The sequence below is a fragment of the Lepidothrix coronata genome, unplaced genomic scaffold (genome assembly GCF_001604755.1).
Source record: "Lepidothrix coronata isolate B3197 unplaced genomic scaffold, Lepidothrix_coronata-1.0 Scaffold57, whole genome shotgun sequence".
Lineage (NCBI taxonomy): Eukaryota > Metazoa > Chordata > Aves > Passeriformes > Pipridae > Lepidothrix > Lepidothrix coronata.
This window is the reverse complement of record NW_016690237.1, coordinates 3,355,847-3,427,588: the sequence shown is the minus strand read 5'-3', so window position 1 is coordinate 3,427,588 and position 71,742 is coordinate 3,355,847. Positions and strand designations below refer to the sequence as shown.

General features: G+C 39.9%; 2 protein-coding genes across 5 annotated transcripts; both read left to right on the top strand.

Annotated features, from left to right (window-relative positions):
* The first annotated feature begins 2,522 nt into the window (after nt 1–2,522).
* ARGLU1 (arginine and glutamate rich 1) lies at nt 2,523–12,709 on the top strand. 4 transcript variants are annotated; one of them, XR_001875114.1, is made up of 5 exons: nt 2,524–3,133; nt 7,162–7,387; nt 9,246–9,303; nt 9,731–9,814; nt 11,031–11,867. XR_001875114.1 is itself a non-coding variant. In XM_017816625.1 (4 exons), exons 1-4 carry the CDS (start codon nt 2,778–2,780, stop codon nt 11,193–11,195), a joined length of 831 nt encoding a protein of 276 aa, XP_017672114.1. In that variant the 5' UTR covers nt 2,527–2,777; the 3' UTR covers nt 11,196–12,709. The 4 variants fall into 4 exon arrangements, 1 of the variants encoding a protein (XP_017672114.1); XR_001875112.1 differs by having other exon boundaries at nt 2,523–3,133; nt 7,162–9,303; XR_001875113.1 differs by having other exon boundaries at nt 9,246–9,814.
* Nucleotides 12,710–19,139: 6,430 nt separating this feature from the next.
* On the top strand, nt 19,140–64,092 carry EFNB2 (ephrin B2). Its single transcript, XM_017816624.1, has 5 exons — nt 19,140–20,102; nt 41,364–41,647; nt 57,972–58,064; nt 58,823–58,936; nt 60,255–64,092. The coding sequence occupies exons 1-5, from the start codon at nt 19,975–19,977 to the stop codon at nt 60,635–60,637; spliced, it is 1,002 nt and encodes a 333-aa protein (XP_017672113.1). The 5' UTR covers nt 19,140–19,974; the 3' UTR covers nt 60,638–64,092.
* The last annotated feature ends 7,650 nt before the right edge of the window (nt 64,093–71,742 follow it).

Below are 71,742 nucleotides of genomic sequence, written 5' to 3'. Positions count from 1 at the left end.
ATAGCTAGCAAACTGTGAAAAAACCCCCACACATGGCATTAAAAACTCAAAAATTCTAGTATTATTTAATCCAGAAAAAAATTGCATGAGTTTAAATATTTAAAACTTTGAAGTGAAACTAATAAAGGAAATTACTGTCTTCTTTTTTAATTAACTGAAAACAAGAAATGGAATTATGTAATTATCAAGGCTATTAAATTTAGTATTTACTGAAAACTTCCTTTTAGTACTGTAATTCCATATCAATTGTAATCACACTTGGAGGAAAAAACCTCTAAATATTAATATTTTACTACTAATAAGTTGGGAAATATAAGATTATAAAATTAAAAAAATACCCCAATCAAATAACTACCAAGCTTCAAAGTAAAAAAGAAATCACAGACAGAAATGCTTTTCTACTAATTTTTCAGCTCTCAGGAATGTATTTTTTAAGGGGAAAAGGAGCCTTTTCCAGAAGAACCAGAATTTAGTCATCATAAATAACGAAGTGAGCGGACTAATGACCTTAACCTAGTACAAGTATTAAAAATCTTGTGCTCTTATTACTTCGGGAGCTTAAAAAAAAATGAGATGGAGCAATACAATAAGGAATTGGAGAAAATTATTTCATTATACCATATTATATAAGTCCTTAATTCCACGCAATCCACCATAATGAATTGTTCTCATAAAATATTGCATATTGCATTTTATAGCACTGATGAGTCAATATAGATGAATAGGAATAAAATTCTGCAGATGAAATTGGTATATCTTCAGGCAACCAAGCTGCTAAATACAGGTTCTGTTATAGTGATTTACCAAGGAGAAAACTCAGTTTATGGTAAATATTTTAAAAACTCATTTATACTTACGACTGCAAAATAAGTAGTTCTGCCCCTTCCCTCTGCTATATTCCAGGTCAGGTTTGGTACATCCAATATATAATGTAGTAATAAAAAAATTATGATACATTTTTTAATCAGAACCTGTTGTACCATATGAATTTATAAGCTTCAGTACACAATTGTAGCCAAGTTGCTACAGGAATCATGCTAGTTAGAAACTCACCTACCCGGTCAGGGTCTAAAAGGTCTGATTATCAACTTCCTTAGTTACCTTAGTTAGCTTCCCAAGGCTAGGGACAAACAAGTGTGGCCAGGGTCTGTGACTCTGGAATTCCTGCCATGCTGGTTTGACCCTATCCACTACACTGCTGTTACTTGCAAAGTGATCTATCAGAAAAATGTTTCCGTTTTATTTATTTTTGGTACTCATTAGATTAAGTCTGAATTTCAAAATAAAAAAGTCTTCCTTCAAGAAAAATAAGGCAAGTCAATCAAATTAATTAGAAGAAGACCTTTAAGTGAGATTAGATTTTGTCCAGTGACTTAAGGAATATTTTGCAAACCATACATAAACTTAGTAAAAATATTTACCTATTAAAAAAAAAAAAAGGCACCAGTTGTGAAAGATATCAAGGAGCTAAAATTTCTGCTCAAAGTAAAAAGTGAGATTAACTATCTATAGATTGCACCAGTTTACTGAAATCAAGAATAACACCAGTTCTAAACATTGTTAGAGTAGAAAATTCTAAAAATTACATGGCAGAACTATGATAAAAACATCCTACAGAGATGCCTACAGAACCACTAGTTCATACTCTCTGCATGACCTGAAGCGCTTCCTTTGCCTACAGACTCAATAACAACAATGGACAATAACGTCTGCATGTAAATACACGATAAATACAGCCAAAACAGACATTCAGTGTGCCACACTGGACATGAGCTACATGGAAACAGACCCCCAGGACCCTGAACATCTCATCAGCTGGACCAGCACAGCTGGATTGATGCTGAAACCAGGATTGACAACACCTCAGGGATGAACCCTGGAACAAGGACTGGCTTTCTCTTTTCCTTTTTCTTTCTTTAATTCATGTCTTTCTCTTCAATTCCTTTTCTTTCACCCCTTATCCAAAACGCACTGCCGTGTACTTCTGTAGTAGGTGTAGGAACTAACACAACAACTTCCACACCAAGTGTGCAATTTACTAATAAAACTTCCTGTTTGTTTGCGGGGCCCTCTGAGTTTTGTTGTTGCTTTCGACCAAAGAAGCATTTACGAATCTTAGGCGCTTCCTTCTCTTTAAGGGATGGGTCGCCATAGTGATTCAACAGAGGGATCAGAAAAAATAATTTTCACAATTCGTGGGGGGAGGGGGGGAGGGTGCTAACTCTTTTTTCATAACTTCCTCATAGATTCCTTGTGTCCCCTATGTCAAAGCAAAAAAATTCACCAGACCGAAAAAAAAAAAAGAAAATCAGCTAAAGGAAAAGATGTCAGTGCCCCGCTCGGCGTTCGGCCGCACTGCCCGCACACCCACACCGGGCGCCCCGCGGCCCCAAGGACCGGCCGGCCGGGGCGCCCCGTCCGAGCGGCGCTTCCCATTGGCTGCCGAACATTGTCGAGTGCTCTCGGGCTTCTCCGCCGCATCGCCGGAGCGGCGGAAGAGGGGGAGCGGCTCGATCGCGGAGCGGTGCATTGTGGGGCGGGAAAGGAGAGTCGCTGCTGAGCCAGGGCCGCCATCTTGGCTGCGTCCGGACTTGCTCCTGCTCCTGGGGCCTGTTCCTTCTCCTTGCAGCTCAAAGCGGAGGGAAGGGACAGGACGAGGGGCTATATCGGGGGGTGCTGATGCGTGCAGAGCCTCCTCGCACCTCTCCCGGGCGCCGCTAGCGAAAGGGGCGGGGGTGGTCGAGCGGTCGTCGGCGCGGCCTCTCCTCTCCGCCAGGATGGGTCGGTCCCGCAGTCGGAGCTCTTCCCGCTCTAAGCACACCAAGAGCTCCAAGCACAACAAGAAGAACCGGAGCCGATCGCGGTCTCGCTCCCGGGAAAAGGAGCGGGCGCGTAAGCGCTCCAAGTCCCGGGAGAGCAAGCGGAACCGGCGCCGGGAGTCCCGCTCCCGCTCGCGCTCCAACACGGCCCCCTCCTCCCGCCGCGACCGGGAGCGGGACCGCGACCGCGCCTCCTCCCCTCCAGACCGCATCGACATCTTCGGGCGCACGGTGAGCAAGCGCAGCAGCCTGGACGAAAAGCAGAAGCGGGAGGAGGAGGAGAAAAAAGCGGAGTTCGAGCGGCAGCGGAAAATGTGAGCTGGGGGCGAGGGGGGAGTGAGGTGATGGGGGCGAAGGAGGGTGGTCTGTGCCCTGGTGCCTTTCTCTCCGCGCCTTCCTCCTGCGAGAGGGCCGCCTGCCGCTGGGGTACAGGCGTTCGGGCCTTCGCTGAGGCCTAATGAGAGCCGGTTTTCCCGCCATCCGCCCCTTTCCCAAAGCCCGGCTCCCTCAGGTGCGTTCGGAGCCGCCCACTCGGGGGCGAGCCCCCCGCACGCCGCCTCCCCAGCGCCGGCTCTGCCGCTTCCCATCCGCCGGCGCTGCTCTCGCTCCTGCGCTGCTCCCAAACTTCCCTGTGCGGCGAGGCCGCGGCGCCCGAGGCTTTGTGCTGCACCACCCGCCCCTCCCCGCCCTGGCGTGGGGCTTCTTGTACGTCGAGCGGAGACATCTGGAGTTGCTCGGCTGAGGGTTTCAAGAAGCACTGTGAAGCTATTATATTAACACTGAGGGATTATTTTCTTGGCAAACGGGACAGTGACAGCCGGTGACTTGTTTTGTTTGAAACCTTGTCCCTTTTCAGTTTACGGTGTGGGGAGTGTGGCTATTTGTTGAGTCTGCAGAGATAAATTCTGTTTTAGTAAACGTTGGGTATGCACTGATGTTTAGCAGCATAATAAGTTATGAAACAGACCTTTAAGCAGCACAGAGGAGAATGGTTTGAGCAGTTGTGATCAGCTGATTCTTCTTCGAATGCTGCCCTTGCTCATTGGACCACCTAGACCAGAAATAGCACTTTTTTGTATGAGTGAAGTCAAGTACTCCTGTTAATTCTCAGGTGGAACTTTGAGTTTTATTTCAGCACTGTCGTTCTCATGAAATATTAGTTGATGTTCAGAAGGCTGAATGAGCCCGAGTTATCACTTTCGTGTTTGTTTGTTGATAATCTCCTTTGATAGCTTGAGATTTTGACAGCAATGTTGTCAAAAACTTCCATAGTAACACAAACACAGGTTAAAATTGAAGGGTTTGGAGATACTGATCCTAATTTTATGGTTTATAATTTTATTCAGTACCTAAATTAAAAAAAATATTCCATTCATTCCATATCTTCAGTGATGAATTGGAATGTGCTTAACAATTTGAGAATATAGTGAATAGTTTATTTTAGTGTTTCACAGCTGGTTTAGTTCATATGTAAGCACATTTTCTATTTAAGTTAGTTTTGAAATTTTAAAATGCTCATGAAGTCTGTGTAGGAGGAATATTTGAGCGATATTTGCTACAGAATAGTAGACTTTTGAGGAAGAATCAGTGTTGGAAAAGATTGGGCATGAAATTTTCATGCTTCTGGAATACCCTTTAATTTTAAAAAGAAAAAGCAATAAAACCTAATACAGTAGAAAAGTATGGTATTTGAGTAAGTCATCTGTAAATTGCGTTACGTATGTTAGTGTAGACTCATATTAGTGAAGGAAAGAAGTACTTTCTTGCTGACTGAATAAACTAGGGGACAGTTCATATATTGAAAGTGACTTTCTTCTTCTCGTGTCTGTTCAAATCTTAGTACATAGCCTAACTTCTGTTCTTTCCTATAATGCTCATTTTCTATAAAGGCCTTGCAAGTATGACTTTTTCCCCTCAGAAATTTGCTGACATATAAGTGGTTTCTTTTCTGCAGATTTCATAAAATTAGTCTTCAAGAAGCAAATGGATCATACTAAAAATACTTTTTTACTTTAATGACTTATCTTTTGCTCTGGAATCATCAGTAGGCCAGGATGATAAAGTTATACCTCTGTATGAAATACTGTAAGTTCATGTGATTAAAAAAAAATAGTATAAACTACAGAATAAATCATTGAGATTTATATCTGTGTTTATAATTTAATTTCCTTGATGAGGTCAAAGGCATTGTAATATTATCATTGCCTATAAGTGTTAAAAAACATATTCGATTGGTTTAATTAAATTTAAATGAAATTTGTTGGGGTGAGAAGAACGAAACGTTTGCAGGCACAATAAGTACATCATCCATTGCTGAGGATATTTGAGAATTTATTTCAGACATGAATGTCATGGGTATTTTTGTAACTATGCACTATCTTTATTCAATTAATTAACTTTTGTTCTGGATTTCCCAATGTTAAACATAAAGCTATGATAGTTGAATAAAACACGAGAATATGAACTTTCTGACAATTTCTTTCTCTAGAACAGCCTCTTAGGTACGCTAAGCAGTATTGGTAAAGGACAGTGAGAGTACTCGTTGCTGAATAAAACCTTGTAAGAAGAAATGAAAACCTTTTAAAATAAAAGAATATTTAGTATATAAAGGATGTTTAAAAAATTGTCCAGAAAGGGTCGTGGCTTGGCAGAGATACTGCTGTATCAGGATGGGGGCGTTGTATTTTTCTGAATGGTGATAGTGGTCTAGGTTTTTTGTTTGCCTTTTGTTGTCTGTTTTTTTCTGAAAAAATCACCTCAAGGTATTTTATGTCTATTTTGGAAAAGTGAATACTGGCCTAATGTGCCCCCAGGTAAGATGACTGTCTCTTGAGGAATGTAAAAATAAAATTTGTGTTCTCAGGCCAAATGATTGAGTTGAGCGTTCCAAAATTTTTTACTGAAGTTAACTTACTTGAGTACACTTCTGAAAAGATGACACGTGAAAAGGGGGAATTGGGAGCCTTTCAGCTCTGTATTTCCCATGCCTGTCTAGATCAGTAGTCCATACTTCATCATTTCCCAAGGTACATCTTTGGAAATTGTACCTTGGGAAATCTAAAAGTTGGTAAATCCTGTAACTCTTTTTTTTTTTTTTAAAATTAGTTGTTTTCCAAATAAGATAGATTGGGAAAGGTTTTCCAAATGAGATAGGAAAATGCAAGCGTTATGAAAATGACAGGATATGAAGATCTTGCAATTGTAATTGTTATTCTAAATCATGCATTTTTGTCACTAACAATCCGGAAGATAAGTTTTATAAGATTGTTCTGTACTTCACAGAATACTTAAAATGGAAGTTAAATGTCAAGTTTAAAAGCAACAGTCTTCTCCGCAAAGCCCATAATAATTCCAGATAAATAGCACTATGTAAAATACAGCTATACAGTACTCACTGTTCATCTTTGGATATGTAATTGCTGGGTTGTACTAGTGATTACTACCTGGAATTTTTTTTTCCTACATTTGGTAATTAAACTGCAAATCTAGCTAAACTCTTTGTATCCTTAATGAAAACTTAAAACAGCAGTCAGGCTAAGTGATAACACTGCTGCTAAACAAAAATAAAGACAAGATGTTTAAAAATGTTTCCAAAACCCAGAACATGGAAAGCTGTAGTTCACAAGGATTTATTTAGCGCTTGGTATTGGTATAATTTATTTTGGATAATTACAGTAGGAACAGAGTGCTGCATTAAAAATCTTAAGGAGAGCTGAGGTACTCAAAATTTGATAGGTAAATGATTGGATAACTGGATTACAGCTATACCACTGGAATTCTAGTTAAAATATTCAAATCACAAATTTTATTGCTTCTGTCTTCTATTTTAAGTTATTAGTGATGAGTTTGGTACCTCTGGGGTGGTAACTTTAAGGCAAGGTTTTACAGGATGTTATTGCTGCACATGGCTGAAAATTGAGACCATTTGAACTCCTAAGGATAGTCAAAGTTGGGTGCGATTTGGATTTGGGGGGGGGGGTTGTGGTTGTTGTTTTGTGTTTTGGGGTGGTGTTATTTGTTGGTTTGGGCTTTTTCCCTCTTAATTATGATGAAGAAGTAGTATGATTAGGTATTCTTAATCTTAGTCTGTTAGTATATATAGAGATACTAAGTATGGTATGGGCTGAATGGATTCCCTGTAGTAGGAACACTGATTGTCTGAATATTCACTTTCTTTAAATGTAGGTCAAAATATTCTTTATGTATATAGTTTGTGTTTAAGATATAAAACTTTTCAAAAGTTATTCAGTAGCGTGGCTGATGCTGGGTAGTGAAGGAGTTCGTTTCAGTGCAAACATTCTTTATTGATTAAAAAGGTAATCCTCATGTTTGCATTTTGTAGTCGTCAACAAGAAATTGAAGAGAAACTCGTAGAGGAAGAAACTGCTCGAAGAGTGGAAGAACTTGTGGCTAAACGTGTAGAAGAAGAGTTGGAGAAAAGAAAGGATGAAATTGAGCGAGAGGTTCTCCGCAGGGTGGAGGAGGCTAAGCGCATCATGGAAAAACAGTTGCTCGAAGAACTCGAGCGACAGCGACAAGCTGAACTTGCAGCACAAAAAGCCAGAGAGGTAACGCTCGGTCGTTTGGAAAGTAGAGACAGTCCATGGCAAAACTTTCAGTGTTGGTTTGTGCCTCCTGTTCGGTTCAGAAAGAGATGGAATACAGCAAATCTAATTCCCTTCTCATATAAACTTGCATTGCTGCGAAACTTAATTTCTAGCCTATTCAGAGGAGCTCACTGATATTTAAACAGTTATTCTCCTAAAACCTGAACAAGGATACTTGATTTTTAATGGAACTGACCTACATATTTCAGAATTGTTTGAAACTTTTGCCATGGCTGCAGGATTTATCAGCAGTCCTTTCATTTTTGGGGAAGGGTATTGAAAAACCTGTAATTATGTATCCTTCATTTGTTTCATTTTGTTTACCTAGACTGTAAGAGGCTTTTGCCTTCAGTCAGGCAAAATCAGGGTCCAGCAGTGATCTGCAGTACCTGTCTTTAACAAATAGGTTTCTTATTCTTCATTTTAAAATGAACATTTTCCTTGAGCATACATTGGACTAATTCTGGGACTTCGAGCATAAGCCCATTCACGTCTTCATGAAGGATCTCTGTCCAAATCATTATACCCATTCTTAATAACTACTAACAACTCCTTTTTTTCTCCCTAGAAGTTATAAAAGAGCAGGTTGCCCTTGTCTGAAGTCAAGCTGAACGTGTGACTTGGGGTTTTGGATTTTTTTGTTTTGTTTTGTTTTTTTAATCAGCAGCTGGAGCAGAAGCTGAAAATGTCTTTCTGTGAGACAGTAATTTGCTACTAAAGGCTTTGATGCCTGCCTGCACCAATCATTCCAGGATCCAAAAGTTTCAAAACAAACTTCAAACTGTAAAGGAAATCTGTGCTAAATAGTCTTAAGTGTTGAATGCTTTTTTCATTCTTTACCTCCTACACAGTTTATTTTAAATTAATATTTTGATTGGCTTACAGAAGGAGAGACAGTAGCAATGCAGCTTTCCCCTTCATACTAAATGTGACTTGTCAGTTACACAGTATCATTTAATTAAATGAAAACAAATGGAATGCTGAGTTACATTAAATATTAAAAATATTAAATTATACTTTTTTTGCAAATTCAGACTTTAATATGAAAGAGTTTACATTGAATTTTCATGTTCACAGTCAGAAAATTCTTCATATATAGATAGAGATTTTCATTTGATCAGATGGATGACTCTTTTTAAAAAGTATTTTTGCTATTGTCAATATCATGTGGAGAAGTCTCATCAGTTCTTTGTAACATACAATAAACCTCCATGCCTGGAGTGAAGTGTGCTAGCTAGTAGCTCGTTACTAGTCATAGTAAGAAGTTTTCATATGCTTGCTTTGTTCGTATTAACTTTTTTTTCTTACACAGACACAAACCTCTGGCTAACTTTAAATCCTCCAAATATTAAAATAATTTGGATATATATTATGTGAACTGAAACACCTCAAAAACTTTCACGCAGTCTTCATATTTGAGTTGCATAACAGAGTTCCATAAAATTCACCAAGAAAACAACAATTACAAGGCTTTATTTCCTGATCTTGCCTTCCCCGGACTCCTGAATTCCAAGTTCATACCGCAAACGACAGTTTCAGCTGTCTTAAAATTGTCAAAATACTGAATGTTAAGTCCATTCTCCCCATGAAAGAAGCCCATAGCTCCATGAAGTATGGATTACCATTTGTATTTTTCACTAACAGTAAATGTATTTTTCTTATTAATTGTTTGCCTTAGGAATGATTTACATATTTTTGTTCCTTCTTACCATAAACATCTGCATTCCTCAGCTCAGCCTTCCTTGTATGTTGTTTCTTTATAAATGGTTGAGCTGCTGATGCAGGTATTGCCAAGCTAACAGTACAAATCATTTTAAAGAGGAAGCTGGCGCGTATGGCAGCCGAGGAGCACACTCTGCAGGACACTGGACAAGACAGTAAATATTCAACTTTTAATGCTGATTAAAGGAGTATAGGTAAAGAATACGTAGGTATACTTAATTGGTGAGACAAACTATTCACTTTATTTATATTTTCTATATTACTTTTTAATTTGGTAAATACTATCCAGTTTTTGTAGTTGTCCTTGTTGATTTGTGTGATATTAAAATTCTAGTAATAAATTGTCAGGATTCTATGATTAGGGAGGGTTTAGTTGGTTGCTGTTTGGACTGGGCGGGATGATTTAAATTGAGTAGTAGAAACCAGTTTTAGTGGCTGCACAGTTTACCATTGTGAGACAAAATAGGTGGCTGTAAAGCTGCCACTTTAAGTCAGTTCACAAAAGAATTCTGAGAAAGATTAGTGAACATGCAGAAATGAATATTTTACTTTACTAACATCTTACCCTGTCCTCCCCTTTAGGAAGAAGAGCGTGCAAAGCGTGAGGAACTAGAGCGAATACTGGAAGAGAATAATCGAAAAATTGCAGAAGCACAAGCTAAACTGGTATGTGAAGATGTAGATAACCATTTTGTAGGGAAATACAGGTGTCTGCTAGATTTGAAACACAGTTGAACAAATCCACGCTTTCTAGAGTTTAACTTACCTATTGCTGGTTGCATCAGTAGCATTGCTCTCCTTCCCCTGAGCATAAAAGTAACACTATAGTAACACTATAGTTCGGATGCAGTTAATTTAGAGGGAAATCGCTGCCTTCAGAATTTAAAAAGTCCGTTTTAACTATAGCTCATGGGGAAGGTTGAAGTAAGTTTGCAGACATGTTCAGCTTCAAATGACTAATTCTGTTTCATTGAGCAGGACAAGTACAAACTGGATTTGAGTCGAGTATAATGTTGATGTAGAAGTGCTGAAAGGGACTTTCAGCATAAGCTTAAGATGTCTAAGTTAGAAAAGTCTAGCATATGTTGGTCTTCGAGACCATTTAATCAGGTACCTGCCACATGAAAATATTTAATAGGATTGAGCTGATTCTAATCATTTGATGATAAGCCAAACTAAGCGTCTTCTAAGTCCTAATTGAACTCTATCGGTTTCAATTGCCCAGGTAATTACACCTCTTTCATGTAAAAAGGAGGCTTCTTAAAATTCTTTGCTTGAACTACACCTGCTTTAGATCTCTTTCTGTTTTACCCTTTTCTCAACCTTATATGGTCGAAACAGGACATAAAGAAAATTTAAAGTATGAACTGATGTAATGAACAAAATAAGCACCTTTAGAAGACCACTGGAAGAGCTGTAAGAACTATTGGTCAGTGTAAGGACTGACTAGTTACAAATCAAGTAAAGATGGGCTTGGATTAGGAGGGGGTTTTAGATGGGTTTTGGAGCAGGGAGGCCTCTGCTTGAAGATGTGTTACTTCATTGTGCCTGCATTTTACACGTCGGGATATCTTTAGATATCTGTTGTCTTCCTTAATTAAATATAAAGTGTTGTTTGCACAGCAGTGCTGAAAAATATGACATGTAAGCACTCGAGATTTCAATACATTAGCTGCAGAAAGTTCTCAGTGTTTCTTATAAACTCAATTCAAATAGCCATTTTTTAAATAGTTTCACTGAAACCAACTATGGCATCTAGCTCAGGCAGAACTGCTTACATACCTATGCAGGATTGGACCTGTTTGGAAGTTAATATGGACTTGTAAATTGCTTTTATGACTACAAAATATGCTGGCCTAAATTTTATCATTTTCTTACATAGGCTGAAGAACAATTGAAAATTGTTGAAGAACAAAGAAAGATTCATGAGGAGAGGATGAAACTAGAACAAGAGAGACAACGTCAGCAAAAGGAAGAGCAAAAAATTATCCTGGGCAAAGGAAAGTCTAGGCCAAAACTGTCCTTCTCCCTAAAAAGCCAGGATTAAATTTCAACTCCGAACTCCTAAAAGAAAAAAAAAAAAAAAGGAAAACAAAAAAAACTTTGTATGGTAGCTTCATGTTGAAGTGTTTTTGGTTTTTTTTTCTTCTCAATTTTTTTTGTCTTTTTTGAAAGTTGGAAAGTTAGCTTGTTCTAATAGGGGCTGTGCTCTGCAATTCTTTTTTTTTTTTAAATTTCCATTAAGTTAAACCCTTATCAGATCATCATTGCCTTTTAGAGCATAATCTGTTTTCATGAATTTTGTTTCTGTATTGGTGATCTGAAGCAAGTCATGTCACTTCATGAATTGTGGATGATCTAATAAGGTTTTACTGACCTACTAGTCAGAGTTTGACTCTGATAATTGACAGAACTTTATACTGGGTATTGCTGACTTTTAATGTTTTTTTTTGAAGTCAGTAAATACATGAGTAAATTGCCATAGTATTACTGGACCTCTGCGGTTTATTGTTAAATCAGTGTCCTATGATACTGTCCCGTTGTTGCGCTTGATGTTCCTGATACAGGTAAGGAAATAGTTTGTCATTTCTGCTATGAATACATAGAGAGCAGTATTGTCTCTGTTAGATTTGTTTTTATTACATTGACAGCATTCAACCAGCGTTCCCCATTGTGTAAATAAACCAATTTGCTGAATAAAGTGAAAGTCTTAAATTCATATGTTTAAGTAAATTTTTTTAGTACACTTCTATAAACAGCTATAAGAGTGACAATTCACATTATTAAATTCAAGACTATAGTGGTATTTTTTTAAATTTTGCTTTAAACTATTGTGGCTTCTCCTACTTATAATGCAGAATTACACACAGTAAAAAAATCCCTGCAGTTGTGAATGTTTTTGATGGCTTCTGCTGTTTTTATGAATGTTGGTTTTTATTCTGACAGAGACTTATTTCAGCTGTAGTATCATGTTTAAACGGCTGTTCGGCTTACTGCACTCAGACCGGTACTTCGATATCTAATCCCCTTTGGTTCACCTCATAATATAGTATATTGTATAAGTTAAGGTCATTACCAAATAATGAATCTGATGGATCCTCAAGGATTTAAAAATGGAAGTTTTTTTTCTCCCAAAGGACTGGACTGGCTAGTATACTTGAAGTGACAAACAGAAAGTGAGACTCTGTCTAAATATATTGTTTTAGCCAGAAAGCAACTGTTATTCATATACAGATCTTGAATATTATCCATTTATATATACAGGTTTTATTTTGAAAAATGAAACTAGAGATTGAAAACTATATATAAATCCCCTTTTTGTATATAATTCTTCCACCAAAACCTGGATTACTATAGCTTGTCCAGTTCTAAAACTTTCTTTTCCTGTCAGCGTGCAACATCTGTAGTAACCATAAAATGAAAGTTACCAATAGTTGCCTAAGCATTTGAATGTCACTGGACAAAGTCGGAAGTAATTCCTGATATTCCCAAAGGGTCTGTTTCTGTAGATTTGGCAAATTAAATGTGGGAGCAAGTTGAGTGTGCCACTGAAAGCAGTATTCAACATGCTTTGTATGAAACTGGGGCTTGGGGGATAGACTGATGTGTATCACTTTGTCCAGCATGTCAAGAAAATGTGAAGACGGTAAAATACCTACACTATTATTGTACTTAAATTTGCCTATATATTGTATTACAAAAGAAGGTTAAAAGTTGCTTAATGCATAAAAACAAAAGCTGAAGCCAAATAAATCATGTACGTGACCTGTTGGCAGGAGCAGGCTGTATTTAAAGATCAACTGATACCTGTATTTCTAAACCAGAAAACATCCCCTGTTCCCTTATGAGAAACAAGCTATTAAAAGTCAATACTCAAAACAGACCTATGCAGTTTCATTTCCTCTTCTAAAAGCAAGAAGCTAAGTAATCATGTGTGCAGCTGTGGTATCAAGCATTTTGTTCTGCATCACATAATTTGCTGCTAAATAGCAACTTTTGTTCTCCACATATAACATTGTGTAGGCTTAGATGTTACAAGGTTATTTTCAGTCTCACCTCTAGGGCTTTCTTGGACAAAATGCTCATTCCTAATGAGATTGCCCATTCTACCTTTCCCCATTTCATACCTGTTTCTCTTTCCCCTGCCCTCAAAAAACAGCTAGGTTTTTGGTTTTGGTTTGTTTTGGTTTGTTTTTTTTTTTTTCCCCTCTGTTGGGGTAGAAGTTCAGTTGATGGAATCTCTGTCTCTGCTGTCCTAAAGCATTCTGTCTTTCTGAGATAGTTCTTTGTAGGTTCAATGTGGGCAAATGTTACATTTGCATTGCACTGCGGTTTTCTTTCTTTTTAAATTTATTGTAGGACTTCAGAGATACTGATTTCTAGGAAAGTAGAGGTGTGCACAGTTTGGGAGGGGGATAAATTGACATTTGATTGGGAGAACTTGGCATGTTCTTATATTCCCATGGAACTTCATGCCTGTTTAGGCTGACATTTATGTGGTGGTTAAACTGTGAGCTCCCTGCATGCATCTTCAAGAGGATATTGGCCTACCTAGAGAAACTGCTATTGGTGAATGTGTTGGGTGTTTATTTTTATTCCATTACAGTTTGAAGTTTCAACTTCAAATTTTGGTTAGACAGTTTTTAGTTTGTTCTGGGGTTTTGTGTGTTGTTGACTCACCCAGGGAGGCCAGTAGGCATTTTTGTTGCCACCTACCTTGAGCAGTATTCATTTCCCTTATAACAGAAGAGATCTTAGTTTCCCTATCCCCAGTTCATAAATGTTCTGGATAATTATTTTAATACTGAACAGTGCATCTGTCTGGCAAAGGCAGGAGCATGGAAGGCCTTAGAGCAGCATGCTAAACATGTGCTCTTACTTTGGCAATTTGCTAATTCCCATGTTTGTTTATCATTGTTTTTCCAAGCAGAAGTGGAAAGCTGACTGCTGTGAAATGTATTGGAGGGATGGAGTCCTTGACACTTAGCACAGCAGAGACAGTTAGGTCGTTGAGATATCTAAACTGCCAAGCAACAGCATACCTACGTATAATCTCACTAAAGTATCAATAGTTCATCCATTGCTATCTTGTCTTGAAAAAGAAGGATTTACCTTTGATGTCTCTCCTTTTCTCTTTAGCTTTGTGCCATCTCATACACCTCAACCTCTCTATTTCCCTTGCTGACCTGAAGCTGGTAATCCCCTTGGTGATGCCATTAACATGTGCCATTTTTTGGACGTACACCAAATGTGGAGGTGTTGGTTATTCACTTTAAACTGCATGCAGTGTCTCATTAAACATTTTCAGAGCATTTGGGATCTTAACTCTGTCATTGCAGGGTCTTGGTGCAAGTGCAGGTGAAATTCAAGTTAATAAACACCTTCCAGGCTGTGTTACACAGGGGATTGATTTCAGAAGAGAACTGTGGAGCTGCCTGTGTGCCTAAGGCAGGAGGATATGGTTGAAGTGCCTGGTTTGGTATGGTTTCGGACTGACAGGCTAGTCTGGCTGGAGTTGAACCATGACTTTCATGTATCTCTGTTCCATTCTCATGCTGGTGCCACCAAACATGCATGTCAGGGTTATCTCCATCTCCCTATCCCACCCTTTTGCTAGCCCGCTTAAGAGTGCTGAGCCTCTTGATGTTTCTGTACGAAACAACCCCATGCTTCCGATCATTCTCCCCGGACTGACACTTAGAATCAAGGGTTATGCTGATTCAGCGTCAGCTCTGCTCAACAGGACATGAACCCCCTTTTATAATAAAGGGATGGGTGTATGGAAGCTTGATCCCAGGTCCTTTTTACTACCACTCATATCACAAACCACAAAATAATGTAAATATTTTTATTTTTGCAGAGTGGTACTGAGAATTGGTATAAAAATAAGTCAAACAATTAAAATGCATGGTTAGGGTGTACAAACTTCGTTTCTGATTTTTATAAGGCTGCTTGAATTCTATTGGTTGTATTTAGGAGGAGCCAAGCTCATTTTCTAAGAAGCTATGGTTAACCGAAATTGCAGTTATAAAATAGACCTGGAGAAGGCAAATTAACGTCTAGATATGTATTTACTCTACCATAAGTGCAGAAAATGCGTTGTTGTGGTGTGAATGATATATTAAGAGCTGTTTCAAGTATCTGGCACACTTGCCCTTTGGACAAATGATAAAGAATCCATTTAAGTCAGTAAACATCAGTTATGATAATTTCTCTTTATTAAATGTAACAGTAATCGTATCCATTAAGTTATATATTTTCGACTTTTAAAATTGGTACATTTTTAAGTAGTGATTGATCATGGTGAGCTTTTCCACTTAATAAAAAGATTCATGTCCCATATATTCTCATTGCCGACGTTTAGACTGATGTTTAAAAGAGAATCAGGAATTGTGGGCCCAATCCTGATCCCATTCAGATTAGCTGCCTTTTATTATGGATTTCGTAGGACCAGAGCAAATGTCTATGTAATTATTGGCTGCATCACTATCTAAAAAAAGGCGAAAAGGGTTATTCAGCGATAAACCCGAATTTTTGTTCTAAGCCTGGCTGACGTACAGGAAATTTAAGCGATGCAAACGACAGAGTCCCAGTTTTTCAGTGAAGGAAAGGGATAAGTGGGTCTCACCTGCTCGCTGGCCGTACTCATCCATCCATCCGTCTGTCCATTTGTGTGTCCATCCTCTCCCGCGGAGCCGGACCGCCCGGGCGCCGGGGAACTGCGGTGCCGTTCCTACGGCCGCGGTAGGATTTCCCCCAGCAGCCTGTCCCCTGCGAGTTCGTATGTCAGGAAACCCCGTTCCCTGCGAAACCCGAAATGTCTGCCGGAACCTCCTCCTGAAATAGCCCTCAGAGAAGATGCGGCCGAAGCCGATTTCTAACTTCCGAACATCTGTAATCTTTTTTGCTTTAAAACTCCCGTCCCCAACCTCTACTCTCACGTTTCCCCCGTGTCCGAGGCGATCCCTGCTGCTTCTCGGAGGCGAGACGGGAATGTTGGAGGCCGCTGCAGCGGGCGCGGGGTTCGGGGATCAGGCGAGGAGCGCGGTCGCAGCGCGACTGCCCGGGGGCTTCGCGCCGCCGCGGCCCCTCCGAGCGCCGCCTGCTCCGGCCCGCCCCCCGCCTCTTGGTCCGGCCCGGTCCTGCTCTCACCCGTAAGTACCTCCGCGGCGCTGAAACGGCCCCCCGGCCCGACCCCAGCCGCAGGGACCGGTCTCTTGGCCAAAAAGGGTGACCTGGGTGGAGTAGCTACCGAGCCCCCATTTCTTTGGATGTCTTAATCTTCGATGCTTAGGTTATCTCGGAGATAAAGTGTCGTTTTTCTCTCAGTTCTTACTCAAAAGTGATTTTATTAATGCAATTTTTTATACACTTAGAGTGTGCATCGGTAGGATGCCGGACGGTAGTAAAACAGCTGTATTTGCGTAAAATGATTAGCTGCTGGACAATAGGCGTCGTGTGATATATTTAGATACTGGAGGATATTTTCAGACAATACCAAGGCTCTTCATTTCCTCTGGTTTACTTAAAGTAAGGATACGGAGAGTTAGAGGTCACAGTTTACTCACAGCTTTTACAAAACACCGCTCCTAACCTTTTGCATCTAAACAAACAGAACCAGCAGTATCACAAAACTGAGGTAGACCTATTTTACACGTCTCTGTTGCTGGAAGCATTTATCGGGCTCCGTGTTTACATTGTCTCACGACCGGCAACACACCACACATTTGTTTAAAAGTTTAATAATTAAGTAATTTCCTCCCCTCACTGGCGAAGCTCTCCTTTGATGCCCCTTGTAGTGCATAGATACCCAAGCTCTGTCTCCCACTTGAGCGCTAAATTTCCGTCCCGGGAATCAGATCCTTTTCCACCAAATTGCGTTGCCGGATCTGCAATTCCTTCCTCACTGCAAATTAAATTTAATTAAGCAGTTTACTTAAAACGTATTCGATGTTTTGTGTGAAAAGCAAACTGATTTCCTTGTTTCCTTAGGTGGTAGATTTCATTAGAGAACTACCAAACACAACACAAAATCTATGGGGCTTCGAGCGCACCTCAAATTTCTTTCCCCTCTGTTGCGAGTGAAAAGAGCGGGCTCCGCCAGGCTGAAACACTGGTTTAGTTAAAGAGGTGGAAAGAGAACATTGGCTTCCAAAATTGATCCGAGAAAGAAATTACAGTGCCAGTTGTTTTCCTTATAAGAGCTTCTTGGCGTTCGTCTAAAAGCCGGACAAGCACCCCCACGAAGCCGATTTTTAGGTGAATGCCCGTATTTTTTCGGGAATAAAATTATGCGAAATTGGCTCTTTTTAGGGTCTTTGGTAGCATCTTCTTTGCGTGCCTCGACTAAAAGGTAAGATAATAACAGAAATAACGTCGTAATTTCCTGGGATTTAATTTTTAATCCTTTCTGCAGATACTATTTTGGCAAGGAATCACCACTGGAAGAAATTCGGTAACTCCCTTAATTTCACAGGAGCGACTATTACATTACACAACCCGTGTTTAACCTCGGTACAGCTCTTGTTGCGGACCCCTCGCGTGTGCTGCCTGCCCAGCCCGGTGCCGCCGTACCGCCGCCCCGTTTCACCTTACACGGCGGCTTGTGCGGGGGAACGGCGTAGGCGGCGGGCCGGGCAGGACGCGGGGAAGCAGCGGAGGGGCACAACCGGGGGCACCACTCCCCCCGCAGAGGCCAGCGGCTGGCCGCTAGTGGGAGCTGTGGTCCCGTGGAAGAGCCACGGGAGTCGCTGCGAGTCGGGCTCCGAGCGCGGCGTAGGGAGCACCCGCGGAGGCCGCCGTGACCCCCCCCCGGCGCCCTCCGCACCCCTCGGGGGACCTGCGGGGCCACAGGGGAAGCATCTCCCGCGCTAGTCGCAGGTAGCTCGCTCTGGCCAGAAATTAATGATAGAATGAAATAAAAGGGCCAGGTGTCGTGCCGTTGGGATACGCGAAGATCTGGGACCGAACCCTTCCCCACTGAACTCTGGAGGGGAGGAAAGAAGTGCTGAGCGATCGCCAGGGAAAGGCGAGGGAACCCGCACCCGGCCCCAGAGCCCCGCATTGCCCGCCGCTCCGCATCCCTTTGAGGGGCTCCGCGTGTCCGATTCCTCTTTATTTAGTGATGGCCTGTGGCTAATTGTCGCGCAACTAGACAAACTTTAGAAACTCCCAGAAACCAGGGGAAGGGCCAGTGGGGACCGAGCGCGGGAGCACCCCTGCCCTCCTCCCCGGCAGGGAACCCGCAGAAAGTTGCGGGGGGAGCTCCGCGCCAACGGGGACACGGCCCGGTACTTCCTCGCGCAGCGCCGGCAGCCGCGCTCCCCCGGGGCGCTGCGCCCGCACCGGCGGGCGGGGTGCGGGGGAGCCCCGTACTCCCTGGCCTTGCCGCTGCTCCCCGCTCTGTAAACCGCACTGTACTGGAGGAACAGTTTTAGCAAAGACTGGTTTTTAATGCTTATTTAATGTCTTCCCCCCCTCCCCCGGTTTCGCCCCGCGTGGGCCCGCCGTCCGTCCCGCACCACCTTGGCATGACTAAGAGCCAGTGGGCTCCCCAGTCACGCCGGCCGCCCGCGGCGTGGCGGGGCCAGGGGGTGTTACCTGGCGGCCCCGCTCGGCCGGGCCCGGCGCGGCCCCGCCCGCCGCCGCCGCGGTAAGTGACAGGCGCGGCGCCCAACCAGCGCGGCGGCCCGGCGGCGGCCCTATGAGCGGCGGCGGCGGGGCGGCGGGGCCGCGCTTATATGGCTACGGCGGCGCTCTGCCGCCGGCCGCGCTTCTGCGCCGGGAACTCGCCGAGGCGGCACGGGTGACGGTAGCAGCAGCAGCAGGGGAGCGGAGCGGCGACATCGCGGGTTGGAGGCGCCGCGGTGGGAACGGCCGTGGCTGGCGCCGCTCCTCTCTTCTCGCTCCCTCCCTTCTCCTCCGCGGTGGGGCTGCGTGGCGGCGCAAGTCCCGCGCTCGGCGATCCTCGTCCTCCGTCGGTCGGCCGCCGCGGCGCGCACTGCAGATCGCGCAACGGGGGAGAGGGACGATTTGACGCTGCGACTCCCCGCCGCCCATATTTTTTTTTTTAATTATTTACTGTTATCCGTTCCTCTTTCTTTCCTTGCTACGCTCCGTGGTCTTTGCCGGCGACAAGGACAGCAGTGCTGCTCCCCGGGGAAGCCGGAGCCCTGTGGATGCGCCTCCCTAGGACCGGGGGAGCTGACTCGAAGTGGATTTATTGACTCGTGGGTGTTTCCGAGCTCCCCGAAACAGCCCGGGCTAGCGTCCTGCGGATTGTAAACTGCGGGGAGCAGTGAGAGACACGCAGGAGGAGCCTCCCGCCGAAGCTGTGTCTTTTTCCCTCACCCCTTTATTTCTCCTACCACCGTTTGTTTTACCCTTTTTTTTTTTAATTCCCTACTCCTTTTCACGCGAGCCTTAAGACACTGTGAACGCGTATGGCGCTCTGGATTCAAATGGGAGTTGGCAGTTTGAGTGGCATCTTCCAAGGCAGCCGGGAGACCCCCTGTAAGAGGAAGAACTGAGGCGTTTGCATTTTTTTGTTATTGCTTCGGAGGTAGCTTGGATCTTACCTCACAGGAGATATTCCTACATGCGAGTGGCATACATGACTCAGTAGATCTGCTTGCAGCTCTCGCCAAGTACATCGTCGACTCTTAGCTTGTGATTTTTTAATTTTATTTTATTATTATTATTCCCTATTAATCGCCCCAGCTGTTGGGATACCGGGCACCCACCCTACTGTTGCTGCTCAGGTGCGGGGGAAGGCGCACGGCGGAGTTGGCGAGGCTCTGGGGAGGGACTCGGTGCCGCCTGCGACCATGGCAGCGCGGAGGCGAGATGCCTCCGCCTGGAAGTACTGCTGGGGAGCCGTGATGGTTTTATGCAGAACTGCACTGGCGCGGTCCATCGTTTTAGACCCCATATATTGGAATTCCTCCAACCCCAAGTAAGTTTCCAATCCGCTCCCGTCCGCCGTCTCCCTGGGGGCCGGCGCTGTCCTCCGCGGCCGTGTGCGGGGGAGGGACTGGACAGTGCGGCAGACCGGCCGCGGCTGCCTGGAGACGCGGGGACAGGGTGGGTGCAGCAGCGATGAGCAGCGGCTGCAGGGGACTCTGGCCAGGGCTGGCAGCAGGATCCGGCCCTCGACAGGGGGAGGGTTCCGTGTGGCGGCGGAGCGCCCCGTCCCCCCTTGTCCCCGGCAGGAGGGCCCCGGGAAGGGGGGCTGGCCACGACGGGAGGGGGCAGCGGACCGGGAGCGGGATGGAGATTGGGGCGGCGGTAGCAGGCTGAGACCTGCGGGCGGGGTCCGGGCTCGCCCGGGCTAGAGCAGCGGCGGAGGCCGGAGGAGCCGGGCTGCCTGCCCTGGGCTGCCAGGAAAAGGTGATACTCTTCAACTTCTCCGTCTGCAGATGCAAACTCATCCCATTGACTCCAGCGAAGTTACATCTGCTTATAACAGGGCTAAATTTGGTTGTGGAGTTGATGGTATCAAGGCACATGTCAGTGAGTAATGAACTAAGCATTACCCATCACACAACCATTTAGTGTCATTCTTCATTAACAAACCCAGGCAAAAATGTACATGCGTTCCCAGGACTTCACTGTTAAAGCACACTCTTAAAATAGAAGCGTATCCTTTAAAAAAAATTTTCTTTACTTAAACATACAAAATTATTGCTATTGGAAAGAGGAAATTCTGGAAAGTGGGCCGTCCTTCTAAAAAGAAGTCTGAGGCAGTAATGAAAAGCTAATTCTGCTACTCTTTTGTCCCCTTGAATTTTTGACATACAAAGTGGAAGTTGACTCTGTACAGTTGTGAGATCTTTTGAACTTTTGTGATTATAACCACTAGTTTAGAAAACAGAAATCACAGTAAGAAGAAATAGTCTGTAATGCCTTTAGGGAGTTTTAAACCAGTGATGCAACACCAGAAGTGGGTTAAAATAATTTCTTTAAACGCATGCTCTATCTTCAATTATAGATATTTAAAATCAAACCATATGCACTGGGTTAATTGAATTTAGAAGTTCCCATTAAGTCCAGTGAGTACATATCTTGCTTTCCCAGGGGACTTTGTACAGGAAGTGTTAGGTGGTGATGAGACAAGAATGAATGGAGTATTTCCTGGATCGAGGATTAATTCTGCGTAGGTGGCAGGATCTCCAGGAGTTTGTTGAAGATTTCAAAGTTTGAATTGGAAGTAGCATCTCAAGTTTATCAAGTAGCCTTGCCTTACAGGCATCATTATCTCCTGTTGTTTTCACCGAAGGAAAAAAATCGCTACAGATTTCTGCATGTTTTTTTTTTAGATAGTGTGAATAGTTGCTATATTTCTGCAAGTCTTTTTTTACCGAGCAGTTTTTCTGATATTTCTTAAAAAAACACCAGGAACGCTGTGGACTGCTCAATTCGGTGTCTTTATTTATAGCATTAATTGACAAATGCTGATTTTATATATGCACCAGGTGGGAAGCCTGTTAAAATAAACTTTAGCTCCAGTCACTGGCTCAGCACTTACATGATGCTACATAGCTAAAGCCTTTCTTTGACTTAAGAAAGACACGGCATCACATCAGAGAATAAAGCGGCCTGTCTGGTTGTAAAGCGGGCTTTATAAGGCTCTTTAGGCTCTCGAAAGGCAAAGGCTGCGAGCCGGGGTTACATTGCAGGAGTGGGCCTGCTGTGCTGGGTGGAAAACAGCCTTGGCTCGGCCTTGGAGGAAAGTGAAGGCTTTTGCATCCCAGCCTTCGCTGTGTTTGTGCCTACAGAGGTCACTCTTCCAAAGCAGAAGAGCCGGCTGTTCTGAGCTCTCCTCCGCCAGCCCCAACCTGCTTTCGCTTTTTTTAACTTACCTTGATCGCTTTTATTACCTATCAGTGAAACGAAAGTATCCGGGCAGCTGAATTCAACCCATCTTACAGAGCCTGGGGATATGTGTTTCCAAATCAAACACGATTTGTGTTTCCATTTAGTTAATTCTAAACTGTTTGATTACAAAAAAGGTTTGAATGTTGTTAATGGTAGATCTAATGATAATATCTAATTACTTTTTCAACTTAAATGCACGTTTAAAAATAGGTTGTGTTGCTGATGTAATTGAATTTTCTTGAGTGATTCATTGAGGCTTAATCACCACAGTGAAGAAGTACACTATTAAAATTAGTCTTTTCAATTGCTTGGGCTAGTGATTTATAGGGCACTTGGAGGCCTGGAGTTTGAGGAGGCTTACAAATGCATTCCTGATATTGCTGCCGGTAAGGCAGCTCCACTTCTCAAAGCAGGATTTCTTACTAATTCTTCTCACAGTTGTTTGCCTGAAGGATACTGAATAATTTCTCCTTATATGAGATTGTCCTTACTCTGGATTCAAGCTGCATGTTAGGTTGAGAAGTAAAGCTGCTGAATAGATCTTGGCATGGTATAATAATAAAGCTCCTTTCTAGGTTTGAAATAATAACTATCTTTGGTGCTGTTTAATTTATTCAGGGAAGCAGTGCATTTAACTCTATTGAAAGCCTCAACACATAAATCTGCTGAACAGGTAGGCAATTAAATGCTGGCAGAAGTTGTTAGTCAGGTTAATATATAGTATGAAATAATAAATTTTATGTTAAGGTGAATGTATAAACTGAATTGGTTTTGCACTGAAGTCTAGAGGTTATAATTTCTAGCAGGTGGCTGGGATGGAGAGCACACGGTAGCTATTTGAACACAGAGCTCCTTCCCTTGTTCCCCCCTTTCTTTTTAGAGATCTGTTTTATTGCCTTGGCCAAATCACAAGGTTGAAGTGACCTCCATATAATAATTATACCTGTGACTTTATTGCTTGAGAGGTTAAACATCATTGTTGCAGATGGTCTTGGTAGACTTTACAGACTTACCATCTGAAGAACTTCGGATCTCCTGATCCTGAAAACACTGAGGAAAAAATACTCTGTAGCTTTAACTCCTGTTACCACTTTTTAAGGGGGGACTTTCTGCCTGTGTTGTTTCTGCCAAGACAAACAATGTATGCAGATAGCACGGGTTACCTCAGTTTCACCTCACAAGGGCTCAGCACTGCCTTTGATACGTAGGGCCGCATGTAGTGTTAGGGGGTGCCTTTTTGTGAAGCAGTACAGGAATCTCATTCAAAAAAGCATCGCTTATGTCTAAGTGTCATTATTCCCTGCGTGCTATAGGCCGGCAAGCAGGGCGGTTCTTCTTAAGACATGTGGAAGGTTATCCTCACAAGTGGTGCCTTTGACACTGATTAAGTTAGGTTATATAGCTGTTTTTCTCTCCCTCTGATAACCAGTTATATATGGGATGTTTCACAGCCGCCTCTGAATGAATGCTAACATGTCAGAAACTGATAAAATAAACTACAATTGATGACCCTGTTAAATGTTCTATTCAGTAGCATATAGACTAGTCTGCTTTTCATTGTATCTGAAATTCTTATTTTTGTAGGTAAACAAATGCACATTCACTACGGATTGAATAGCCCCTTGAACTATGCTCTGCAGTTTGCATTTGGGTTAATCTTGTCGGTTTTAATACAGAGAGAAAAAAGGGGGAAAGCACCAGGGGTGGAATTGTTAGTGCTTTCACATCCACATTCCTCACATTTTGTCAGGATGATAAACTGTAGGTAATGGACAGCCCTTGTTTCACAGGACCGGGCTAGCCAGCCAGAGCACAAAGAGCTTGCTAAAACGATATCTCACAACATGTTTGGGAGCCTCACAGCTAGACAAGAATTTATTTGGGACTCTTGTGCTATGGGACCGCACTTTCTAACCTCAGCAATTACAGCTTCAAGCTGAAGAAACAGGAGTGGAAGATTAAAATGATTTAAACACGTGCTCCTAAATTGTACCCAAAACATAGCTATTGACACTTGGCATGCTAAGAGAAGGAGCGAGAGGTGGCTTCCAGTTCATTTGATATCTCTGGCATTTATAGCCAGGTCTCTGAAGCACAAGTGAATTAGCAAAATTAATTCAGAATAAACTGAAGGCTGATTTCTTTAGCGCATTATTTTCTCCAGCCTTTTTTATATGCAGTATAATTGCTATATTATTTATAGTAATTATCTTAAAGCATGTTATCTGTAAGCTGTGCTACGTTATTTCACTTTGTTTAATGAAGTAATTGCTTTTGGAGAGGCAGTGACTAAAAGTCATGCTAAAATCATTCAAGTTCTCCCTCTTCCCACACACAAGAATGCCACCCTCCTCCCCTTTTTTTTTTCCCCCTTTTTTTCTCTTCCCTGTTTTATTGTGAGGAGATCACATTGCTCGAGGTGTGACGCTCTGGATCATTTCAAATTCGGCCAAGGTTCCCGTCATGGGAAGTCAGCAGCAGAGGAGCTGAGGTGACTGCTGTGACACGCTGGCAAAGACAGGCCTTTCAGCCCTGAGCAGCAGCCACAGGCAGGCCTGCTTTGGGGACTTTTTTTTTTTTTTTTTTTTTTTTTTAGGATTTGGTCTTCATGTGTCAGTGCAAACCTGCACTACTTGAAATTGCTTGTTGCAAATGAGAAGAAAGTGTTCTTCTGAGGAAAAAATAGTGATTAAAATGTTATTCATGTTTGCCTAATGTCTGTCTGCCTTGGCTGCTGACATAAAGAAACCTGTTTTTCTGGTCATTTATCATACATCTACATGGATTTCCTTATGAGCTCATTCTTTGTGAGGCGTTGTGGAAACTTACATAGGAATGTTAAACTGCTTGAAATATTTTGATTAAAATACTCAGTGCCACTGAATATAGACTTTTAACCAGTACACTGTTGTCTTGGGGGAGGGGAGGTTTTTTTGGGAGGGTAGGGAGGGAGCAGGGAGGGAGAAGAGTTTATGGGGGAGTTGCATGAAAAAGCAGAGGAAGGGAGGATGGCAAATAGACAGTGTTAGAAGAGCTTGGAAAAAAACTCCTGTGGCTTCATTGTCTCTTTAAAGCCAGAGAACACAAAGACAAATGCAGTTCAGCCTTTCTCCCATGATGGTAAATGTAAACCGTTGACACAGCTCCCATGTTTAACTTGTTTAATTCTCATTTTAAATTCAGTACTATACCAGCCGTGTGAACTCTGAAGATTTCTTTAGTAATCCATTTTGTAGTTCCGAATCAAAAACAAAGTGAAAGGGTCTGACACAATTTGCTTTTATTTTTAGGCAAATCAACCCTGGTCATAGTTAATAAGGGGATTACAACCCAGACTAGGTCTTTACAGATGTAATGTAAATCAAGGGCAGAGTATAAAGAAACTGATCCCTTTTGATTGAAGTATGGTAAAAAGGCATAGAGAAACTAGCAGCAGTAATCTGATTGTATGGCAATAAAACCACCATTTTCTGTCTTTCAGATAAAAATAATGTGGTAAATCCATGCAGTTCATAAGATGTAAAGGCAGATAAAGGGTGGTGCCATGGCAACATATAGATTAGCTTGATGTTAGAAATGACACGTCTCTGAAAGGAGTGTTATAAACTAAGGGCCTTGCTCCGGGCTGTAAGGTATTATGTGAGAACTGCACAAAACTTGGGGGCCGGGATTAGGAAGTATGAAAGGCCTACTTGTGGCTTGGGGTGGTTGAAGCGGTGAAGAAAAGCTGCTCAGTTCTTGCTCATTGGTGGTGTATAATATGGTAAAGATAGATTTCATTTACTCCTTTTTGCTGAGATGGGGGCCGATTAAAACTTGAGATGGCTGCAGTTGTGAGGTGTGGAAGATTTTCCTTTTTAACTCCTGCCCTAGCAGCAGCCTTTCTGAAGAATTGGCTGCGCTTGGGGTTTGTTACCTTCATCTAATAGGGCTTCGGGCAGTAGCATGCTGGCAAGGCACAGACAGCAGAGGGGATAGGTGGGATTGGGGTTATCTGGAAAGAAAACAAAGACCTTTTGATTTCAGCTGTGTTTCAGTCTGTGGTCTCCATCTCACCCTCCGTGGGAGCAGCAAAGATAAACATGCTGCATTGTCTGTGCCTTGGCCAGGTGATAGTTGAGAGAATCTCTTGTGTTTCCCGTCCTGCAAAAATATAAAAGAAAAAAAACACAAAACAAAATCACCACAAACAAAACAGCATCCATTCTTATTTACCAGTCAGGCTGCAGATAACCAAATGGATCTGGCTCAGTCTCTAGGTGGTGTTTATTTTCGAAAGGCAAGCTGAAATCTAGAAATGAATGAGATAAACATCTGCCTCTTCCCCCCCCCCCCGAGTTTACAATCACTGGGATGAGTTTGCTGTCGGCCTCTTGAGTTCAGCCTGCAGACAATTTAGCTATGTTTTGTCATTTATTTTAAGCAATCTGCAACTGTAAAGGTAGTAAAAAACCTCTCCTAGTGCAGCTACTTGGATTTGGTTTTTCTTGCCTTTTCTTTTAAAGAGCTTTCTAAATAGTTAATACCTGCTTTTCTACCCAGCTGACAACCCTGAACACTCTCAACTTAAAGTCAGTATTGCATTGCAAATCAGCGGTACGATTCAAATGAGAAATACCTACTTTATTGCCTGCTCATTCGTCTGCTAAGGGGGGAAAGAAAGCACTCAGCATTTGTTAGGCACAGTCTAGACACAAGAGGAAAAAACACCGAAGCCTACAATAACAGTTGTGTCTTTCTTTAGTGGGAGTGAGCCTGGGATGAGCTTGGCAAAATGGAATTCATGCTGTTTGTTTGGCAGTGGCTCGGACACTTTTAAAGTGGGTTGGTTTTTTTTCTGTTTTGATTTGGGCTTTTTTCTTTTTTTAATATAAAGATGTTAATTACATGCTTGAATCTATCATTCTTATCCTACCCGATGGTATGCTGGAAATCTTCACAATTCTGACTGAAAAGGGAACTCCAGACCCCGATGTCTAGCTGCTGATGGTGATGTGATTTAACAAATGAAAAATAAACATGTGCATATAGGGAGCCAGACAGATTGGCAGAATACAGGGGGCCTGAAGTGCTCAGATAGGTTTCCTGTCTTGCAACTTAACCTTCACAAATCTATATCAAAAGATCCAATTCATTTGCTGAAATTCTCCAAAGCTCAGGGGCACCCTCATCTAATTTACAGGCCGGTCACATCCAAGCACCTTGCATTCTGCATTTGACAATGATTGCTAATGGGCCATTCAACTAAAGTATTTGCTTGTTAACAGGGAACAGAGCATGATAAATGTCCAGCAAGCTTGCAGCCTCCTTCAGCTTTTCAAATGCAGACTGGTGCATATTTATGGCAGGCAAATGACAAAGAGAGAAGCTGAATTACTCTGGCCTTATGCTTTCTGTTCGAACGAGGGTTAAAGTAATTAAAGAAATAATGCAAAAACCGATGTCCTTTGTTTGCCCACCATTATCCAACGTTTAGCTTTCGAACCTGCCTGTCATGTCACATTTCAGAAATGTCCCAGATAAGGCACGACAGGTTTGGCAGGGAGAAGTGGGGAATCCTCTATGGAGAGCATCTTGGGCAGGGCACCCCACCTCTTCCAGCGCACACACTGAGTCCTTCCCCTCCAGGTTCCGCTCTCCTGAAGGAGTTTTCAGTGACATAAACTCGGAAGATGTCTTTAAAACACAGAGGTTTTGCAATTTGCACTCCTGTTCCCTAGATGAGAAAAAAAAACCACCACACAGAACAGTGGAGAGGCTTTGAGAAAACAAGTACATTGAGCTCAATATGTTTCTGAAAGCCTAGTATGAAAACAAAATGGCAGAACAAAAAACAGTTTTGTAATGCTCCTCTGCCCCCAGATAGATCTTAAGACCTGAAACGATAAAGCATACACACAGAAATTTCCTAAACTTGAAGGGTCTTCATTGTCATTTTGAATTATCTGGGGTTTTTTTGGTTACCGTTTCTGTCCCTGTAAAATCATGTTTAATCTTAGCCTGGTTTTCAGAAGTCTTTGAGCAGACTTAAATACACAATTACAATAGGTAATTTTAAATTTCATATACGGAAATCTCATTTAGTATTTTGTATTTGTAGTTTCAAGTAGATAAACATGTTCAAAGCTTCTGTCTAGCTCCTATTCAACTCCATGAAAATACCTCCTGTGATTTCAATGAGTACTGCAAGTCTTACAAGCCTGCAAGGGCTTTGCATTATAATTGTTTTTTCATTATAGGCAAAATTTAAATTTTCTTATAATGAACAAAATCTATCATTTTAGTTTAGGAAAGAGAACATCCAGATTTTATTTTCCTGTTAACTGTGATGCACAGAACTTTGATGTAATTATATACGTTGTCAGAGACAGCAAATAAGGGCAGGACCTCTATCTTTTTTGGCAATCCTGGCCAGCCTACACCCAGTGTTTATTGCGGTATCAGCATGATAATTATAGTGCAGCTGATTTAAACTTTGTTGTAATAGTCTATGCTTTCTTCTGGTTTTAAACATAAGTTCCAAGCCAAAAACGATAAAGGCTGGTAGAGGATTATGTTGCTAGGTGATTCATTCCTGGTGTATGGCATATACATAACTGTAAGATGGGTTTCCTACCTATAGTGTTCTTTTTAAATGTCTCGTGGTTGATGGCTAAAATAAGATTTACAAAACTTTATTTAGTAGGATCAGAGCTGTGTACACTTTAAAGCATAATCAAGTTTTACATGTGTCAATGGAAAATGAGAAATTATTTGGAGGATAGGTTAGGTGGTGGAATGATAATGTTAGGCTGAAAAATCTGCAAATTGCTTCTCACTGTTTGTTAGCTTTTTTTCCTAATTATGCATTTACTTAGGTACCCAAACTAGAGAACGGCAGTGGGAAAGGTGAACACTGTACTGTAAAGGGAAGTGCATTTTAAAGCTACGAAGAGGAATTTGAAATTTTATTATTATTATTGTTAGTTAAAGCCCAGTCTCACTTGAATGCAATTTTATTTTGGATTGGGAGTTCTGCCAGACTTCAGCCTGTCAGAGCTAAGAAGACTCAAATCAAGTCCAGGCCTATTTCTGCAGCAAACGGGAATCCTGGCTCCTTGCCTGTGGATTCATTCAGGAAGACCCATCTGGCTTTTGATGTTCTGCAAGTTTGAAACAGTTTGTTTAAGGAACCTATGCAGTGAGCATTGGTAGAAGCACACATAACTGCACTTCTTCTGACTGGTGGTGCATCGTTTCGCAGTTTCATTTTTGCTTGGTGCTTGCCATCTGCTTACCTGCTGCCTGAGCAGCAGTTGGTTTCTATACCTGACTGGATAAAAGTGTAAATTTGGAGTTGGGAACATCTTGACTCCTTTTGAGGATTTGCAGTCCCACTTCAGTTGCTGTCCACACTTCAGTTGCTATCTTCATGTTTAATTAATTTAAGTTTAGTTCGGAAGCAGTCTAGCTTAATCACTGCAGAACGCTTGACCTTCAGGTTTTTGGGGTGTTTCTTTTTCCAGGGTATTTCTGAGCTATATAGATTAGCTGAACAGAGAAAGTCACATTGGCAGACAAGATTACTAGTCTGCGTGAAAAACATTTTAAAAGATAATTTTTAATGGTAATCATTGTTCTTTCTATCAGACAGTTTTTAGGCACTTTTTGAAGAAAACCAAAAGCCAATTCTTCTTAAATTTTTAGCTTATTGTAGTCTTTTCCATTTTGTGGATCTGTGTGTGAAACCAAGACAAGCAGGACTGCACTGTGCTCCTAGGGCCTGACTTGGGAAACTGTTCTTATTCAGAAAAATTCATGTCAAGCATGTTCTGAATGCTGAGTATTTTTGCTGAAGCGGGATGAATTTGAGCATGAGCTGTCTTGAACCAAGGCCAGAGTGAAGAGTTTTTTGGGCTTGGACAAATACAGATCTCTCTGAAGCTTCATTGCTCTTTTTTAAATATCAGAAAATTCTGTCAGAAGCTACAGCCCTGTCTGCATTTGGAAAGAGATGTGTAGCTTACCAGTAGTCAGTACCAGTGGTGATCCCTTGTGCCAGCTGGGAGCTTGAGCGGGCACATAAGCTGTGCCTCTGGAGTCTGGCTGCACTGATAGCTCTGCTGGAACTGAGTTTTCTGTGCTTTTTTTTGCTCACCCTTTGGTGTATTGCCAGCAGCACATTTCCACTGACAACTGATCACTGAGGATGACCCCGCTGTTCCCAAGATCTCCTGTTTTCCCCTGAGAGAGAACCCAGTGTGCAAGGGGTGCACAGGCTTAGCCTCCCTGGCGATAGAGCCTGAATGAAATGTCACTGTCTCATGGGTGCAGGGCAATGGGTTAAAACTAATCATCTCGATCTTTTGTTGTCCCCAGCTTTCTGCTGAACCCCTCTGATGGACTCTTCTTTTGGGGCAGGGATGTCAGTCATGTGTGTAATGCCCTTCTGGGTGTTTACAGATTTTTTTTAACTAATCCAGTGTCAGTGTAACTTCATTTGAGAGGGTCAGACCTGCAGTGGACCAAAAGCTGATTCTTGGTAGGTCAGATATTGCTACTGCCTTGAAGGTGGCTGCGGCCACCCAGTTTATGCTGCTTCTGCAAGTCAGTCAAACTTGGGTGAAGCTGGTACACAATGTAAGAACGTAGGATCGATCGTAGGATCTTCGTGCTCGTAAGTGGCTGAATCTGGGGTTTGATGGGAGAAACAAATGCAGACTGATTGCAGATCTCCCACTGGGTTTTTGCTCAAGGTCATTTGCTCCTCGGCATAACAATGGTTTGCCAAAATAGATTTGTTATACAAACTTTTATACAAGGCTGTTATTGATTTGGCGTAAGTTTTCCTGAAAATAGGGAGTTAACAACTTCGACTTCCGATGTTTACTTATGCAGGCAAATGGTATGCAGTAATATATTTTCTAAAGACTGCCAAGCAGATGAGATTTTTTCTTTGAATTTGAGATATAATCACTGATCATTAATGTCTCATCAACTAAAAGGCGGTCCCTGCCCTCTTTTATAGACTTAGCTTGGAGCATGTCCTGAAACAAGACTGTACAGGTGTGAACTACCTGTAGTTATGAGAAGGGAGACTGAAAACTTTGATTGGCATTCTTACATTGTGGCTGACATAAGACATTTGTTTTTCTAACAGGAATGGTGGAGAAGAGCACAGAATAGCACAGCAGTAGAACAATCTGGTTTGCACTTATTGAAAAGTAGTTCTTTGGCAAGTGCCAGCTGCTCGCTGTTAGCTTTCTAAAAGCTAAGACTTTAGTGACTTGTGGAAGAAACACACATGGTTTAGTTCGACTTTGTGTTCCATGCTAACTACTGCTCTGCATTTCTTTAATAAAGTGCTATCTCTCTTGGTTTTGGCACACCCTGCCTCTGTGTGCACAAGTCAAGTAGAGCAGTGGTTTTGCGTTACGCTGAATTCATGGCACAGATTTTTTTTATTTTACTTTCTTTTTTAGTTTTTACCCAAAATTCAAACCATAGAAATACCTGATTATCTTTGCCGCGAGAGCAAAGAACTACTTTAATATTCCCAGTAGCATATTTTGAACAACAATTCTTTAATTAAAACAACATTGGTCTCTTCCTGTATTTCATAGCTAGCAAATGAGAGAAAACACCAGTGTTAATATCAAAGGGAGTCAGTTTTCATTACAGTAATGGTTCAATTGTGCAATGCTGTAGGCAGTGAAATTTAATATTATTGTGACTTGTACTGTAATTGTAGGATGACAGAGGAAAATGGATTAAGTTTAAATATAAGTGTACACAGCAGCACATGGACTTTGTCAATGGAAGCTGAGGGTTGGGACGGGATGGGTCCCCTTCTGGCTCTGTCACAATGAATTAGTATTTTGTAAATAGCTGGCCACTAGACTATAGATTTATTACCTTTTGCAGATCTATGTGGACATAGACATACATCGATTCCATACTGACTGTAATTGCAGTGTGGAGTTGCAGAACTGGTTTATGCCTGTAGGCTTGCAGGGTATTTGAATGTCTAGGCTTCTTGTCTTCACCTTTCATGAAAATATTCTTGCCTGCCAGTTTGTGAAGTTTTCTTCTGAAGGATACACCCATCCTTTCAGTTCAGGCATTGCTAACACATGAATGACCTCAGACTGGAAAGCCCTTTGTCATCTAGATGAATAAACCAAAATCAAGTTGCAGATGATCTTTGCTTTAGAAAATTATGCTGTAGAGACAACTAGTGTTAATGACCAATATCCCCCTCTTTTCCAGTTGCCCATATACATGCAGATTGCAATGGAAGACAGTAATTTAAACCATCCATTACTGATCTCTTCCATGAAAGATTAAGGACAATCAAAACTAGATGTTTCATCTGTTTGCAGTGTAGGCAAGTGGAAGATGTCTCCAAAGCCTGATAGCTAAACATGATGCCCTGTTGTTTTACCCCATATCTTCACAGTGTTTCTCACACATGTGTTCGTGTTGAAACCTGTTCTAATGTTAGAGTGCAAAAGGGGGCAGTAAAGTGCTATCCAAAAAAAAATGTTTATTTTTATAGGTGTTTTTTGTGTCAAAAGTTGCTTTTCTCAATAGGTTTAGAATCTCCTGTATTAAAGTAATGATCACATGAATATTTTCTGTTTGAAAGGCTTACAAATATTGCCAAAGCGTGTCTTTAAGTGTTGTGGGAATAATGTTTGCCCTGTGTATTTCTATGTATTTCTGTCCTTTAATGGAGTCCTGAAACATGCTATATATTTGAAAGGAATCAAAGGCAGGAAGCTCCCCTCAGATATATTTAGTACATAGCTATATGAAGCACTTTTGAAAGAATTCCAACTTTGTTAATCATGGCTTATTCTCATGTTATGCACTAGAAGTGCCACGTTTCTGGAAAAAGTAAAATGAAAAGAATGCTGAGGCTAGGGGTTTCTGCTTGAAGTACTAAAGTGTGTAGTGGTGGCATGGGTCAAGAGTTGGGCACTCATCCAGACCCGCATGCATCATTTGTCAAGAGGTAACTAGAAAGAGCAACTAATTATAATGCACCTACTGAGTGCTTTTTCTTTCAGAAATTCCTCAGAATAAGCCATTTATACAGACTGGCTGCTACTCTCCACTGCAGCCACTTGCAGTTTTTAAACTCCACATAGAAAGCACATTTCTGCTGAAATGAAATAAAAAGGAGAATGTGCCTGTGTGTTTCCATACTTCTGCATCAGAGCAAGTGAGCAATGATTCCCTGTTTGGTGAAGCTGAGTAAGTCCAGCACTGCTGTGAGGTTCATATTTCTGTAAATGCTGATGAAATGTTAATATAATACACTTTAAAATAGAACACTGGTCATATCCATCGTCCTTTTTTTTTTTTGTTCTTAGTTAGAAGACTGTCCTGAAGCACATTAGTGGTTCTTTTGTGGTAACAGGAATTGATTTAGTAAATGGATCAGAATTCTCTAGTGCTTTAAGTACTTTTAGTAGAGCAGTAATTGCTTTCTGCACATAATACAGAAACTTAATTGCTATTAATAGTACCTTATGTGGAGGTCATGTATGAAAATCGAATATAAAATCTGGATTTTTTTTTAAAAATTCCTTAACTTTAGTAAAAAATTGGATTGTACATCTTTTCAACATTCAAAACTTACCCTTGTGATAAATATTTTGAGCCAGGTTGTATGTTCTTTTGCAAAAACCACATTGTACAGGAAAAGACAGATAGATGTTTGCTCTCAGAAGTTTCTTTTAAAGGAGGGAAAACATGCTTAACTTTTATGGGAAGAAAAACAGGCATTCGTTTTTGCACTCTGGTTTTCTGCTGGGGGTGGAGGAGTAAAACACGAGTTGGTCTGAAGGTTTTAGTTGTGTGAGTTTTTTGCTTTGTTCTGCAAGGGAGAGCCAAAGCAGGAGGGAAAGGGCAGTTTTTGAGCAAAACTAAACCATCTCTCGCAGGCGGAGATGACGCCTGGTTGAAACAGATACACTGTCTTAACAGCAAAACCTTTCTGCACACTGGGTGGCTGAACGCAGTGTGCTGCCTCTGCCCAGTGGGGTGGGCTGGGGAAGGGGGGCCCCTGTATCTGTGGTTACTCCAAGATGCCATGATCTCACCCTGAGATGACATGATTCCCTGGACAGGGATTGCAAAGTCACCTACCTCTGCTGGAACCCAGGACTGAGATAGCGCTGAGTCTGAGGAGTCTGCGGCAACTCCTTTGGCTTATTTACTTTTTCTACAGAACAATATCACATCTGTAACCTTGAACATCACAGCTTTTAAGGAACCAGCTTTTCTTTTTGAGTGTCTCCAATAAGATGTGTTTGGTACCATGTTGCAGGTGACCTTCCATATATGTGAACGATGAAAGGGGTACGGTTCTTGCCAAATATCGTGTGTTGGCTGCAGGTTTTGTGCGCTCTCAAATGCAAGACACCTTTAGACTTGTGACCATTCTAAGCTGAGTGGGGCAAAATAGTGTATTTGCAACAGCACTAGTCTTAAGAGTTATTTGTTGAAGGAAGCTCATAACTCATCAGAACTGTGTGTGATATGATGGTACAATTTGACTCTCAAATCCACGCAAAAAAATGTTTTCTTTGGGGAGAAGTGTATGCACTGTCAGACCATCCTTATTTTACAGCTGTTAGAAATCACCTGTTGTATTTTAAATGCCTTCCTCTACTATTTTGCTAAAGGTAGTACGATGAATGGATAGATGAAAGGGCTGAAATTTTTATACGTTTCTAATTCCCTGTCCAGCAAAAAATTTGAGAAAGCGTAATAATACTACAGAATGGTTCTTGTGTAGGTTATTAAGACTTCAGTTGCAAACCTACTGCATTGTTTTGCCCTACTGAAGTCGATAGAAATTTTGCAACCAATTTCAGTAAGAATAGGTTCAGGAAAATGCACCAGGAACAGTGCCTATTTGCATGGCTACTTGGGACACATGAAATGGTGGCACCACTGCCATTTTCTGTCCAGAATTGAGATTAAAACAAAATAAAATTTCAGTGCATTGCAGGTATTTGCCCCAGGTCGTCTGAATGAATATGAGCTCCTTCAGAGGTGAGGAAGGGGGAGAAGAAGGAGGTACCCCAAGCCCCAGAATGGAGATCAGCTACGGTTTCAGGGGACAGTTTCAAAGCGTTTGTGGTCTTACTGCAGGTTTTATTGCAGGGGAGCATTCTTCCCTTGCAGTAGAAGTGAGAAATACAAGAGCTGCAGTTTTACCAACTTGTCTTACATTATTTTATAGTCTGGCTTTTTATAATGTTGTACTTGCCATTAAAGATCTTAAGGAATGAGCGTGAATATATTTGCGTATTTTTCTGTTTGAATTCCATTTAGTTTCTAGCCTGCAAGTCCCATTAATGCTAGTAACTATTCCTTACATGAATGGTTTCATTAACTGTGTGGAAAAATGTTACATATAAATAAAGGTCAGCGGATTAAACTTCTTAAATTTTATTTAAATTCAAAAACATCCCTGTTGAGCATGTTCTGTAAAACTTCACTATAGTATTAAAATGATTTAATAAGATTGCACTGGCAAAGAAAAGTAGCTTCCATAACTCACTTAAAAAAAATTTAATAATATGAAATGCTGTACTTCTTTTTGCTTTCAAAGTTTTGTTTGCTAGTCTTTGTATAAAGCCAGTCTGTCATCTTGCTGTGTCACTCCATGGTATTTTTTCTTGCAGAGACTTCACGTAAGCATAGTGCCTTTCTTTTTCACAAAATTACATACCCATTTTGAGACTCCATATTAATCTTGTTTTGATGAAGTTTGTTTTTCTGTCTGTCCACAGCAGTTAATGATCCTCTTCTCATTGAACTCATGTTCACTTAATCCATTTAAATTGGAGTGAGATGAGTCCTATAAAATCACTGCTTCTGCTAAAAAGGCGTTTCATGTTTACAGCTGGGTGTCTACATTCTATCCACATGGCATATCTTTGTATACGATGTTGAGTATGACAGAAACTAATGCGAAAGCTTTGTATAGAGCAAAGGACTCTTACAGAGAGCTCTGGTCTATGTTTTTGAATTTGATTCAGTTCAGTGTTTTTGGGAATCAGTAAACTGATTTTCATCATAATTAGCCCACTACTGAAATCATTAGCTTTTTCTCGAAGCTTTTATTTGGTTTGCATCAAGCTGGTTAGGACTTTTTCCTTGCTTAAATATTTCTCCTGTGGATAAAGTGATATTCAAAATGTGAATGTTGTTATTTTCTCAAAAATAAGGTGATGAATACATAAACTATTTAATAACCATTCTTTTTAAATAGTAAGGACTTGTATGTGGAATGTCATTCTGTATTCTGTTTCAGTTTGCAGTTTTACAAGTAACGGACTAACATAGTGTGTTATTAGTATTCATGACATTTCCTTAATAAAACTTTTCAATTAATAACTTTATAATCAGGCTGGTAGTTAAACTTCATAAAGTTAGGTGGGTAGGATTCCCCAACAGTAGGTTTCAGGCTGCATTTTAAGAAGTGTCTTGATTGTTCACATTTTTAGGGTTATTTTTGGACATTAATTTAAAGCTAACTGCCTACACCAATTAGTTCAGGTAAGTTATTAAAGCACAGAAGTTTGGCACTGTTTTCCCAGTTAAATATACAAGACTTGCAACAAGTAGTAACACGCTTTCTAAAATTGTGTTTATTTTGCAATTACTAGAATACCATTACAGCTAAGTGTGCATATCTATATTTATAGTATGTGTACATATATCTATGTGTGTGTATGGTTTTGGAAGTTGGAAAAAGCCTGACAAAACACTTGGTTACATCAGTCAATACTGATTAACAAAAACTGTTTAAGAATTTTATCTGTTGATAATTTTACAATTTCAGAAATGACTGTGTAGTAAGAAATGGTAGAATACTCTCAGTGAATAAGAGTGTGGGTAGGTTCTTTTTTTTTTGAGAATTTGCTGTTATGAGATTAGACAGGTTTGAGTGGTTATCATTAAGCAAAATTCCTTTGTAATTTAATATGCTTGAATGTGCTAAGTTTCTCTGAACAGTAACAAGATTCATAAGAAATTAGTTGGAAACTGTGCAAAATTTATGTTTTTATAAAATTTTACAATCAAATTTAACTTCATGAGGACTTTGACCAGTAAGGGTATGTTAGTGCCAGGAACTGCTGCTGGGCCTTAAAATAAATGTGGTAGAGAAAATCATTGTAGCTCTGGTGTGAGTGGGGAACAAGATACTCTGTTCCTGTTTTCTGTTTGTGTGTCATGTGACTTTTTGGTCAAATACTTTTATTTCAAAAAATGTTTGGAACTCTGCAGGTTGATATAACTTGATAAGCTACATGATTAGTTGGACATGTGGGAGGGATTCACATCCATGGGCTTTTCACAGATGTCAAATGTCGCCCACAATACACCAGTTTTGGGCTGACAGTAAAAGTACCATCTGTATCCAAAAGTGCCAGACAGAAAGTGCATGAATTTCATCGTACAGCTTATATGGTACTTAATATACTTTTCTGTGCTTTCTCACAGCAAGCACCAGGATTATTTATTGTGAGCAGGATTTTTCAAATGCTCTAAAAGTCTTGCTATATCTGAGTGCTGACAGAAATGAGTTGGGAAGCTCGCTAAGCTTCTCTCCTAAGTTTCTAGTGGGGTACAGGGGCCTATATTGGTATGTAAGTTTCCCAGTAAATAATATTTAGAGCTGAAACTCAGAAAATTAGAAAGTTAGCTTTTTTTAGACAGCAGCAGTTCCAGTACTGTTGCTATCCTGACTGCTCGGAGAGCATGCCACTGCCCCAAGCCACCACTGGAGCAACAGAGCCTCCTCAGGATCACTCACAAGATTCTGTAAACCTCTTGCTCCATCTTTATTATATTTCTGTTTTGATGGGGAAAAAGCTTTTCAATTAGTTGAAGGCACATTCTGATCAGACTTTTTAAGCCATTTCATTAACCTGATTTTTATAGTCACCATCCTGGAAACATTTCATCAGTGTTGATGCTACTCCAGAATAGTTAAGGCTACATGAACACTTGTGAAAATAAAGATTCAGGATTAATCCTAAAAGTTTTGTAACCTCTACTAATGCTGAATGTATGTTGTCCTTTCTTTTATTTTTCAGATAGAAGGTCTTCAAAAATAGGATCATAAAACAGTAGTCTTAATCCTCCTGACATTTCATAAATAGCTTCAGAAAATTCTTAGTACCCAGCGAATTATTTACTTAAAGTCTTTAGAAAAACTACAGTAGCAAAAGTATATAGGGATATGGGGATAATAATCATGACTACTACTAATGAACTACTGTAAGTTTTGTTGTCAAACTGAAATACGTAAGGTGAAACTTTTTCGTTATCTCCATGCATATGCTTTGTTGTTGTGAGAAAATAAGGAAAGTAAATTTGTAAAATATCTCTCTTGCAAAGGTCACGATCAAAACTACAAACTGGAAAAAATTTCAATACAGTCAGGTTCTCAGATTAATCCTTGCATTTTCAACCTTTTTTCTTCCCTAATCCTATCAGCGTTAGATCCTGCAAGTTCAGACACTCAAGTGAAAGGAGACTTACTGAGTTTAGTTCTAAAACTGTGCAGACTTCAGAGTCATAGCAAGAATATTCCCCTGCCATAAAGTCTAACAAGTGCATTGGTTTAAAGCTCTTGTAAAATGTAGTTTTAGTTTTCTGTTGGGGGTAGTTCTGTCCTCTACCTTTTATGGGGCAATTCCTGACTACTTAGCCAAGGCTCACAAGTGTGCTTTCTCTCCTGTAGCTATTTCTGAGGATTGCCTGGCATGCTGTTTCTCAACTCATCCTGTTTGTGCTCAGAGTCTGCATGGAGTATGTGGCTGTTTCACGTATATACACAAAGTCTAAAATTGGAATCAGCATTTTTTGTTTTTCAGAGGAGCTTTTAGGTCATATTATTGATAATGAAAAACAAGTGCATTTATCTAACCTTACAAATTTTATATTTGTTATGTATGGAAATCTAAATTGATTAATTCAAAAGCAAAGATGCAGTCCTCTGAAATCTCATGTGTTTCATATTAAACATTCCCATTATGTGAAGAAGAATTGCTGGCAAGAAGAAATATTTTCAGCAGTGGGATCATACAGTGACCATCCTTTGTCCTGGCGTGCATAATTGACATCTTCCTAATGTACAACACTGCTGCACAGGAGCAAAGTTAAAATGGGACTATAGTCAGACAAGGTGGTAAAGTCAATCACAGATGATGGAGATTGGCTCAGAAGCTCTGTCCCTTTGCCTTCGCCTGGTCAGAGTTGATCCCCAAGGAGAGCCAAAATCAGGATACGAGCTGCTCCCTTGGGAATGTTTGCAGACTGAGATCTTCCTGCCCACCTTTCCTTGGTGCCCCTGCAGAACTGGTCTTTCCCTCAGTCATAAAATCACAGAACCAATCATTTAGGTTGGAATAGGCCTGTAAGATCATCAAATCCAGCTGTTAACCCAGCACTGCTGTGTTCACCACTAACCATGTCCCTTAGTGCCGCATCTTCACCTGCATCTGGTCGTCGTTCTTTAGGCCTATAACTCCGAAGATGCATTTCCACATTCCCATTTGTTTCGCCATTTCAGCTTTCAGGAAGTGGTAGTCACTGCATTCCTTTGGCATGTCTGAAAACTGGAGGGGGAGGAAGCACAGCTTTGCCCCATCTCCACTTCAATCTCATTTTGAGCAGCCGTGGCCAAGCCCAGTTTCTGCAGTCTGGAAATTACACTGCACGGCACAAAAGAGTGCAGTAATTTATACATCAACAGTCGCTTTTCTTGCCATAACATTTCATTGTTCTAGTTCCCTAAATCTGTAATTACATGTCTTTGTCCTGCTACGTGCTGCTTCATAACAAATATAATTCTTACACAGGCTTTGTGAGTGAAAATAATCCTGCTCAATTAGCACAGATCATAAACTTGAATTGTATAGGAGCAAGCAAAATTTGGGGGGCGTTGCATCATCTTTTAATTTAGTAAGTTCTCCCCCACCACTACTGCTGGTGGCTTCTTTCGCCAAGCCAGAGGCTGGAGGTCACTGACTGACGCCTACAGCTTTGTTCTGTGTGGATCTTAATACTCTTAATTTAAACTTTCCAGGAAAGCTGACTGTGAATAAGCTGGATTTACTACGTGTGTTGTTTAAATGCTAGCACTTGGAGAAGGGTGTTCATTAGGCAACAATTGTTTCGGTCGGTTTTTCAGGCCGATTTTCCATTAAGGAAGAAAAGGCTGGCAGGCAGGAGAAAGAGGAAAGAAAGTCAGTCTTTTAGGTCTGTGCATTCGAGTACGTTGTGTTGTTGGCTGTCGTTCTAAAACATGCACTTTTTGGCCTTAATTGGAACAAATATATCTTAATGGAGAGAGAAACAAACTTGCTGTGGCTTTTGTCTTTGTGAGAACAAAGCTCCTCATTTTGTGGATTAATCAATACTATAAGTAATTATTTATATTTTTCTTTCATGAAGTGCTGATGTTTGCCTGTTAATTATTATGAGCAGAAAGATACAATATTATGCCTAAGTGTAAACATTAAAGCTCACTGTCTGCTTGTGTAATAAGTGTTCCCATACTAAGGCAGAAGCACACCTGCGTTTCACTTCTAGCAAAAAAAAAAAAAAAATCAAAAAAGAGCTAAAATAATGACAGTAATGGTGGAGTTTATGAAGAGAAATCCTTGTAGTGTAGCGGTCACACTGTCTTGGTTATAAGTGTTCTACCAGAAGCATGTGTGGTCTTTGGGTCTGTTACAGACCCATTCTGGGTCTGTAAGCATGATGCTGCTGAGTGACTGATGTTCCTTTGTGTTATACTAGTAATATCAATCAGCATCTTAATATGTTGTTAACTCTTAAAATCTAAGTTGTTTCCTGTCCCACTTGGCTGTTCAAGGGGTATGAAAGATTATTCTTGTCATTCTCCCATGTCCAACATTAGCAAAATATGTGCAGGAATAGTAGAATTGTTATCAAAGCGGAAAAACAAAATTGTAGCCCACCAGATATTGCAGTAGGTGCTCTACATGCCAAATGTGGAAAAAATAGCAGTGCTTGCCAGAGAGAGATGTAAAACCTGCTAGAGTTCCCACAACTGGGATAAGGACTATAAGATTCAATCCATCTCTAATTTCCAAGATCTAAATAAACGTCTTATTGATATTGAGTTAGGCTTAAACTATTAAGATTTGGTTTGCTCAGTCTGTCATTTTGGTTTTGGAAACTGTGTTTGTTCCTTTCTGTTCACTGCAGTTGCTACTTTTCTGCATGAGATTTTATCAAGTGTCTCACATTTTCCCTCTTCTTCTCTTCCCCTACCCCCCCTTTTTTTTTCCCATTTTAGATTCCTTCCTGGACAAGGATTGGTACTATATCCACAGATAGGAGACAAACTGGATATTATATGCCCAAAGGTGGACTCTAAAACTGTTGGTCAATATGAATATTATAAGGTCTACATGGTTGATAAAGACCAAGCAGATAGCTGTGCTATTAAAAAGGACAATACACCTCTACTCAATTGTGCCAAGCCAGATCAAGATGTTAAGTTTACCATCAAGTTTCAAGAGTTCAGTCCTAATCTCTGGGGCCTGGAATTTCAGAAGAACAAAGATTATTACGTCATATGTAAGTTTCATGTTTTTGTTCATTCTTTTGATTATAATTGTTCATTCTTTCTTGCGCTGTCTTGGACATTGTAAGCAAACTAAGAGGAAAATGAATGGGTTTGTATTTTTTACCTAAAAATAATTTCTTGCTAGCATATTTTCAACATTATTCCTGATTTCTGAAGGGTCTCTGTCTCTTTTTTCTTTGGTTTGTGTAAATCAAATTAGATTGTACTTTTATGCCTGTAAAGGGCTTCTTTTTTCTGTGCACAGTGTTGTGTCATGTGTTCGCACTGAAAGTTGTGTGCAGCTAAACTGCAGTGCGTTTCCTGCCCAGAGCCCTGGTGATGTACCATGCTGTTCGCCTTGTCCTTAGGTCATCTTATGCCACGAGTAGGAGTACGGTGACCTGGCTATTCTGAGATGGGGCATCCTATGTGACATGGCTAGCCATTGCTCCATGTGGTCCAGGCACTCCCACAGGAAACGTCTTTTGGTGGTTTTGGTGCCAATTTTGACAGTGTAGTTTCCTCACAAGGGTTACTGATGAGGGGCTGTGGTTGAACATGCCTTTCCTCACAACGTACTTACTGTGTCCATACAGTAGTCAGGAGGGTTCTTGGGCAAAACCTAGGCTTGCATGATTTGGGAATTTCATCCTTTTTCCTGGTCCTGGCTTGCAACATGAATGTGCACGACACAGGCCTCTGTCCAACAAAATAAACTTTGTGTGAGTTTTAGTCTGATGAGGAATTTGTGGCTGAGTGCAAGTCTGGAGGTAGCCACAGTGTTTATTGATTCAAATTACTTATGATGTGTAAAGTTAATGATGTAAATCAGGAGTTAGCATTAGCTGAGACCTCAGCAGTACAACAACAATTTACATTAGTTTAGGTTTTGTCATTGTAATACTGTGTATGCCCTGCAGATCTCGTTTAGCCCCATGGGTACTTTTGAAGTCTCAAGCAAATATCACCAGGTATTATGAGATGGAACAAATTCTGTGTTTTGGCTTTTCTACAGTTACAAGGAAGTTAGATACTGGTGTGTCTTATTTCGCAGAATCATAGAATAGTTTGAGTTGGAAAGGGACCTTTAAAGGTCATCTAGTCCAAGCCCCATTCAATGTGCTGGGATCTCTTTAACTAGGTCAGGTTGCTCAAAACTCTGTTACCAGGGATGGCGCATCTAGCATCACTCTGGGCAAACTGTTACAGTGTTTCACCACTCTCACTGTAAAAAATTTCTTCAATATATCTAGTCTAAATCTACTCTCTTTTAGTTTAAAACCATTAACCCTTCTCCTGTCACAACAGGTCCTGCTAAAAAGTTTGTCCCCAAACACATTTCTGCCATCTCCTTGAAAACTGAAGGATTAATAACTATTTCATGTGATGTCTGCCGGTGTAAATATTTCTTAGTTTTTTAGTTAAAAATATGGGTAATTTTAAAAGTACTCTGAGCAAGTATTTTTAAAATGGAAATCGAAATGGAAATGCATTCAGTATAAATTAATGCTCACTTCCCAGTTATATCCATTATGGTGCACACTGTGTATAAAACAGGTTGTATGTCACAAAAACTAAGAAAGAATTCACTGTATTAAATATTAATTGTAGAAATTACTAAATAACAGTAGCGGGAGATACAAACCACCATTTTTTGGTTTTAAAGATCACTTAATATAGGCGCTTTCTCTTTTAGTCGGGGCATATATAAAAACTTGATCCCACTTAAACAGTATTTAACTTTGACAAACTTCCCACTGAAATCCATTGAGATCCAGGGTAAAAGCGACAAGATTAGCTGTTAATAGATAGTTATCTGTAACTCCATTGAAAATGTGTAGCATAAAAATGACCGTGCTCAAATATTTGGCTTAAATGCAGAAATATGCCCAGAATTTAGTGCTGCTTTTAAAATCATCCACAGAAGACCAGCTGTAGTGGAACAAATGGCACTGTTACAATTATTACCTGAGAATTATGGGCACAAATGGAGCTTTCTGATACCCTGTCATTTCTGTCATATCTATATCATGGATTTACCCAGAGAATTATTAAGTACATCTCATTTTCATTGGTTTTGTATAATTATTTCATTATAGGAATAAGACATAATAGGCATTGCATTTCTTGTAAGATTACAGTATAACTTGGTTGAAAGAACTTAGTCAGCCTTCAGCCTCAAAAATCACACTGGCCTAACAGTAATACTGGAGTGCCTTAGGGTATTACTTTTCTTGCTCATTGTGGCATAAACAAATGGCTAATTATCACTCTACTGCTAACATACTGACCAAGCTGCAGCGAGGGTACCTATACATTTTAATAGGCTAGACAAAAAAACACCTCAGCCCTGAAAACCCAGCCATCCTGAAGCTAAAACTCTTACTTTTCTGTCATTCAAGGAGAAAACAATAAACTCAGTGATGTTGGTCTCAGAAACACTGAAAGGAGTAGAAAACAAGGCAAGTGCTCAGCTAGGACACCATTTTACAGAGATACTGAAGCTAGATAGGGTTTTAGCAGTTTGTGTTCAAAAGGTCATGGCACAACCTTGTCAATGCAAGTTCTGGTAGTCAGAATATTTGCTGTCATTTCTTATAATATAATACATTTTAGTCACCTACACAAATCAGGCTATAAATCATTTGCATAAATCCCTCTTCACAGACCTGCAGTTCTTTCTTCTTCTGTCCTTCCTTCCTTCCTTCTTTCCTTCCTTCTTTCTTTCCTTCCTGTTTGATAGCTTTGAGTTTTGTCTTGCTTGTTTTGTTGGTTTTTTTGGAGGGGATTGGAGTGCTATGAAATTAAAGCAATGATGCCTTTTATGTGCCAGCTTTTGATTTTGAAGTATTTTAGGATCTTGCATTCCTTCAACTAAGGGGCATCAAACAAACCTGACACAAGCTTACTGAGCTCAGCATCTTTGCAGCGCTTACTGTGGCTGCCCCTGCAGCCTAATCTCACGCTATTTATGCTGGCAGGCTGTTGTCAGCCCTTTAAATGTTTTGTGCATCGTCACGGACCTTTATCATCTCACCATTATTTGAAAACACAGTTTGTTTTTCTAAGGTAATAGTATGTGGTTTGTGGAGCTGTATTAAACAGTAAAATCTCTGTTCAGATTAAGGGGTTAGTCATTTTGGGATGAGGAATTACAACACAGGATGAAGCAGCTTCCTGAGCCCTGTGTGTACCTTCAGGGACATGTAATTTCACAGGAATTCTTCAAGCCATAATTTTTATATCATATAGATGTATTCATGATAAGTATACCAGAAGGAGATCTTTTCTATTCAGTGCTTCCCAAAGCCTAAGCATAAAAAAAAGATGCAAATCTTCTCATTTCACAATAATTCGCAACATTTTAAAAAGTAAAAATATAAATGAGTTTCTGATACCTGTTTTCACATTTAGTGGTACTTTCATAATAAAAAAAATAATCCATTTCCTGGCAGGATATTCCTCGATATGAGTATCAGTATCCAAAGAGTTAATTCTGTGAACAGCAGTAATTGGAAAGATGATACTGAATGGTATTGTGAAAGTGAATAAATGATGTAACGGTGTGTCCTTGCCTTTCTCTTCTTTACCATCATCAATTTTTTGTTCCTGAGAAATGAATAGATTCGTTTTCCTACAGTTACCTGATTTCAACAGAACTGGAGAAGGTCAAATGTACTTGAGATCTCAGAAATATTAACGTTTGATTATCCTAAAATATGTGACCATTTAGCTAACATATCATAAGTTTCTAAGGAAATCCTTAATCAGATGCATGAAGGGAGATGCATCATGCCCAACAACATAAATATCTGTGTGAAGGGCAAACTTAAGCAGAAGAGTGTGAAGATTTGCAACTCTGATGTTTGCATTAAAAAGTCTTTTTGTGTCTTTGCATGGTTAGGGAATGAAGTATAATTTTCTGCTGTTGTGAATCACTCAGAACGAGCAATGAGTATCTTCTGAGTACTGAGAGATTGATCAGCAAATACTTGAGTCATGGTGTCACTACTTCAGTACCTCTCTTGGATGCAGTGTTTCTTGTTTGGAAGGGAGATGCGTTAGCATAGTACAAACACATACAATATGCCAAAGATGTTTACTTTTGGTGAACGGGAATTGTCCTGAACCCTTCACTTAAAGGCAGAGGGCATCGAGTGTCCTGCAATACCCTGGGTTTGTGCTGAGGGAGTCCCTGGGGAAGCCTGTGGGAAGCTATGCCAGAGGGAAGGGAGCAGTGCCTTCTGCCTTCAAGCCACTGTCAAGCTCCTTCCGTAAGCCAAGCAAGCGCAAAACTCACTCCCTTCATCTCTTCTTTAGCATAAGTAAAGTGAAGTTTGTAGGCTGACATCATCAACATTAAAAAATAAGTCACCTGCAATAAAATCTTCACCTGTTCCAAATTTGTAATAGAATGGCTTGGAACTTGGGAAGGGGCTACAAAGTAGTTCTCTGAAAGATTCCTCTATAAGGCTTGCTCTGCCCGGACCTCATTAGCCAGAGTTGCTGAGTTGATGATGCTCTTCGACTTTGACATCGACAAAATGGAATATGCAGCTTCCCTTAAATGTTTTTTTATCAACTTTTTTCAAGTAACCCACTTACATAATTGGCTTCTCACTTAAATTAAAAAACATACACACACACACATACACACACACATATATATAAATTTGATCCCTTTTTGATTCCTGACTGATTTAAAGGATTATACTGGCTAGTAGCACTACATTTTGGATAACTGCTTTAATAGTGCTGTGGCTTTTAAAATCAAAACAGTTATTCTGAAACTTTAGCATTAGCTGTGTTTGAAAAAATCACAGGTCTTTTTCTGTTTTCACTTTGTCATTCTTCTACAATTAAAGGACAATAACGGTCTGAGGAAGAACATATTAAAGGACAATATGGATTGTGCCTTGAAGTATGGCCCAGCTGGGACGAATAAATCTCTTTGCACGGCCAAATAGATTCACATTAAAATATTATTTTAGTATGCTGACCAGTTTAAGTGCTGACTAATCTGTCTGACTGGGCATTCTAAAAACGTTTTGAGACAGATTTCAACCTGCAGCCCGCTGCAACCTGCAGGTCACCTAGCGAGAGCTGCCTTAAAGGAAACAGTAAACAGGTTTTCCTTTGTTCGATGTTAATTCCAAACTAGCCTAAATGGGAACAAAAACTCTTATCAGAATTTCAGTTCATTTTCATTTGCAACAAAGACATTTTCCCTGCTGTTTGTTAAAGACTCTGGGGTCCAGAAATCTACTGTTATTATTTTTTTTTGTGATGCTGGTGTGATAATAGTCACTCTGATTCCATTTGTACACAGATCATATTTTTTTCTTTCCTTTTTCCTCCTCCTTTGTCAGAAAATTAGATAAATAATTTCTGCTTAGTGTAAAATGATATCCAGAGGTCAGTCTTTGACTCTACTGAAGAGTCTTTTAAGGGAAGTGTTAGCAATACCATTTAGCTCTTGTTGAATGAAATATAAATACAGCTTATACAAATAATATTATTGGAGAGAAAAATCACTGTCTGTGCAGCTTCAGATTTCTAAGAGTCTAAGACCTACAGGATTAATGGAGTCATGGTCCTTTGGGGTTTTGTCCCAGACCACACAGGTCTTGTAAGAGAATAAGGCTATTTTATATTGATGGACTTTGTTCGTATTCGGTGCCATTACCTAAGCAATACCAATCGTTTATCTCCTTTAAAGTAGACAGAGATAGTTCAGCAGGAAATCTGTTATTATGTGTCTGTTCCTAAGGGAAGGAAATGAAAGATAGGAATGCTCAGTTTGTTAATTGATGGCATCTTGTGAAAAAAATTAGTTATCTTCCCCCACACCCCCACAGGTATTCCAAATAGATATGGAATCAGATGAAAATGAAGAATAATTATTCAGACTGGAAGAAAAAATTATTCAGGAAATACTCAGGACTTGAACAGGTTTTAAAGTTTCATAGGAAGCTGTTTAATATTTTTAGTCACTATTTTTATTTCTTGCTTTTATAGTTCCTCAGAAACAATTTATAAATATTGGAAATACAGTACGGTCACAAAGAAAGATACTCTCACTTAGAAGTCTTTATATATATAGCACTTATAGTGCTTTGCAAAAAAAAGCTTGAACCCTGTTCTTCTCGAAGTTGTATATGTTCTCACATAAACATCCTTAACAAGACTACATGCAGAAGAAGACTGGGTTGAGTGTGTATTTTATGCTTTATGTTCAGGCTATGAGTAACTGTTTGAATCAGGGGTGTGTGTACTGGGGAGACATGCCATGATATGAGGAAAGTGTCTGTCTAAACAGAAACTTGGAAGAGCACTACCATACTGAAACACATTTAACTTTCATTTTGTACTTAACTTTGGTGATGAGCATTTAGCTTATCAAGTAGGGTGATAAGTCTTGTCTTTATGCAGTTGCTTGTATTAAATGTTACGTTACAGTATTTTAAGTCCTAACATAAAAAGTGAGGAACTGCATAACATTTATAAAGGCTGTAATGAAACTGATTTTAAAGATTTCAAATTGTTTGCCTTATTAAAGTCTTTACATAGCTGGAATGGAGGGAAATGTACTTTTATCTGAGAACTGCATTAGCTAAAACACAGGGTTGGAATGGTTGAAAACCAGGGTTAAACGTCAGTATGGATTTTCTTTCCTGACTTTAGTCAGTCCTGGAAACCTTGGATGAAGACCATTTCAGTATTTATTTCTGATAAACCACACTATAAAACTAAGCTTTAATGGGCAGTCTTCCAGTTTCTTTTTTTCAGTCTCAAGGAAATCATGCAAATATTTCTGTGAGTAAAAGCAGGATTAGGCTAAAGGTAGTCTTAGGTGTTCTTGGAGAAGAGTCCATATTAAGCTCTTAAGACTGTTATTAAAAAGCATGTTCGGATCTTTGTTGGCATGATTTATCTGTTTTCTGTTCAGTAAATGAAGACAGAAAAAATCACTAAACTGCAGCAGCAGACTAGTCCTTATGTGCTTACTGAGCTGCTTAGAGAGAAACAGAGTTCTGAATCCAAATCCTGCTAGGAAAACTGAAAATTATTTGTTTTTCATGTATTATATGTTAGCATATAATAATGTTAGAGCACAACAGCGCCGTTGATTACAGTATCCCACAATGGTTTGCTTTGGATGGCACCTGTGGAGATCATCTAGTCCCTGCACAAACCTTTGCAAGCCCAACTACAGCCAATTGCCTAGAACCATGTCCAGCTGAGTTTTGAGTATCTCCAAGGATAGAGCCCCTCCTCCTATACGGATGCTCCAGTTCCTTCATTGTCTCCATGAGCATTTACCAGACACTTGGTCCCGTAAGCCCATGTCTGTCCTGTACGGGGGAGCTTGTGACTGCACCCACCATTCCAGGTGTGCCCTCACCAGTGCAGAGTAGAGGGGAAGGATCATCTCCCGGAACCTGGTGGCAGTACTCTGACAGATTGAGCCCAGGAGGCTGTTGGCCACCTTTGCCACGAGGGCACATTGCTGGCTCATGCTCAACTTGGTGTCCACCAGGACCCTCTGGGCGTTTTTTGCAGAGGTGCTTTCCACATGTTTGGCCCCAGCCTGCGCTGAAACTTGATTCCACCTGCCATCCAGAGGCTACCACAGCAGATGTGGTAGCAGAATCAAGAAATTAATTAAATAATTCGTGTTGCAAAAGAAAGAAAGAACAAAAAGAATGTTATAGTGTTAGAACACTAGTGAATTATTAAAAACAGTATAAATGTAAGTATTAAAAGTATCAGTTTGCCTATCTAGTTGCAACTTTTCAAAATTCCAAACACTGGAGGATTAACATCCATCCCACCAGAGTTTCCTAAAGTGAACCACAATGAACATGTCTATTTGATAATTTCTAAAGAAGCTAAACACCTAAAGACTTAATTTCTTAATGGCAAGTGTTTTAACTGCAGGTCCTGTAGTACCTTGGAAATTCATATTGCTTTGTTTGCAATGTTCCCTCATTAAAGTTTGCTCTGTGGGTATTTTAAAGCTCTAAACACAAACATAAGCATACTGCAATCAAAACAGTGTTTAACTTCTGATCATCTTTGCCAAGTGCACAGTCATCCAATAGTATCATAATTGATCTTGGTACTAAGGTGCCAAACTCTGTGTTACTGAAGGATAGTTAGATGATGTAAATAGCTTTTTGTGTTTTGCAATAAAGCACAGTTTTGTTGTCCTCCATGTAAAAGCAGGAGATGAAGGTATTCTTTTATTGAAGCAAACATGTGGAAAATTGCTCTAGATTGTTATAGTACAGAGCATCTCCCCTGAAAGGAATGAGGTTCATCTACAGGGCAAAGTCTGACTGTGACACTTTATTGGGGTTACTCCTGGACTCTGTGTGGTCAAAGCAAATAACATCAAGTCCATCTAAACTGTTATAACCTTATAACCATGAGACTGGCACATTTTCTCATCTATAGTGTTATGTTCTAAACTGTCACTAGGCATTAACTCAGTCACTGGTGAAGTCCTACCACCTAGAGATGAACTCTGCCTCAAAATGATGTTTTCCACTTCAGTGCTACTCGTATAGCAATTACTGGGTCATTAATATCATTGCATGCAATTAGTGACAGTAGAATGAGCAAGAGGTTTGTTATTTATTTAATATGAACTTTCACTATAACCCTTTCTTATCCATGTGCCACAGACAAAAACCAGAAAGATTTTCAAGACAGGTGAACATCCTTGTAGAGTGATATTGAATTTGTATGATACAGAAAGTGGGTCCTCATTTACTGTTAAAGCTTCTACTTTTGTTTCCATCAAGCCGTCTTGTCATTAGCAACAATCAGTGTAACTTGAATGCTAACTAATTCTGTTAGTTCTGTTCAGCTGAACTGTTAAACAAAGCTTGCTGTGGTAGTGGGGAGATATTCCTCCCCATCCGTGAGAGGCTTTTGTCAGTAGCGTGCAGGGAGAAAGGATAAACTTACGTAAAATACCTGTTTGTGGTTGGTGAAGTTAACTAGCTAGTAATCTGTTTTAGATGCATACTTGCTGATATACACTAAATACATCGTAATTAGTGGGCTTACATCTGCCACAGTTACTTCAGCACTCACAAATATATAATTTGTTTATGTAAACTAAAAGCAAGCATGTGTGCAGTGGATCATTATCTGACAACATTTCTTAGAGTATGGGAAATATGTAACTGAAATACTTTCAGAAATGCTTAACTGTAATGAAAGTCTCAAATTGTCATTCATAGTGATACAGGATAGAGAGGTTTTTCTGTTTTTTTTAATATAATCTCTAAATCATTCCAAGATAATTTTATAAAGGGACACTTGACAGCAGTGAAGCAAGTAGGATTTTGTTGTGGGTAGGTGGAAGCTGTGACCTTCAGTTATGGATAATAATTGAGCAAATAGTTTACTGTTTAGTATACTTCAGCTGCGGTATTCCTTAACCCAGCAAGAAAGTGGTAGTGTTTTTAAAATTATACACAGCAGTAATCAGTTGGAACTCACAGCTTTTTTTATGTTTTCCAACCCCATCTTGCTCACTGTAGCTTTTTCCCATATACCTTTGTTGACATAAAGAGGGGGGTTTTTTTACCCCTTTTGTATTTTTCTTATACATGCCTCCCTGGAATTAATAAAATCCTTCTGAATGTACAAAACTTTACAATTCTCTATTTTGTGCTGTCACATGACATGAGATGTGAGAAGGAGAGACTACGGGTTTCCAGAGATGTGCCTAGAATTTTACAGTTGGTATATACCAAAGTATATCACAGTATAGAGCTGATTGGCCTGTCTTGATTGTGTCCCCCACATTGCACCCTTAAAAAAAACCATTGAAACAGTAGTAGAATCTGTCTTTCTCTTAACATGAATACAAGTGGAAATTTTTATGGGGAATTATATAAATACCCCTATATCATGAGTCCCAGCTCATGATATAGTAAGTACCATAAGTCATTTTATTCACAGTTGGACAAGATACATTTTAGAGCAGTGGTTAGAAAAGTGAATCACTAAGTTTCACTGTAGAGCCTTTGCTTCTTCCAGGTTTTATTTTACTTCATTTTGTTCCGGTTTTAGCTTGACTGGGGAGGGCATTGCTGCTTATTTGCTGTGCAGAATATAATTTGTGGGCCTGTTTAGATATAAATCTTGAGACACGCAATATAGGACTTAATTTAAAAAACAAGCATGAGAAGTGAAAAAGAATGAAGAATTCTTGTCCTTTCCTTCACATTGAATTTTTGCCTCGTGTGGATAGAGAGAAAAAATCCGGTTTCAAGTGTTTTTATAAACATTGCATAAGCTTTAGTTTAAGGAAAAAATCTATCTTAATTTAAAGCATTGTGTGGATTAAATTGAGAGATTGAGAGTTTCTGAATGACTTTTAGATAGAGGAAACTCCTCAAAATTCTGCTGCCACCTTGACTTTGAAGTAGGGCAAATAAAAACAGACATTAGAAAAAAAGCAAAATTATTGGTAAACTGTTTTTATATTTTTCATTACAGTCTTGGTGTCCTAAATTGTACTAATTGAGCAAATTCAGCAGGTTTTTATCTTTTTTTTTTTAATTAAGGATAATTTCTTTGTCTCTATAAGATCATTAGAAAAGCTGTGATTTTATTATCTGTTTATAAAAACACAGTCAACACATTGACAGTATTCCCTGCAACTATTCATAATGTATTTAAGCTTTAGCACTTGCAGTCCAGGTTTGGGACCACTGATATTTAAATTTTGGAAGACGATGTAATCCCTTTTAAAAAGCAGAGTTTTCAGTGTCAGTCTTATTTTTTGTCTCTACAAGCAAAGATAAACCATTAGTTGCTAGTATTTGAAATTATTATATTTCTCCTCTTTCTAAACATTCTGCAGCTCATCCAACATAATATGTGCCAAGATATCTATTCTTTGGTGAGTGGCCTGAACAATTTTTTGTTGTTGTTGTTGTTCCAGATCTCCATGCAGATCTGGCATTGCTACTAAGAGGGGGTGGAATTTAATTTCATTTAATTGAAACACTCTTCCTATTAACTCAGCTACCTTGTTCTTCGTCCATGACTGGTTTAGAAAGAACCTCCATGTTGTGATCGGTGATTTGTGGTTTCACAGTGTGTGATTTCTGGTGTTCTTAAACCTGTCCCATAAATTATCTAAATTTATGGGAAAGAAGAATTATTTATTTGGTGCTTTACTTAGAGAGTCATTAAAAGGACCCAAAAGCAGATGAAAGCAATCAGAGCACAAACACATGATGCCTGACCAAAATAGTTTTCTATGACTTCATAAAATAAAAAACCTGAAAGATTTTACATGCATTTAGTAGTCCTGAGAGTGCATGTGAGATCAAGTGCAGCTTTGCTTTAAGAATAACTTCTTACTAATGTTGGATCTAAAGCTTGTGTGGATTTTTGCTGCTGTTTAGGCTTTTCCATTTCGTCTATAAGCACAGCAGGGGGAAAGTGGCAATGGGTGGTGTTATTTGATTTTATTTTGTTCTGATTTTGAGAAACCTATTTTCTGATGCAGAATTTGAACAGTATTTAATGAAAAAAATGTTGAAAATCACTGCTATTGGATAGTACTGATCCACCCCAAAGAAACCTGTAGTTCTCAATTTGCTATTAACAGATCCACATCATCAGCAATTAATTTTTGATGACCTCATCAATAATGTATCTTTGATATATTGCCAAATGACTTTTATTGTCCAGCACACTAAGGAGGAACAAAATCAGTTTTGTCCTTGCCCATCAGTTGACATCACTCATTCATTCCCATAGTCTGTGGTTTAAGGTCCATTTAGTTTTCACAGGAAAATTGAGTACGACAGTCATCATTTCTCTCGTCAGCTATGCAGTACATTTTATATTCAAGCTCTAGAAATACATGTATTTTAAAGTTGTGTCGGTTCAAAGGATATTGCATTTGATTTGCAAACAGGTAGTATTTTTCATCATCCTAAACCATGAAACTACAGGTAATAATTGTAGCAGAATTAAGAGGCTGAGATTTTTGTCTGCTGGTGTTTTCTTTTAAGTAATTGTGATAGCATTTTTTCATTTTGTAATATATGTTTTTAGGAGTGAAGGAAGTTGAATTTTTGTGACTGTGCCTTCATTTTTAATCTCTTTGTGAATGAAAAGCTATATACAGACATAAATCCAGCAGCTTAGTTCTCCATCTGATTAGAGCAATGTTACCAACCTGATAGGTTGAAAACAGCCATGATCCATACAGTGGCTCAGCCTCCTGGGGGGCAGAGTAATAACAATCAAATGAAGACATATTAAAATGTAATATTACTTCCTCTCCATGGGGACTGTATAAGAATCATAGCCAGAAACTGTTCTTGTCAGCTGACTGCTTCGTTCACGGATTCCCTGCCTCTGCATTTATGACTAATGCATTTCATACAATAAACAGCACTGTGGAGTTTTAAAAGCAAATAAATGTAAAACATTTACATGAGTTCCAGGCTTTTTTGTTTGTTTGTTTCTTTGTTGGTTTTGTTGGGGGTTTTGTTTGGTTTTATATAATGCATATATTTCAAAGAAGGGCAGGCAGATCTGAATGAAGTTTTTTGATCTGAATAATTTCATTTCTCCCTTGTGTACGGGAGAGAATATGTTAAGGCGGTGTTTTACAAAACTGAAAATGTAGACTAGCTTCTCCAAAGTTAAGTATGTATCAGCAGACTCTTAACCATAATTTCATAACAGATGAGTGTTTTCTGAATGTTGAAAACCTAAACTTGCATTCTTCATAAAATGGCAGCTGCTGTTGTATTCAAGGAATGCAGACACACAGCGTCTGAAAAACTACTACTAAAAATACCTATAAGTTATTACAATTTTGTTAGTCTTAAAATTTTTAGTGCAATTATATATGCTTATTTGCTGGTGCGGATTAACTGTTGACTGAATAATTTAATGTGCCTTTGACTGTAATTATTAGTTTTGCAATTGATATCAGTGGAAAGGGACAGGTCTCAGAAAACCAGAGGTATCTAACCATCAAGAGATTTAAAAATATTTTGCTACCTGTTTAGCAACATTTTACTTACTTTTAGGTTCCTATGTATTGCTGTATTAATACAAAGTGAAGTGTGGAATTCTGAGAACATTTAAGACTAATGAGAAGCTTCATATTAATCATTAGTTATCTTTATTAATGTTAATATTTAAGTAGTATCTAGTCTTATCAGAGGGTCATGTGTAAGAAATTGACTCTAAAATATGTCCATATTTAGACATATATATAAAAAAACCCCAGACCATATATAAAAATAAACTGAATGGAAGGTTTAAAATTTGATTATATAAACACACTGGAGAGTATAATTTCCATTTTAGACAGAAGAAGCTTGTGTTATGTTTCTGTGTTTATACCCAAAACTCCTATCACGGCCACTTTATTTTTTTTTTTTTTTTAATATCCTTTCAGTGTGAGCAGAGCTACAGGTAAAGGGTCACTTTCCTGCAGAGGTGTGAATGCAGTGGCAGAGCTAACATGATAGTGGTATAGTTTTCATTTGGAGATCAATATAGAAAGGCCGCAGCAAGTGTTTGAGGAATATTTTGTATTTGCTCCCTTGTTTGACTTCTGCACGCTACACTGTCAAGGGGCGTTAGCAGTATGAAACTGTGTTTTCTCTGCTGTCCCAGATTACTTCTTTTTTCTCTGTGCAGCTTTTCAAAGCTTGAAATGATGTGTTTAAAGCTACCCACTTTCTTCCTGGTACACTAGGGATATGCAAGTTTATATTTCGATAGTCTTAATGAATTTCGAAAAATAATTTCCTCCAGTGGCCTTGGGTAATTGTCAGTTTAATTACAGGGAGAAGCTGAGATGGAAACTTTGCTTTGTCACTGAAATACTCCTCTTTGAAAATTCCCCATTCCTCAGGATGTAGCAGTCCGTACTCTGAGCTGTAACGTAGGCTTTCCTAAAATCCCTTGAAGAACTGTGGAAAAAGTGAATACTTCTACAAATTCATTCATCTGACATCAAAGCTATGAAAGCATTCTTTTAGCAAGCAAGCGAGGCAGATTGCGCTGGCGTAGGCACACAACCAGACTCATTGTACATCTGAGTCTTCCCGTTTGGAGACTGTATTTGAAGTAATTTTGCATTCTTTTTGCCATCTTACTTTCTTATTCTGTACTGAGGTCAGACTGCATCGTCTGCATCTTATTGAGGTCTCCTGCTCTGTGGGTTAAATGGATAGGCCTTTAAAGAATAAAAAGGCATTGATGTTCAGAAGAAGCAGCACTTTATTCAATGAAAATCAAGTAAAAGGTATTTAAGGAGATGTGAATCCCCATTGCCTCGATTAAAAAAAAAATCAAATAACAAAAAACCACAAGACAAAGTCAGTGTTTATTACTCGTAGGTTCAGTTGATGCTCAGCTTTGGTATTTCTATTTACTGCTTTTTTTCTCCTTGTCCTTGTGCTGGTACATTGGAAAATAGATCATAAAAAACACTTTCAGCAAAGACACATTTGATTTATGTCCAGGATGGGTTCTTGGTATTGATTTTTTTCCCCTCTGGGAAAAAAAAAAAAAAACCAAAACAAAAGAAAACAAAACTATATGTCTCCATTATTTTCTGAGCCTGGCAATGCAGTGGCAAATTTCAGATCAGCTTTTATCTTAAATAACTCAATGTGCTCTTTTGTATTTTAAAAAGTGTTTTTGCCATACATCTGTTGTCATGTTTTTACAGGGGGGAGGGAACAAGAGGAGGAACTGGGAGGGACCACATATGAGGAGAAGGGAATTTTAGGAAAAGAAAGCACAATTTGGGAAGTTTGTATGGTGGCTGTAATTCGAGTTGGTGACAAAAGAGTCAGAAGTGGAACAAAAACAAGAAGTAGATGAAAGGCTAGGAAGCAGGGTTCAGCGGTATGGGGTTTATATCTTTATGGCTGGAGAGAGGATTAGAGCAAGAAAAATACTGCCATGGGGCTAGGAAGACATTGTGGAAGAAAAAGGAAATATACATAGACTGCATTTGAAAGAAAATCCCCAAGGAAGGTGAAAGAGAAGGAATGAGAATTAAAAGCAAAGACCTGAACAGTGTAAAGCCCATGAGCTGAAAGGAGAGGGGCAGAAGCAGGCATGTGCTGCTTAAGCATTTCACCACAGCCATGACAAGCAGTGAGCTCCCTTAAAACCCATTTTTCGTTTGTTTTCTCCAATTGGTGGCCCAGTGCTGATGCCCATGCATGCACCTCTCATATATCTGTTTTGGGCCTTGGATAAGAAGGCTCCAAGAAATAATGGTGAAATTTCAAAACAATCCGGGCAGGAAAAGCTCTGGTGCATTCCCTGCATAGCAAAGCCAGAGCCCACCGTGTGCAATTGTGCCCTCTTTGCCCCCGTGCCCAGGGCACCCCCGCACATGCCGACGGTGGCCAGTGCCCAGCACAGTGCAGAGTCGCCACCCTGCCGACTGCTGAGGAGCTGCCAAATCATTTTCCAGCAGCTGTTTTGCAACCAGCAGCTGGCTTGGGCAGCAGCGGTGCACCCATAGACCATGATTCAGTGTTTTGGGTTCTCCAAGGGAGTGGTGCTTCGTGCTCAAATCACATGGCAGTGTCGGCTTGTGCCAGGGTTGCGTGGTTCCAGCCAGCACCTAGATAAGCAAGAATGATATAAACATAGGGGAAAGCACCCTATTGTTCATATGAGCTAAAAGGTTTCCGTGAGACTGGAGCATATTCCCCTCTGGCACCTATCCCGGCAGAGGCTCCTCAATGCTGAGAAAAATGAGATTGTGCTTTAAAATATTAAACGGTTTTCCAATCAGTTCAGAATCTTAGCTTTCACCTGGGTCTTTTGTATGCATTCACTTCATCCAGCAGGAGATTTGTAATAGAGGAAGCAGGTGTAATATAGTGATTATAAAGATATTGTTGGGGTTGGGGGAGGAAAGAGTGATTTTTCAGTGCTTTCCTTCTCTGAGCCTGCCAGAGCTTCCTTTTCAGCTGACTCCATCACCTATTAGCAAGGCACTGTGTTTTTGTCCAAGTCAGTCAATCAATTGTGCATAGGAAAAAAAGGTTGCTGGGTAAATTTGAAACAGTGATAACACATTCCTCCATTTGTATATATTGTACAGCTTACCAATGTATTCATTCCTTTGGCTTTCAACATTTCACAACTTTCCATAGGTCAACCCAAGCAACAAGAACAGATCCTGGTAGATTGAAAGATCCCTGCTTTCAGACACTCATGTTCACATCACTTTGCCTGTTGATTTCCTGGTTTTTATTTATTTTTATTTTTATTTATTTTTCTTTTATTTTTAATCAGCAACATCAAATGGGTCTTTGGAGGGCCTGGATAACCAGGAGGGAGGGGTGTGCCAGACAAAAACCATGAAGATCCTCATGAAAGTTGGACAAGGTAAAGACCATCTGCTGTTTCATGAAATGACTTTGATTGGTCTCAATGTCCTTTTTAGCTTTCAGGCTTCTTTTAGCAGTGTAGAGCAGAGAGCCAGTCAAGTCTAGTGTGGTCATTCCTCCCTTATAGTCTGAAAGCAAAGTCTGTTTTCTCTTCCTCAGCTACTGACAGATTTCTACAGAAGGATGGTTAGTGTAATAAGATCTCTTCATTGCAGAGATCCCTAGAAGGAAAGGTCACCTGGGAGTAGTGTGTTTCAGTCATTTTTATTTGTATTTTAAAAACAAAAGCCACAACTCTGCTGCTCAAAATTATTTAAAATACATGAAAAGAGGGAAGCTAATATTTCTATAGTTTGCTTGTTATGAATTCTGATTACAGAGAGGTTTTTGTTCATTGTCTCTTTTCACATATAGACAACCTATTGTGCAGGAAGAAAGAATTATTCTTCTAAGCAGAAGTTGGTTTAGTAGTCAGTCAACTTCCTCAGTTAAACTGAAATGTCATCTGCAAAGCTTTTCTTACCAGTCACAGGAGTCCTTATAGTTTCTGCAGATGGCCTCACAATTTAAACATCTGAAATAACTTAATATAACCATTTTGTTTTAAAAGGAAAATTATGTTGTTATATCTTCCTGTCCTTTGCATAAAGATTCTTCTGCTAAACCATTTGTGTCTCACGAGGTACTTAGAGCTGGCATGTAAGGCTCCATACTATCAAGTGCCAAAGCTGCATGAGTCGTCTTTCTCTCCCCCAGATCCCAACTCGGCAGGGCTGCCCCGGCACACGGATCCCACCAAGCGCCCTGAGCAGGAAGCTGGCACCAATGGGAAGAGTTCCACCACCAGCCCTTTTGTGAAGGACCACTCAGGTAGGTGTGGTGGGACTCCAGGATGTCTCCTCCTTGTACCCAAATGCATTTTACTTTACCATTAAAGTGCCAGAAAAGCAAACATTTTCATAGTGAGATGAAGCATAAGCCAGTTCTGATGCTCCAGCTGATAGTGTCTTGGAGCTGCAAGTTTTGGCAACAGCCGCTCTGTCCCCTCTTTCACTCTCCTGTAGAAGTTCATTATATCTAGTGACAATATCACTCATTTACAGGAAAGTTTTTGGATAGGACGTTTGCTAAGCAGCTTTACAGGGGCCAGTGCTGCCTTACATCTAGTACTGTGGCAGATGAACGAGTCTCTATCTTTCTCTTCCCGTGTAATACATTATCAAGTGGTTCTCGACAGCCATTTATGAAGTTTATTTCAAGGCATCTATAATTAATATCCTGATCTTTTAGCTGACCATATAAAGTCTACACATGGCTGGTCTTTTACTAAATGCAAAGATTTATTTTTTTCTAATAATTATCTAAACAAAATAAACACATGATTCCAAACAAATACCTTCAGAATGCATTGCATTTGTTAGGTGAACAAGAAAAAACCTAACTCTTAGGACTGAAGGTGTCCAGAAGAAAATTCAGTGAATTGGGAATGCTACAAAAGCAAAACTTGCTGATAGATGGTTCTGGGTTTCCTGAAAAAGGCTGCAAGTTTTCCTTGCTAGCTCTGTCATTAGTTGCTGGGCTAATGAATCTTTGATGGAGTGGTCACTAAGTAGGCTTCGCTGATTCCTACAGAGGCTCTGGTAGGAAGATTTAACAATTATGTGAATGTAGCATCTGTATCAGTCTTCCATTGTGAGTGAGCATCAAGAGAGGGAAATTGGTTCAAACTTTCAAGAGAGAAAGTGTCAAGTAAGCACTTGTTTAATTTTTGTGACAAATAATATGGTGGTGTGATGGCACCAAATTGTCATTTCCTTGTGTTATATTCAATTCCAGTCCTATCCCACCCCTCTCTTGTGCCCGGGGCTGGCTAGCATCTGTTAAAAGATGCAGTGTGCATCAAAGGCTGCCTTGTCAGTGCCAGTCCTCACCGCTGATGGATGATGATGTATGGAACAGAGTGGTTTGGGAGCAGCACAAAAGTGAGACCAACAGACACAAAGTCTTGTTTAATATTGATTGCTGACTTTGGCTGTTTGCATTTAGCTATCTAACAGGGTAATTGGTTTGTCAAACTTTAGCTGTCAGTTGATTCTTCTAGTGTTGCTTACTCTACACATTTTTAAGCAACGTAAACGGGTTGCAGGATGGCAATAACTTTTGTCTGTTGTATTTCCATTCTTTCCAGGATCTAGCACAGATGGCAGTAAGGCTGGGCATTCCAGTATACTGGGTTCAGAGGTGGCCTTATTTGCAGGGATTGCATCAGGGTGCATCATTTTCATCGTCATCATCATCACTTTGGTGGTTCTTTTGTTGAAGTACCGGAGAAGACACAGGAAGCATTCCCCGCAACACACGACAACTCTATCACTTAGTACATTAGCCACCCCAAAACGCAGTGGCAACAACAATGGTTCTGAGCCCAGTGACATTATCATTCCTCTAAGGACTGCAGACAGTGTCTTTTGCCCCCACTATGAAAAGGTCAGCGGCGACTATGGACATCCAGTGTACATAGTTCAAGAGATGCCTCCTCAGAGTCCAGCAAACATTTATTACAAGGTCTGAAAACACACAACCATCTCTGTGGTACAGTTGAGTCGTAGAGGAAACTCACTGGTCAAATGCTTTCTGTTGGGGTTTGTGATGATGCCTGGTGCGCTAGCATTGACTTAAGCACAGGGAGGAGAAAGCAACAGCTCTTTCTCCAGGAACCAACGCGAGCTGGACAGCTTACCTAGTCTGTAGAATTCCTATCTCAGTGAATAAGTATTCACTAAAAGCTGGAAGACTTTTGTGTAGAAGATGCCCATTCTGATTGCTGTACTCTTGTTACATTCATCATCCTCAAAGCCATGTGCTGCGGGCGTTCAGGCATGTACAAAAGCCAAGGGAAGATGGAGCAATCCGTGGATGTTAATAGCTCTAGGCATCCTGGGAAGGTGCTCTAGGATATATCAACCTTGAAATGCAATCTTCTGACTTTTGTGTGTCTCTCTCAGTGCATACTGGATTTGTCACACAGACCTTGGTGTCTAAGTAAGACTTGTTAAAGTTCTCTCGCTTTTAGTCCGTCACTGTTCCATTTGTTTCTGTTATCCAGGGCTCTGCCATCCTTCACATAAGATTTCCTTTCACTCCACCTCCTGAATCACTAATGGAACATTAATGTTTGGAGATCCGCACTCCATCCATCTGCTACAGCAGCCTCACTCGAATGGGTAATGCATTTATAAAAATTGTGTTTGATAGTAAGGAGCCTTCCAGCCAAATAGTTAGGCTGTCAACAAAGTCAAGAGCAGGACTGGGTGGTGGAGGGAAGGGCTGATTGCAGTTGCATATTGCTGCCTCAAAAATAGAAGCTGGGAAGTAAAAAACAATACATTTAGGTAGCACAGCACTTTGGTATGCTAAGTTTTAAGAGGCAGGTAGGAAACACAATAACATGCACAGTGGATTAAGGCTGCATTTGAAGGAATTCTTGGTTATCAAATACCAGTGTGCAGAAAAAAATAGAACCTTCGATACAGTAGAACAGAGGGGTATTGTTAGTAAGTGAACAAGCTTGGAGAAGACAAGACAATAGCAGGCCACTGAGGATTATATTAGGGCAGGGCTGATGTGGTACTGGCAATAAGATACACAGCTTTGAAGCTGTAGGGAAAACACAGTCTGCTTTGGGTGACTTTTAAGCAGACTCAGCTGCTATACTATCAGATTATAGTAAACACAGGGAAAGCATTTAAGAAAATAGCAGAGAGCCAAGTCTGACCAAGAAGATTATAAGCCAACGGGTCAAATGAGCTAATTCTATCTAACTGGTGAATTTGTGAAAAGAAAAAAAAAAAGAGAACAACAAACCACAAAACCTTTCTCATCTCTAAAAGTAAGGCAGAATTTCTTTCTGACTGACCCTTTTGGCACTTTGGCTTATTGTTGTGCTGTCCCTGCACAGTGAGTGTAGGTACTGTGACTGACACAGCCGTTCATTGGTGCTCTGTTGCAAAGTGAAAGCACATATGGCAAACCTCTTTCAGTCCATAAGAATAAAATAAATTATGACACTGAGATGGAGAAGGAAAATATGTCTTATTTATAATAGGTGTATAGAACACAAGGGATATAAAGTGAGATTTTTTCTTTCGTTCATTTTTTCTTACTTTTTATTTTGGTTTGGTTTTTTACTAATATATATTTTGAGATTGCACAGAATCTACACCAGAAGATGTGAAATTCATTTGCGGCAATTACATAGTCTTAACTTCTTATCATTTTACATATATAAATGTGTGTGTATATAAGTATATACACACATATATATATTTATATATGCATACATATGCATATATATTTATGCATACGCACACATTTTTTTAAAAAATAAACTACTTCTGGGAAAAAAAAATCAGCCATCCAAAAATAACAATGGGAGCACATTTAAAAAAAAATAAAAATTCCAAAGCATCTTATAAGAGAAAACTAGGAAATGTAAGGCCCAAAATATCAAGAAGTCAATGTTACTGCATCACATATTTAACAGTGACAAGGTGTGCCGGCATTTATTTTCTGTGTTGTGATTTCCCTTGCCTTAAAGGCTGATGTGTTCTGTAGATTTTGTTGAGGTTCGTAGAGGGAGGTTTCAGGTTAAAGTTTTCTCTTTAGCATGGCTGTTCCCCTAAAGCTCCCACCCTGGGGAGGAAGTAAAAAAACTCTACTTTTATATGTGCTATGCAAATAGACATTTCTAACATAGTCATGTTACTATGGTAACACTTTGCTTTCTGATTTGGAAAGAAAATGTAGCAACAGCATTTTAGGGTTCTCAGACGTCCAGTGAGCCCCTGAAAAAAAAGAAAAAAAGAAAAGAAAAAAATCTGTTATAGAAATGATCACTCTCTTTGTTTTCTGAACCTGAGGATTATGTTGAGATGTTGGTCCAAAAGAGAGAAACAAAAACAAAAAAAATCTCAACCCATGGTTCTGTGGAAGGTTACCATGGTGACTAACTACAGTACATATGTAATTCTTTTCAACAACCTTTCCTTTCTGTGAATCCATCCATACAAGGTTCTCTTGTAAGTCATTAAGATTTTATTTTGGGGGAGGGGGAGGAAGGGAAAAGATGGGTTTACTGATACTGAATTTTATTAAATCATGTCTATGCTTTGTCAGTTGGCCACATTCTAGTTACATACTAAACTGTGAAAAAAATAATCAGATTAATTGCTCAAGAGCAACCTGCAACCAACTGAAAAAAAATGTACTGTGCGTCTGTTTTGTGTCTGGTGCAGAATTATGACAATCTACCAACTGTTCCTTTCTTTGACGTTGGTCCAGCTTTGAAAAATTACTGTAAATGCCTTGCTTGTATGATCATCCCTAGTCACCTGAATTGGAATTTGCACCATCATGTCTAACTGAAGATGCTGTAAATAGGTTCAGATTTACTGTATATGGATTTGGGGTGTTACAGTAGCCTTATTCACCTTTTTAAATAATTAAAAAAACCACATGAAAACAAGACAAAAAAGGCTTTTCTTAACCAGATTGTGTATATAGAGCAATGTTGGTTTTTTATAAAGTCTGAGCAAGATGTTTTGTATAAAATTTGAATTTTGCAATGTATTTAGCTACAGCTTGTTTAAAGGCAGTGTCATTCCCCTTTGCACTGTATTGAGGAAAAAATGATATAAAAGGTTGCCAAATTGCCGCATATTTGTGCTGAAATTGTGTACCATGAATATTTATTTAAGAATTTCTTTGTCCAGTTTGTAAGTAACACAGTATTATGCTTGAGTTATAAATATTCTTCTTTCCTTTTTTTTGTTTGTTTGTTTTGTTTGTTTTTGGTTTTATTTGTTTGTTTTGTTCTGTATTAAAACTAGCCGGTCATAAGTTTGAAATCTGCTTTAGTTCCACACTGCAATTAGTTCCCAGAAAATGGAAATTACGAAAATCACATTCCACGTCTGTTTCAAACTGAATTTGTTCTTAAAAAATAAAATATTTTTTTCCTATGGAAACCTTGCCTTCTAAGTATTTTCTTCTTTTGTTTTGCAGTTTTTTTCTTTTTTAAAAGATTAAAATAAATAAGAAAGCCACCAAGATTGCCTACATGCCTGCCTCCCTCCCATTTCTCCCTTTCTCCTCTCCCCCATCTCTCCAACCTGATTGCTAGTTGTTTATAGGAAAGAAAGCTTCTTATAATACACTGACTTGTGTTAACCTACTTCTTTCCCAGACACTCTCTTACTTATATCAGCAGATTTTAGAAAACACCTGGGTATCTTATGCCCTTGGAAGTCAGTGAACTCCAATCAGGTGCAGTGACCTGGTTGTCTGGATGATCTTGGAGGTGAGATTATAACCACACAAATAATTCCCAGACATTATAGGGTGGACTTACACTGTGACCAGAATCAGAGAAAAAAATATACCTGAAGCCTTCTGGATACTGTTGTCACTGCTTCTCCAGAGGAGGGGAAGCAGCAAGCCTGGGGTGACAGGGCTGAGCAGGAAGGGACAGGAGATGTAAGACCTTAGGAGGATGATGAAGGATTAGAAATGCTGCAAAGTTAAAACATCTCTGTATGGTTCTTTCAGTGGGGCCCTGCATTGTCCTGTCTCTGCTTTACTGCACCTTAAGGGAGATGGAGGCCAACATGTGCAGGTAGCACAAGCCTTAATACAAGATCTATGGTTGTGCTGCTGTAATTTTCACTAGAATAAAAAATTCATTTAATAAATAATACCTTAATTTTCTGACAAAGCCTGGTCACCCTGAAAGTGAAGTACCATTCAGTTTGTTAGCAGCACGTAAATGGCATGATCATCCATGGAGTAACAGGTGGGAAGGTCTACAGAGGGCAAAGATGCATTTGTCACTTTAAGAGCAGATGCCAATTTGTCATAAAATTTTCATTGAAGAAAGGCAACTGGCTATTCACAGTATAGGTCATGCAATTCCCATTTGTCAAATTATTTGTTCTTTTGTGAATAATCATAAAAACATGACTGTATGGCAAAGGCACTTAGCATGTCGCGATGGCACAAGTACTCTGAAATAGCACATACAGAAAATCTCAGACTGGGGGATGGTTGGACTAGCATGACAGGTTGCTGATTGAACTCATTTTAGAGATCCAGTTTACAGAATCTCTGCTGGAAGTTGACCTTAAAAGGAAAGTCACACTGTGGCACTTACCTTCTGACTGCTACAGATGTCCTTGGGAGACTGACTTGGTCCAGCAGAAGGCATGTGTACTCACAGTGGAGCCTATGAACATCCTCTGGCATCTCAGTAAATCACTGGGGCCTAATCCTCCATTTATGTCTGTAAGTTACTTGAAAGGAGATAGACTTGTGTTCTCTGAGCACACAGATCTTTGGCTAGACTGAGCTTTTACTCCCTGCTTCGCACTTACACACAGGATTTCACTTGCTCATCTCGGTGAGTTGGCGTGAGGGTTCCCATGTTGTTAATTTGCTGTGAGGTGCTCAGGTCTGGTCTATGCTGAAAGCTTGTCTGGCACAGCCATCTGTTAGAGCTGTGGCTCTAGCTTAGTGAAGGCTAAGGCTATTGTTTTTATTTTAAGCGTTGGTAAATACAGGAAGATGCTGATAAAAAGGTAGTGTCAAGTTTACATGGCATTTTTATTACTGTGCCTCTTTTTTCAAACAAATATATAATTCTTTTATTATAACTAGCACGTATACTGACACCCGTGGACACCCATTTTTGTCACTGTTATAGCAATAAGGGAAAATCAGTGTTGCTATAAACCGTGTCTCCACTGGGGGAAAAAATGGTTGCCAGCGTAACTATCTGTATATTTGTGCCTGGGGCCAAGGATGCTTGGTTAATGGGAGTGCCTTGCACACATACCTTCCCAAACAGAAAAGAACCTCCATTGAATCTGCTGAACTCATTTTAGTAAAAGATATGTGCCTTAGATACTCAGCATAAAGTCATTGACTTATAGCTTTTATATCTTCCAGAGGAAAAAAAAAATTATACTTGCATTTTGTCCTGCTGCTAACACTGCACTATTAATTATCAAACAAACACAAAATGAGCACAGAATTTACTGCCTTTATGACAAAACTGGTTCTCTGGCAAGATCTAGTCCAAGTCAATAGGCTCCACTAAGTGGAAAATAAAATTACAATTCAAAGTTGTTATCCATCTAGAGTGGAATAAGATCTGTTACATAAAATAGTGCCTCACAAATTAAGCATAACAGTGTTACTGCCTAGGTTTAAAATGTTATACCTCTTCTTTGGCCTGTCTCTTTAGCTTTTCTGTGATGCATTGATCAAATGCTCGCTCAGTCAGCAGCACACTCGTTTTGATTCTATGGGCACTGTAAATTTTCTTTTTTCAGAAAAGCTTAAAATTTTGTAGTGGTTAGCAAAACAAAGGACAATGAAAACTCGGTCTAAGTGACACTCTCCATCTTCATGACCACAATACAAATTTTGGTGGGCAAAAATCCCGGGGTTTGAAAACATACTCCTTATGCAGTTGGCATGTCATTACATGAAGAATCACACCAGAAATCAAGCAATATTTGGTTTGGAAAAAGATGAGTATTGGAGCATATACCACAGTGTATTCATGATTGTGCCATTCATAATCCAAATGGTGCTGGATTCAGCTGACTGAGCTATTGTCTATGACACAAAATAATATCCGTCTTTCATGTGACTCGTAATACTTTAATGCTTAATTAAAGGATAATGTAATCCATAGCAAACCCTCTTGAGAAGGAGGGGCAAGAGCCTGACCATGCACGGTGAGGATGAGGTGGGGGAGCTGCAAGTGGCTGCTCCTGGAGAAAGGCCTGTGGAGCAGAGGGAGGAGGCAAGGAGAGGGAAGGTGTGTGAGAGGGTGCTGACTTTCTGAGGAGGAGGCTGGGAACATCTGCAGTGACAAAATCCCAGGGAGAAATCAGAGCAAGGTGACAGCTTTGGAGGGAGGCAGAGAAACGGCTCTGGGAAAGACTTTGGTGTAAAACAGGTCTCAGCAAGCAGAAGAAAAATGGTGACAGATGAAAGGCAAATAAGTGTAGTATTTGGTAAGTATTGGTTGTTGTTTCAGGTAGGTGAGGAGATCAGGCCAGGTTGTTCTGCTAGACACTGAAAGAAGACAGAGCTTAGATGGGATGCAGAACCCAGACCAGAACTCAGTGTTTTCTGCAACCTGGGATCCTGTGAAAAAGAGATCAAAGATCTGCAAGAATTGAATAACTGTAGGACTATTCAAATTCCAAATAGCAAAGAACCTTGTGCACAGCTGTCATGACCCCTGGAACAGGACTTGTGTTTTCGTAAGTGCATTGACAGAGTCTCATGTGCTTAGACTGCTGAAATACAATTATTAAATTAATAATATAGAGAATCCATTGAAGGTGGGAGGATAGTTTCTTCTAGATCAGACCTTCAGTGGATATGAATTAACATAGTTCAGTTTGATATCTGATCCTACTTATCACAGTTCAGAATTGCACATGCATAAGCAATACTTATACAGATTTTATTATAGCTCTTAGCTATGAGAAAATGCTTTATAAGAGTGTTGTCCTGAATATTATGAAGACTGTACTCAAAAGCATACCAACATTTACTTGCTTTTATAAAAGACTGCTATTAAATGCCATAAAAATAGTTATTTGTAGTTCATTGAACATTGTCAGCAATTTGCTGTATCTGTTCATTAAAAGTAGGTTGGATTACTAGAAAATGTGTAATAAAAATTGTTCATATTTTAATGTGTCTTTTTGTCCTCTCTTTAATATTTAAACTCATTCCTTCCTACTTTTTTGTTCAATTCTATTCCATATGCGTAACCAGCAGGTCAGCTGTGCCCTGTCAGTATCTGTTCATCCCCCACATGCCATGTTCCCAGTGCTTCCAAATCTCCTAATTCAATCAGCATATCTAATTTTGATTGTCTTTAAACTCAGCTATTGGAAGCATATGATCACATGAATAATTTAGTAATTATGCAGAATCAATAGCATTATAGCCTTCATCACCATGAGGAATATGGTAGGATGTAAGGCCAGAAGGCCAAAAGAGTTCTTTACGTCACTCTGAAAAATCCCAAGATTTGGGGAGATTCAAATGATGGCGCAAGAGCTGAAAATAATTGCACGTGCTGCTTTTGCTTCACATTCTTTCCTTCATTATGTCTTATGTTTTCTTTTTGTACATAACAAACAAAGCACATGTGAATTTTCTAAGCCTCAAAACAGTGCCCAAGCTGTAGAGATCCATATGGCTGGGTCTGGAGGTCTTTTCTCGAATTTCTACTGTTTAGAAAAGGATGGCTGTTTTCCTTCAGCCTGTTTATGGCATACCCTGATGCCATGCCCTGATCACCTGCTCAGTATGCCAGCCCTGCCCATCCCAAAGCCTTTGCTGGCGCTTTGTACCTTTCCAGATAAGGTTTCATTTCAAGACAAAGCTTTTGTTGCTCACCGTGAAAGTTTCTTTTCAAATGTTGCACTAGGCTTTCCTCTATATGGCTGGCCCTGGATTTCAACCAGTGACAACTTTTTCCTGAAAAAAAAAATAAAGCTCTGATGGAACACAGGAGCAATCCTTGTATCAAGAGTGTGTTTTCTTATAAGCCCCTTATTTTTCAATCAGCTTTAGTTTGAATTTTTATGTGGCTTTATCTCTTCCTTTTGTATTTATTCAATTGCATCTGAAAGAAAATAGCATGCAGTAAAATTCCTAAATACAATTTAAATATAACTCATTTCAATCCACTTGGTTTTATATTTCCATTCATCAATACATTAAACTAAAAATATCTCAGATGGTTTTGTCTCATTTCTTGTAATTTAAGAAAAATTATTAAATCTGTTAAAATCTCTTTTCAGAAAAGTGTAAGCAGTTCACTTTGGAAAGCATCATTTGAGCAGAATTAAGAAGCACTTGTTGATGTGCAGCTCAAAATTGAACGAGCATATTTGGAAGACAGAATCATTTTTGGCAATAAACAATATCTGGTTTTGTTTCATTTCCTTAAGGCAGGAAGCAGAAAGTGCTGTTGGTTTTACTGCCAGTGCACCAGTCAGATGGTAGCCAGCTTGGGGCTTTTTTATGTAGCTTTGTTCTTTCGATCTCTTCTGATGAGCAGTGATAAAACAGAAGTCTAGATACTTTGACCACTAGTAGGTGTAACCTATGTGATTACACATAATACAAGGAATTTATACTAAGACATTGTTCCTGCAGGAGAGACATAAATCCCTTTTGTCAGTTTCCCTCCACTCTGTTCTAGTGTTGCATTTTAAAACAGCACATGTTTTTGCTTCACATTTTTCACCCAGCCTAAATATTTCAAAGATAGCATCAGAACTATATCAAGTTTTCCAACACTTTTGTTTCCCTGTGTAGCTGGCTACTTGCAGTGTTTCCACAGAGGTCTCTCGCTCAAGACACCATTAATAGATGCCTACAAGCATCCAGATGAGTCTTGGAAGACTCATTTTTGCATCAGTTTTTTGAGAGATATCTTACCGTTGCATTTTAGCTGTGTCGTGCTTCTAACAGATTGCAAAACCAGCACACCTTGCTCCAGAAAAGCCTCATCACTGCCACAAAAGTTAGACAGGCTGATTTTATTTTCTCTCTTTTGGTCACCAGCAGTGAGGGATTAGTGTGGGCTGTTCAGGCTTCCGCAGGGAGGTGGAGAGGAGGTGGCAAAGTCTCAATCCCCAGCACTTTGATTACCCCTTCTCAAAGAGAAGAGCTGCACCATGTAGCACAAGGCAGGAGTTTCACACGGCTCTTGCTGTGGCACCAAGTGTGTCAGACACAGGACTGAAGCTGCAAGTGATGAGGCTCATTCATTCAGCTTTGTGTACAGGGCTGTGACAGCAACTGCTTGGAATTCAAAAGATTTCTTGGAAGTGGGCTGAACATGTAAGGAAGGCACAGCACGTGGAGGTTGATCCGGGGCTTTTGGCATGCATTAGCTCATCTGTTGTCCCGCTGCTGAGTGCTCTGCCAGACATGATTTGCAAGGAACAATGAGTAGGATCCGCCTTAATTAAACCCTTGGAAGTTTCACAGGTGGTAAGAATCGTGGAGGCAGGGATAAACAGCTGTGACTGTCACAGCAGCATCTTCTGCAGACTCGGAGGTAGTCATTGGCTTCTCTGTAGAGGCTGTTTCTGGGTCACAGAAGGAGATCTGTGAAGGCTTATACTTCCTATTTATTATTTGATGGCTCCACTTAACGTTACTGCAGGCTTCTAGAACAGTGTCTGATCCAAATGGGACTTCTTAAGCCTGAAGTGGAATTTTTTGTTGATGCAGCTGACTTATTTCTGGGCCCTGAAGAATTTGGCCTCTGATTACCAACCAATTGACAGACATAAATCAGGTGGCAATTAAATCCCTATCAAATATAAGACCCATTTAGTAACATTTCCAAGTTCTGTAGAAATAATGGCTCTTGCAAATATCCTATCTGTTGCCAGCTATTTTAAGTGTGTATCACTGAGTGTACCAAGTTCTTTTATTTTAAAGGCTCTGAAAATCAGAGCTCTGAGCTCTCTTAATGAGTGTTGAAATTCTGATCTTTTTTAATCTCTGTAAATTCCAGACCTGACTGTCTTTATGTAGAGGTGAGTTTTATGGTTCAGTCACACATCATATAAAAGAGTGTTTTCTTTGATCAGTTTTTAGCTTTCCACCTTTGAAACTTTCTCTATTCCTTCTGAGACAGAGAAATCAGCTCCTAAGTTCTATCACCTCTTAGCATATTTCTACCTTATAAAAAAAAAAAGATAACACTCATTCATCTCATTCTCTTTCTTATGGTACCCATGCTTCTCAGTCTATTTCCATTTAGTGAATTTTCCATGCCCCAAACAAAATTATTATTTTTGTACTGTGAACTCTCCTTTAGTTCTACTTTGTCCCTTAAAAAGAAAGAAAGAGGTAATATATAGTTTGCTAGTTGAAACTGCTTGTCTTTTTCTTATAGGATAATCTTAGAAAAGCTGAAGAGGAACTGCATGAGGAACAGTTTGGATGCCATCATGGCCAATTATTGTGCCCACAGCATTGTGGGAAACCACTCCTGTAAAACATCTTGGATAGTGATAAAGCACTTTAAGCTTGCATTAATAGTAGTAGGATTTAAAACTGCTCAGCACCTCTTGGGTATCCTATCCAGAAAGAGAGGATTATATTTTTGGCTGCAGTCACCAATCTTAAGAGGTTTCTACCTATGTTTCTCTATAGCAAAATCAGGATGTTTCCTTTATAATATATTAATGGAAAATATTTCTCTGAATATTCTGTTGTCGTATCTTCCAACCTATTGCATAAAACTGTGTTTTCAAATAAGCCTATTAACCCATTTTTTTTCCTCACAAACCACGTGAATCACTGCTGTACTAACAATTTGCTTTATTTCTCAATCCATCTTTTTTAGACAGACCACACTTTGAGCTAAGTCTGCGTCTTTTCCCACGTACTAAAGATCCCTGCTTGCAGCCAGACTGTCACCATCTCCATCACCTCTGAAAACACGCAGTTTAGGTCATTCACCAGGGGCATAGGAGTCCAAGGTTTACATACACAGCCAGTGTGACTCAGAACAGAGGTATGGATCTATGATTTCAGATTAGTGCCCTGCCAGGTATCTT

Bases quoted from the DNA above. Each gene is read 5' to 3' on its own strand.
- ARGLU1 (XM_017816625.1), top strand. From the start codon at position 2,778: ATGGGTCGGTCCCGCAGTCGGAGCTCTTCCCGCTCTAAGCACACCAAG. The intron at 3,134-7,161 runs GTGAGCTGGGGG...TGCATTTTGTAG, and splicing joins TTCGAGCGGCAGCGGAAAAT to TCGTCAACAAGAAATTGAAG. The intron at 7,388-9,730 runs GTAACGCTCGGT...CCTCCCCTTTAG, and splicing joins CAGCACAAAAAGCCAGAGAG to GAAGAAGAGCGTGCAAAGCG.
- EFNB2 (XM_017816624.1), top strand. From the start codon at position 19,975: ATGGCAGCGCGGAGGCGAGATGCCTCCGCCTGGAAGTACTGCTGGGGA. The intron at 20,103-41,363 runs GTAAGTTTCCAA...TTCCCATTTTAG, and splicing joins TGGAATTCCTCCAACCCCAA to ATTCCTTCCTGGACAAGGAT. The intron at 41,648-57,971 runs GTAAGTTTCATG...ATTTTTAATCAG, and splicing joins CAAAGATTATTACGTCATAT to CAACATCAAATGGGTCTTTG.